General features: G+C 38.4%; 4 protein-coding genes across 4 annotated transcripts; 1 reads left to right on the forward strand and 3 right to left on the reverse strand.

Moving 5' to 3' along the window:
• Positions 1-5,750: 5,750 nt before the first annotated feature.
• chmp4ba (charged multivesicular body protein 4Ba) lies at positions 5,751-15,778 on the reverse strand. The gene is made up of 5 exons (XM_004548841.3): positions 15,429-15,778; positions 9,322-9,499; positions 8,808-8,922; positions 8,246-8,366; positions 5,751-8,123 (listed from the first exon to the last, which is right to left on the reverse strand). Exons 1-5 carry the CDS (start codon positions 15,610-15,612, stop codon positions 8,059-8,061), a joined length of 663 nt encoding a protein of 220 aa, XP_004548898.1. The 5' UTR covers positions 15,613-15,778; the 3' UTR covers positions 5,751-8,058.
• A 4,399-nt stretch (positions 15,779-20,177) lies between these two features.
• Positions 20,178-24,271, reverse strand: LOC101472532 (rano class II histocompatibility antigen, A beta chain). Its single transcript, XM_004548886.2, has 4 exons — positions 24,217-24,271; positions 22,645-22,935; positions 21,839-22,117; positions 20,178-21,711 (listed from the first exon to the last, which is right to left on the reverse strand). Exons 1-4 carry the CDS (start codon positions 24,269-24,271, stop codon positions 21,572-21,574), a joined length of 765 nt encoding a protein of 254 aa, XP_004548943.2. The 3' UTR covers positions 20,178-21,571.
• A 1,397-nt stretch (positions 24,272-25,668) lies between these two features.
• On the reverse strand, positions 25,669-32,765 carry LOC101482013 (rano class II histocompatibility antigen, A beta chain). The gene is made up of 4 exons (XM_004548842.5): positions 32,680-32,765; positions 29,518-29,808; positions 28,507-28,785; positions 25,669-26,585 (listed from the first exon to the last, which is right to left on the reverse strand). Exons 1-4 carry the CDS (start codon positions 32,729-32,731, stop codon positions 26,446-26,448), a joined length of 762 nt encoding a protein of 253 aa, XP_004548899.1. The 5' UTR covers positions 32,732-32,765; the 3' UTR covers positions 25,669-26,445.
• An 11,763-nt stretch (positions 32,766-44,528) lies between these two features.
• Positions 44,529-49,912, forward strand: pck1 (phosphoenolpyruvate carboxykinase 1 (soluble)). Its single transcript, XM_004548843.3, has 10 exons — positions 44,529-44,655; positions 45,126-45,408; positions 45,932-46,116; positions 46,487-46,690; positions 46,949-47,136; positions 47,291-47,453; positions 47,569-47,793; positions 48,115-48,246; positions 48,372-48,467; positions 48,716-49,912. The coding sequence occupies exons 2-10, from the start codon at positions 45,185-45,187 to the stop codon at positions 49,171-49,173; spliced, it is 1,875 nt and encodes a 624-aa protein (XP_004548900.2). The 5' UTR covers positions 44,529-44,655; positions 45,126-45,184; the 3' UTR covers positions 49,174-49,912.
• The last annotated feature ends 5,974 nt before the right edge of the window (positions 49,913-55,886 follow it).

Raw genomic sequence — 55,886 nt, forward strand, 5'->3', positions numbered from 1 at the left:
ATTCCTACACATACTGCGGTGTTCTTCCTATATAACACCTTCAATAGGGTCGTCTTGTAAGTTTTTCCTTTGTTAATAAATATGTTTTTTTTAATTATATAATTTTTGTATTGGGTCAATTTAAGGCTGCATTAACAGCTGAACTCAGTCTCCAAGAACTATGAATTTATGCTTAAATGGGAAAACAAAGTTGTAGGTTTTTTGGAGGCAAACATATACTATATCGTGGAAGGCCACATAAAATCACAGAGCAGGAAGCTGAGGCGCATAGTGCGCAGAGGTCACCAGCTATCTGCAAACTTAATCCCTACAGTCCTCCAAACTTCTTGTGGCCTTCAAATTGAAGAACCGTGCATGGAGAGCTTTGTGGAATGGGTCTCTATGAGTGAGTGGCTGCATCCAAGCCTTACATCACCAAGCACAATGCAAACCATTGGGTGCAGTGGTATAGAGCATGCCACCACTAAGACGTGTTCTCTGTAGTGACAAATCATGCTTCTCTGTTCAGAAATCCAATGGATGAGTCTGGGTTTGGTGGTTGCCAGGAGAACTTGTCTGCTTTGTGCCAAGTCTAAAATTTGGTGGAGGGGGGATTATGATGTGTGGTTGTTTTTCAGGAGTTGGTCTCTGCCTCTTAGGTGCAGTGAAAGGAACTCATAATGCTTCAGCATCCAAAGACATTTTCATGCTCCCAACTTTGTGGAAACATGTTGAAACAAGAAGGGGTCATCCCTGTTTCAACATGACTGCACACCAATGCATAAAGCAAGGTCCATAAAGACATAAAGAGCAACTTTGGTGTGGAAGAATTTGACTGGCCTTCACAGACTCCTGACCTGATAAAACCACCTTTGGAATGAATTAGAGCTGTGAACCACACCTTCTGATCCATCTAAATTCACAAATGCACTTTTGTAAGAATGGTCAAAAATCCCTGAAAATACACCCCTAAACCCTGTGGAAAGACTTTCCAGAAGAGTTGAAAGTCTTATGGGTGCAAAGAGTGAGGCGACATTGTATTAAACCGTATGGGTTAAGAATGGGATGTCAATCAAGTTCGTACGAGTGTTAAGGCAGGTAAGTGAATACTTTTGGCAGTGTAGTGTATTTATCCCACAGGTTTTTCAACTTTTTGGTTTATTCACACAATATTTTATAATATTTAATAATTTTAATTAATATTAAAAAATGTAATATGGTTAGGTAAAAGATGTGTTTTTTAAATGTTTTACTAATGAGATCAAGTGGTCAGTAGGATCATATGTATGCTTTGGTTCCTAAACTTTGACTAGCTTTCAAATCCACCATAGTCCTGACATCTTTGTTGACATTTAAACCCTGCATGCTATGAAAATGTGTGAGATGTTTCCTTTATTCAGTTAATTACACTTTAATTTGAAAATATGTTACTTTCATTGTATCTTGTTGTTCAGGTCTATCTTTTTTTTAAAAAACAATATTTTTATTAATTTTAATTTTCACAAACAACCCTTAATTAAATAATATAATATGGTGTACAGTTCACAGCAATAAAAACAAAACAAAAACAAGCAAACTGAACACAGAACACCAGTTCAGATCCATACTAACAATACCTGGGGTCCCAGTAATAATATACAGCATGAGAACTCAAGAAAAACCTTGTAGTTAGACATCAGGTCCCACATAGTTCAAGTACGGTTCTCAAACCATAAAGAATTGGTCTGTTTTTGAGTGTAATATACATGTAAGATGACAATCTGTCAGGTCAGTGGAGCCACCCAGTGTATTACAGCCTGTAGACTGGATTACCCATAAAGCAAGTTCATATAACCACTCCCAGACAAAACCAGGAGTCAAAAGTGTTTAACCACTTCAATTGCCAAATGCTGCGTGTCAGAAAAAACGGAAACTGCCCGTTAAAAGTAGGGACAATAGGCTTTCAGACAGTGTCATCAAGTAGGTACTGATAGTCATGCACTTGGTTATTAAGAGGAAAAAGGCCATAGCTGTTCAATCACAGATTGTGCATGGTTCACTAGAGGATATTTGCACAACCAGAGCTGGAGAAGCAGTAATGGAGGACAAACAACTGAGCCATCTTTGTATTGTGAGGAAAACAAATTCCAATAGTGCAGATTAGACCTGATTAAGCAGCTTTTTGCTTATGCGTGCAGAGAATTTGACTGCAGTTTAAAGGTATGTTAGGTCTAGAGTGTGCTGGATTCATACTATACAATATTTGTTTATGATAAGATTTGTCAGTTTAATGTTGTGAGAGCCATACATTTTTGTTCTGACTTGGCAGTGACGTGACAGTATGCACTGGTCACTAAGCAAGGACCTAAACACCTTCTGTAGCTGATACTATAGTTTTGTTTTGTTTTGTTCTGGTAACATTTAGTGCATGTCTACAGTCCTGTATAATTTGTTCATGTCATGATATAGGATGTCTGGGATCTCTTGGTATTTGCCTAATGTATAAAACCTTCTTTAAAGAACTATTTAGGTGAATAATTTTCTTCTGTTTTGCACTTTCTTCCTGTGATACATCCAGATATTATGGATGATTCATTTTGCATTTTGAGACCTGTATAGTAGACGCAGACTTGTATAATATAAGATGACTAGATAACTGGCATATAGAAATACCACTTGATTTCATTAGCTTGTGACTAGATGAGTGGCTTAAAAGCTCAAAGTGTCACGATCTGAGGAGGCAGACCGTGCGGTGGTGTGTGTGGTGGACCCAGGTGCGAACACACGAGAGTAGACTGGAGTAAACTTAACTGAAAGCGAGCCTTTATTGTGGCTGGTGACAAGGAGTGCAGATAAGGCAGAAACGCAGTGACAAACTAAACTATGACTAAACTGGGAAAGTAAAACTAGGAAAAACTATGAAGACACAGGAAACCATAACTATGAATACTAAGACTGGCTGTGCCAACATGGAGGGTGGAAACACAGACGACGCGACACAGACTACATGAAACACAGAGACTAAATACACATGAGGGATGATCAGGGGAAGTGGCCACACATGGGAGCACAGCTGACACACATGAACCTAACGACAGGACAGGAGAGGCGAAAATAAATACACTGACATCGAATACAGACTTTCAAAGTAAAACAGGAAACATGGAGATTAGACATGACATGAACTAAACATAACCACGCAGACATGACACATGAACCAGGGAGACTTAGTACAGGGGAGATGACATAAACAACTAAGGAACAAGACTAAACAGCAATCTAGAAATTAACTAGGTGAGCTAAACTAGGGCACAAATGAATACAAAAGATACATATAAGAACTCAAACACTGGGTCACAGACCCAGCCCATGACACAAAGAACATGGCTGAGGTTTAATCTTCTAACAGATAACCTTGTGAAAGGAGGCCAACAGCTGTCACCTGTATTGTGGGTTGTCCACAATACATAACCAGATCGGATCCAATCCGATCTGGTTATCAATGGATATCTCATATTTTCAGTAGCAGTACTGCACCATTAAATGTCTGACACAGAATAACAGGTGCAAGCATTATAACCCTGGATGTTTTATCTGTTTTTTGCTAATTCACTAGAGAAAACTGTAACATTTAACATAACAAACTTTTGTTTTTTTCAAGTTTCATATCACAAAGTGTGATAATTTATAACATATCAAAAATCTCAGTTTTACCAACATTTTGATACCACGCTCATTTTCTAACCCCAATTCCTTCTGTGTCATTTTGCATCATTTTCCAGTGTAAAGTTCAATTCAATTTACTTTTATTTATACAGTGCCAAATCACAATAACAGCTGCCTCAAGGTGCTTTATATTGTAAGATAGACCCTACAATAATACAACAGAGAAAATCCCAACAATCACAGGACCCCCTATGAGCAAGCGCTTTGGCGACAGTGTGAAGGAAAAACTCCCTTTTAACAGGAACAAACCTCATGCAGACCCAAGGTCAGTGAGCGGTGGCCATCTTCAAATCAAATCAAATCACTTTTATTGTCACATCACATGTTCTGGTACACTGGTACAGCGCATGTGAGTGAAATTCTTGTGTGCACACTACACAAGCAACAGAGGTGTGCAAAATACAAGAAACATAAGGAAAAAAACCAAATATAAGAGCAGGACTGCGACCAGGTGGGGAGAAGGGAGGAAGACATGACAAAAGACATCCTGTGGAAGAGAGCCAGAGATGCACAATAACTAATGATTAAATGCATAGAGGTGTATAAACACATAGTGAGTGGAAAAAGTGACTGTTGAAGAAATACTCAATGCATCATGGGAATCCCCCAGCAGCTTAGACCTACTGCAGCATAACTAAGGGAAGATTCAAGGTTACCTGATCCAGCTTTAGCAAAACGGAAAGTTTTAAGCCTAATCTTAAAAGTATAGACAGTGCCGAATCCAAACTGGAAGCCGGTTCCACAGAAGAGGGGCCTGAAAGCTGAAGGCTCTGCCTTCAGTTCTACTTTAAAAAACTCTAGGAAGCATGAGTAAGCCTGCAGTCTGAGAGCAAAGTGCTCTAATGGGTGATGCAGTACTATAAGGTATATAGATGGAGCCTGAATAATCACAACTTTGTATGTTATGAGCTGGATTTTGAATTCAATTCTGGATTTAACAGGGAGCCACTGAAGAAAGTGCAAATGAAAGACAGCAGTCATACATATTTGTTTAATGTGCGCATTGAAGGAAACATCCTGGTCAAAAACGACTCCAAGATTCCTCACAGGTAATGGTAATGCCATCCAGAGTAAGCATCTGGCTAGATTTTTAGGACTACATACAATAACCTTAGTTTTATCTGAATTTAGAAGCAGACGGGTTGTTGGTGCTTCTCACTGTCACCCAGCCGTCCTGTGTTCCCGGTGGAGAGCTAACGGTGCCTACGCTACCTTTGGCTGCAGCGTTTATAAGGGCCTGGCTAGCTACGGGTTTTTCGAGGGTGCAAAGCCAAGTCTCCAATTCAGTGACCCTGGCCTCCAAAGCTGCAAATAGACTATATTTATTACAAGTACATTTGTTGCTAAAGGGGGCTGAGCAGTAACTACACATCTGACACAAAGACCAGGAAAGTGCAGCAGCGACAGGTGAAGAGGCCATGCTGTTAGCGAGTCACAAAAGAAACAGTGAGTGAACACTGCGAATATAATTAGTGAGTGACTCAACAGAGAGTATGATTTGGATAAAGCAAATGAAGTATGAAAATTAAAAATTAAATTAAAAAACACTATGAAATAAGACATTATCTAGAAGTTTTTAATTGGCTACGCTGACAACCTACACAAAAACAGAACAGGAAGTGACACTCTATCACAGAGAGAGTCAACATAAGTGATATATTTTTATACTTAATAATTTGGAGCCCTCGGTGCAAATTGCTAACATGCAAGTTGCATTTAGGCTCAGGAGTTGATCCCAAATACATCTGTTGCATGCATCTGTGTAAAGGTTTACCTGCATGGTAACTAAAAGTTAAATATGATTAACACAACATAAATACACTGAAATGGAGTAGAAGGCAGGCAGTGTACTGTGATACATGTACCTCAAACCGTTAATGTACTCATTGTTACTGCAGTCAGGTAAAATAAACAACTTTTGAGGGAAGGCAGGGTCTCCACAGGTTTTAAACATTACAAAACGGGACAGGTTGAAAGGTGAAGGGGAAAAATAGAACGGTGACATAAACTCCAGATGTTTGCTGCCTGAGAAATATATAAAAGGTAAACTAATTCCAATACAGCAGTGCAGACACATTGAGTCTCAACTTTATTAAGATAAAATGTATGTAACCTCCCACATAAACAACAGTCATGTTTGTGACATGGAAATTTTTCAATGTCCAACCGTATTTTACAGCCAAGCTGAGCTAAGATGGCTACAGGTCACATTGTGGTTCTGATATTTGAGGTAAACAGAAAAAAATTATATATATATTATATAAAAATAAACAAAAACAAGCATTGGCATATGCAAGTTTTATTTCCCCAATTTTATTTTATTTTATTTACATGTAAGGATTGGGGTTGACCCATTCTTAAATGCATAACAACTGAGCACTAAAAGTTTCACCTCTTAATTAAAATGTGCAAGTTATGTTTGAATTACAGGAGAAAGCCAGTCATGATCAACCCCAATTTGTACACTGAGAATTCTGTTTCCCCAAGAGAAAGAAGGAGATGTAGCTGCAGCTATAAGTCAAGGGACAAGTGAGCAGAACTTCCTTATGTCACATTTGTAATCAAGATGACCAACATGGAACAGATGCACCCCATGCTTGTCACACAGTGCTGAAAAATCAATTCGTACTACAGGAGAGTTTAAATGGGGTGGGAATGTACCTCACCATCTTAATTTGACTAAAGAGGTCACTGTGTCAAGTCTCAAAAAACATCACACTCACACATCATCTTTAAATTCAACCAGCGTAGGACTTCAGATATAGTCACTGTGAAACCACAGACAGTACAAGGTATCAGGCACAAACGGATCCAAGTTGTTGTAGTGTGCCCTCTGGCAGCTTTACTGGAGTAACAAGTTGACTACATATTTCTGAATGACTGGTTATGAAGTTAGAGCAGCCTTATGTGTGCTTTTTCAGAATGAAGACCAGACTAAGCAGAAGCAGCAGAAGCTTTGGTGTCCTGAATATTGGTCATTATTACGGGCGTAGCTACTAATTTGTAAGACTGAGGAAATATAAAGAGTGCTTATGAGAACTGAATGGATTCAACTGCAGTTTGGCAAGTTGGAACTTGTTGTTGTAGGGCTAACTGATCTGATTTACTGGTTTTACTGTTACTGCTATCACTGGGTGATCTGTACCATTCGCCCTGCATGTTTGGCCCTCAGTACCCAGTTTGCTTGATTATCAAGCTCAGGCATGATTTATTTTAGTGTGTCCCAACCAGCTTAGAGGTGTAAACATCTGGTTTGATTCTTACTGTGCACGAGCACACAACTCAAATGCTTTCAACATCAGCCATGTCCCTGGAGCACATATGACACATTGTCCTTTCTCATGCCCCAGCTGAAAAAGCCACAAAGCAAACAGAACCAAAGATGCAATAGTGTTATGAAAGACTGCTTTCGTTGGATACAAGCAATGACATCAATCTAAGAGAGTATAGGATAAAACAAAAAACAGAGATGGAAAGTAGTGGAGTAAAATATGAGCAGCAGCAAAAAAAAAAAAAGAAGCAGCAGCATAAACTGTGTAGCACTAGCAGTAAATCATGCTTGGTAGCTTATGACCTCTAAAGAACTTTTTTTTTTCCTTCTTTTTTTTTTGGTGGTGGTGGTGGGGTGTTCACCACATGCCGTTATTAGTAGGATGCAACTGATTAGATGACCCAGATGTTTTTCTTATTACACTTCAGCAGACAGAGGGACAAAGACATCAAATCTTGGATCCTTCCATTAAAGGATTTAATGTAGTTTACGACAGTAGCAGGTCTGTAATTTCACAGTGACGTTTAATGAGAAAGGCCTACACGTTTTAACTTTTCTGCTGCTTTTGGTAGCAGCAGCAATGGCTTGCTGTCATCTTTGTAGAAGAGCTGAGAGATGACGATGCAGGAAGCAGAAAAATTATTTATTGTCTTTTTTTTTCACCCCCAAAATGTGTTGAATTTTCACATTCGAAACAAGCCTTTAAGCCTGTTACTCCACACACCCTCCCAAAAAGTATGCACCCAAATGCTCATACACAATCTTTGATACATAACCACAGGCTGCTGGACATGAAGTTATTTTTCCCTCTATGCCCTTTAGAAAAAGAGGAGTGCACAGCTGGAGCAAAGAGATTCATTCTGTAACATTAAACTGAGAAAAAAAAAAAGCCTGGGTTCATTTCTTTTGAAGTCATAAAAATATGTGCACAAGTGCATACTTCAAAGTTGGGGTATGGTTAGATATTGGGAAGTAGGCTTTAAGACAGAGCAGCATGCCAGCAGCCAGCTCAGCAGCCCAGAGTCCCCATCTCTCTTCCAGATGCCTGGGATCAGTCTGGTAGCAGGGAGAAGGCCACTAGCTAGCTAGCAGGGCGAGCCAGCTCAGTTAGCCGCCCAGGCCTCGAGGTCTGCCATCTCGTCCTCGTCTTCTTCCACCTTCTTTTTGGCTAAAAAGGAAAAAAGGAAAAAAAAATATTCAATTTTAATTTGAAAAAAGTATATTTTAGTCAAATGGATGGTGCACTAAACTGAACTAAAACTAGTTTTGCTTTTTTATGTGCCATTATACCTGGTTTGGATGGAAGTGATGTAGACGGTACACTGGGTAGATTTTCTGTGCCTCCAATCTCGAGAAGATTTTTGTCCAGCTCTTCCTGTTCCAGCTCCTCCAGCTCAGCCATGAGTTCATCCTAAACAGAGAAAAGAACAAAATGAATCAGATTTATGTAGATCAAAAATAACTAGACAGAAGCCATTTAGTAAGATAGCAGATGTAAGATATGTATATATTTGCTTTACAAATCATTTAAGATCTCAGTTTTATTTTCTAAAAACCAGTAACTATCAGCAGTGGCTCCAACTCACTGCTTAAATGAGGCAGCAACTACAGAGACATTATAGGAAAGAGGCAAGTCACTCACTGCGTAGTCACATTGTCACAGTAAAAATGTAAGTAAGTGTGTTTTGACTTTTTTTATTAATGTTTTCATGGGACACTGTATCTATAATTACTGTAACATTTTGCTGTGACATTCGTTTGAAAGAAAAATCTAAAACATCAGCCTAAATTTAGGCTTTTAGTTTCTGTAGGCCTCATGTTTTTTGTTGTTTGTTTTTTGTTTTGCTCTCACCTCATCATAGTCTTCCCCAAAGCCAACTGGTCTAGAGATCACATCTGAGATTTCTTGGGCAACCTCCTGTTGTTCTGTGATTTCTGCCATCAGATCGTCTACTTTGTCAATGTCCCTGTGAAACAGGCGAGTCAAAGGTGGCATGTAAATGTTAGTAAATATAATATAATTATACATTCTACCACCATGTAGCCGCTAATAATAGAAAAAGAACTAAATTTACACTGCCAAGTACAACTCAGACACACTTTTTACTATCAATGAATCTGAGGGCACAAATTTGAAGAAAAGGGAAAAAGGAGGAATTATTGAAGGGAACAAAGAGGGGGAAGCAAATTGGAGAAATAAAGTCTCATGACAGAACATACGGGGAAAAGTAAAAAAAAAATAAAAATAAAGAATTAACAGAAATCCTGTGGCAAATAAAAGCTAGAACAACAGTTAAAAAAATGGGGAAAAAAATGATGAAATAACAAAAGACTCTTTTGAGATACTGCCAGAACTTCTCTCATACATGTTTTCGTGTGCGGCCTTCATTGCTTTAGCTGCAAAGCCCATGTTCTTGAGCACTTCTGTGTTAGTGTTGGCGTTCTCCAGAGCTTCCCTCTGGAACTCAATTGTGGACAAGGTTCCGTCAATCTGAGCCAGCTGCTTCTCGTAACGCTTTTTCCTCTTCAAGGCCTGTAGAGCCGCTGGACATGCAAAAACAAGAAGGGGAAAATAAACTTCGTTTAGAAAGCAGCACAAATGCTCATCAGTAGTCTATTCTTTTTTTAAAATTAAAAAACAAACGAAAAACGAAAAGTACAAAACATATAAATGTTGCTTATTTGCCAAATACTACTGTGCAGGCCTTTTTTTCTTCCTATACACAACTGATCATGAATCACAAATGGGATCGATACAGAATTTGACCTATAAGCAGAGTCACTATTGGCTAATCGGTATCATTGAAACCTTATCACCATCCCATGACATTCAACATTACAATCAACCACGCAGCAGAAAAGCTTGCTTTGTGCTGAAGTGCAGTAAATGGTTTCATGCTGTCATCACGAAACAAGACTCAAACGGATAAAATCCTGTTTCAGCCAAATCTCTGCATGAAGTCACAACATGCTTCAGTCAGACTTTTTAGGTTTGTAACTCACTGAATTTCAACAAGTCCTGCAGCTCATCAAGCTCACATAGGCCCGGATCAAACTCAGTTGGAAAGTACAACATTTGGAAATCCGGTGATGGTTCTTTGATTAGCTGAGAGTAGAGCAGGGCGATATGACCAAAAATATTTATCACGATATACATTTGAAAATTTGCGATAACGATATAACTGACGATATAATTGACGATATAATTGACAAAATAGACAAAATACTTTACAACTCCACAACTTTATTAGTGCAAAAAACCCCATCAATGTATTTTCACTTAAACAAGCAGCTGTTTTTTATGTGCATTAAAGTTACATAAAAATGTAACAGTGCAAATGCAAATTCCTTGCTGACAGTTTAACCAAAAGGCATTTCCAGTGGAAACTGGCCGACATATCCTCAGCATAACCATGTATAATATCCACAAAACTTAAAAAGAGGTTATACACACACACAATACGGTAACATTATGTTGAAGCACAGTACGTATCACTCCGCGAGGCGCCTGCCTACGATAGCCATAATGCTCCGACAATCCATCAAACGGTGCGGCTTCGTGGCTTAGCAAAGTCGTACTGAAACATTTGACAGAACTTCGAGCGCCGTGTACATAAAATCATTTCGAGGTCAGTAAACACAACCAGAATTCATTCATAAGGCACACGGGATTATAAGGGCCACTGTTGATTTTCAGAAAAATCAAAGGCTTGATTTTAAGTGTGCCGTATTTTCCAAAAAACATGGTAATAACGACGGCCCGCTAGCATGCTCTACCAAAAATAGTGCTTTGTTGTGTATCTGATGGACGAAAGCTAAACCAGTTCCACACCACTCAAGTTGGAGCATTTTTACAAACCAGTTCTGGTTCATCCGTTTCATTTAACGATCCGCTTTCGCTCTTCTCATTCTGCGTCACCGTCATGTGCGTTTGTAAACATAGGCACTGCGCATGCGCGTTTTACCCATATTCTATCGCGATATTTCATTTTCCTATCGTTGCCCAAAATTACACCGGTATTACCATGAACGGTATGATATAGCCCAGCCCTAGCTGAGAGGATTAAAAAAAAAAAAATACATTTATGTGTGTGACTATAAATGTGTATTTTGGTTCCTGTGTTCTTCAAGGGAGTGGGGGTTAAATACAAACAAACAAACAAACACTACAGCCACACACCTATACTGGGAATTCCCCTTAGGTGCTTACATAGGAAATCACCTTAACAATGGATCAAGTGAAACTTACAACTGACTCAAATCTGCTGAGTCACAAGGAACTAAGAAAAGAGGTCAAAAAATTTCAGGACCTTTTTTCCAAGTGCATATCAAATTGAACTGCACTTGTAGTGGAAAAACAAAACAAAACATCCACATGAAAAGCACACTCAGCAGTAAACACATTCATATCAATTCAAAATGTTGAACAAAGTTGTCCAAATGTGTTTATTACTTACACAACAAAACTGAAATGTTGCTGTTGTACAATTACAGCAGGTTTAATACATATTACACCTCAGTTTGATCTCAAAAACTGGTGATCACAGATTTGTGAAATCTGAAAGAGGTCCTGCACTATTTTATAAATATAAATTGAATGAATGAGTGATTTAATTATTGAAATACTAAGGGCCTTTCCAAGACCCTCAAAATTATAATTAATGTCAAACAATCTTAAAATTATTGAGTATATTCAGACTTTTTGAACAAACTACAACTGATGCAAAGTAGAATAATCCCTATAATGGAAAGGATTTGAGATTTTCTTTGTAACACATTACAAAATTAATAATTTAAAAAACTATTCAAGATTTCTGCCCATGTTTTGCAAGGCAGGAAGCATGATGGTAATTCATCTTCTTCCCAACTTTAGCTAATATATCTAATTAGTCTAATTTTCATTGTTATTAGTCATTTCATATTTAGTCATAGTATATCCTAAGTAAATATAATCATATTGCTGCTATATTACATTATAAGGAACCATATAAACAGGAAAAAATGAAAATAAGCCCTTTCCTCTTAGCATTTTTTCATTTCTGAGCTAAATAATAATGACAACAATAACATCAATATTGGACAATTTCTAAGACATGCTAAATGTTCCTCTAAATAGCAGAAGATAACCACAGTAATAGGTCAAAATGTCCACATATGAGAATGTTTAGGTTAAAACCATTAGTCTTTCTATCACCTGTATAATTCTATTCTTGGTCACATTGCCCAGGAAAAAAAGGGCCTCCGATACCTTGGATATACATCTTAAATGTATTACCGTACATTACCAAATCTCCATTTGCACTATTTGCCCATTTGCACTACTCTGCCTGGTTTGCACTCAATGTCATTTACTCATTATATTGTATATTGTATAGCTTTCTTGTTATATGTAAAAATTGTATTGTATTTGTTTATTTAAATTTTACTTTTTAATTATTTTACTTGCATTTTTAATCACTCTTATATTTAAATGTTCATTTGCTATTTTATCTAGGGATTGAGAGTAACGTAGTTTCTATTCTCTGTATGTCCTGTACATGTGGCAGAATTGACAATAAAGCTGACTTTGACTTTGACTTTGACTAAATTAAAGTTATGCATACAAAATAAAACAGTAATTAGTACAATACTCAAGATTTAGCACAATACCAACATTTTCATATATTTCTCATAGAATCAATTCTAACAGTAATCTGGGATTCCAAAAAAATCAAATTTACCCCACAATAACTTTTCTTGATTTGTCATTATTAAACTGCTTGTTTCTTTTTGTGGTTTGAGAGTGAGGACGCAGTGGGTTGGTTGACGAATGAACCGTTAAAGGGTTAAGAACATTTGAATTTTTCTTCAACACAACAATGAGAGAAATGTAAGAGGCTTCGAAGAACACAACTTTGTTTTGTGGAAAATAAAAACAAATGACAAAACCATGTGATAAGAGAACTGGTCAAGACATATGAATTTGAGCAAACATTATTATTTAACTCCAGAAGTGCACCTATGACGCATTAAGGTGTGGTTTGTTTCTAAGGTTACGTGACCACTGTTTCTACGGTAGCACATTTACATACCACAGCCAAATATGATAGAGGTGGGGCTGGTGTCTAGATACTTTTAATCGTTGTTTCACAATAAAAGAAAAAGGGAAAAATACCTGTTACCTTTACAGCTTTACTACTTAACTTACAGATTAGAGTAGATGAAGGCTCTGCTTAAAGGGGGATATTTCTTGCATATTCATTAATAAATGCACTGGGAGTGTAAATCAGTCAACATACTTTAAAACCATATAACTGTTAATGTGACAATTTAGTTTTATGGGCTCTTTTGCATGAGATACACTTTGATGATGATGATAATGATGGGTAGTAATCTAGATTTAGAAGTTTATGCAAAATGTGAATGTAATATTTCCTCACTTTTGGGGGGAAAAAAGTGGGAGAGGACAGCTTCAGAGCAAGACAGGAACTATTCATAGTATGCAATCAAATTATGTAGGTTTGAATACAAAAATTGATTATATGACACACAGACAGCAAGGCTACATTTTACAGGAACATTTCACCACCTGTCCACCTCTTTTCTTTGAAAAGCCTGTCAATTATAATCCACTAAACCTTGCTTCGTGACCACAGCTGCCATATACCACCAACACACACACACCCACATCCACACACATGCACACCTTTAGCAATCTACTTTGTGCCTAGCCTTTTCCACTAGCAGCCAGACAGCAGCTGACAGTTTCCATTTGATCAGATTATATCAGCAGCCGGACCTATTCCTAGACTGATAACATCATTAGCCAACATCACACAAATCATTATCACATTATGTGGGTTGCAGAAATGCATTCAGACTCCATGTTTCAGTCTCAGAGGTCGCTCTAATTGGGTGACGTTTTGCTTTTCCTGCCACTCTGCTCCTTTTTAGCGACCATCAGCAGTTTTCATGCAACAAGTACAATGTCGAGTCCATTTTGGTCTATGGCTACTTCAATGAAAAAACATAAGTGTCCGTGTGAAAAGCGACATCCTGATTATTATAGACGAGACGTGGTGAATTAAATCACTAATTCTTCAGTAATGTTAATAGGTAGAAACATCCATTTAGTGGTAGGCTGCCAGTAAACCAAATAAAGAAGTAATAGAAAGTAGAAAATGTGGAAGAAAAAGTCAGAGGTCCTCCTTGAAGTACAGTAAAAAAAAAAAAAAAGTAAAACCAAGCAGTGAAAACAGAGACCATGAATCTTGCAGCTGCCAAGATTACAGCAGGGTTGGTATATTGTCATGAGGAATTTATGTATTGTGTATAATCAGTCACCCCAAAGATAGACGGAGGCTGACTTATGGGATGAACTATGTTGAAAATCAGGTTTTGGAGATGGAAAGATTTTTCCGATTTAGATCACACTAAGACTTTAAAAATTACTTTTAGGTGACAAGCTCACAGTGATAGTAACTAGTGTTAAGCCAGTAGTCTACTTTCTGTATTTGCAAGCATGTAAGGATCTGCTTGGGTCTTTGCGCCATGACAGTCAGATCAACCTGTCATTTGTCTAACTGTTCTACTGCTACTCAGTTTAGCAGGCACACATGTGGTTGACACAGTTTAAGTGTAATGGCTGCACAGACATTCACTCACTCACTAATAATTCTGTCCTTCAAATATCCATCCATTTGATATACTTATTTAAAACCACAGTATAAATTTACAAAACTGTGAAAAGTCCAAGTCTGTCACTGTAATAGGATGGTTACAGAGAAGATAAAGATACTAGTCTTAAAAAAAGTAATGTATTTAAAATGTGGATATAACTTAAACTGTAACAGCGCATACTGCAGTATGGGAATGAATCTATGACTGACAATGCGCTTTATATCGTTACATGCCCAAGACTGAAGGGTGATATACTGTAGATTAAAAAAGGACACAGGGCTAAGAAAAAAAATGGACAGAAATTAATTGTAAGGTATGACCTGTTCCAAAAACAGCTCCAGGCAAAGCTTCCATTTTATAAGATAAACCCAAAGTTTGGTGTTATTAAGCAGTTGTTTAAAAAAAAGACACTGTCTGTCAAGAGAGAACAATATGAATATGTTAGGTTTTGTAAATATTTAGAACAATACCTGGATATATATGCATGCAAACTTAGTTACGCTCATAAACATCAGTTTAATATTTGGCTGCCTGAGTCTTCGAACCTAAACGTTACAAACTTTTTGTCTCTTGTTTATTTCATTTCTTAAAGTTTGTTTCTTCCCTTCAGTTGTTTTATACGTGCCAGCCAAAAACTAGACATTTAAATATGGAGTCTTGTAGCCGGGTGGACAGACTTGTTTTCAGGTAAGCAGCGTGTCAACTAACAACTTCCCTCTTCCTTCTGTTGAGTTAGCCTCAGGCTAACTAAGAAACTAACTAGCCCTTCTGACAATTTCATTAAATCCGACGCAGTTTAAGAGCTTTTCCTCACCTCGTTTGTTTTTCGTGCCGTTTTTCTTCGCCGTCACGAGCTCCTGTTCAATTTTCTTCTCTAGGAAATCCTGTTTTTTGGCCAACATCTCCTCGGTCTCTCTGAGTCGCTGAATAGCCTCTTGGGGTGTCGGCGCTTTCCCACCCTTACCCCCGCTTCCGAATATCTTGCCAAATAGCGACATGTTTCTAGCTTAAATGTAAACTTTAGCTGGTGGGTTAACCGTAGATAAAGTCCGCTGACTTTCTGATACCACACAGGTAAAAAAATAAAATGTGCGTCCCTCCCTGTTGCCGAGGCTGTTGTTGTTTTTGTCTCTTCCGCTTTCAAAGCAGGCCTCGTGATGTCATTACGTCAGCGTGACTCATGCGTGGAACTATGGGGAATTTCGCAGTTGAGCAAACTAATAAATGCTCATTGTGGTTATTACCAGTCAGACGTTACATAACCTGTTTTAAAACACTGTAATTGGAAAAGAGTGGTTAACATATAGAGACAGGGAGTCATTCGGAATCAGATTCACATTTATGGGCAATTTAAAATCATCAGTTAACCTAACATGTAGGTCTTTGGACCGAGAGAGGAATCCAAAGTACTCAGAAAGAGCCGATGGAGTAGTAAGAAAATCAAAACACAAGAAAAATTTCGTTCCGTCTCATTACTTCTGGTAATATTGGCTAATTTTGTAGTTACAGTATTCTGCCTTTGCGGGGCAGTATTGTGACACAGGTGTAGATTTATCAGTGATTTTATGTTAGTCATTTTATGTTTTTGATGCTATTGCAACTTGTCAACACAAGAGGGAGTAGTAACGCCACTTGGCACTGTCTCAACAGCCACTTAATCAAGGTTCAGTGGTGCTCAGCTGTGATGAGATGGGACAGAGGCAAATGTTTCTTTTTTTTTCTTTTTTTTTCTTTTTCTTTTTCTTTTTTAATCTTGTATCATTGTGAATGAGTGGATATCATCATGTATACACTCCACACCAGTTGGTGGCGGTATTGCACCATTTTGCTGTTTGCCAACCGCCAATAAAAATATAAAGAAGAAGAATCATCATGCATGGTCTTCTTAGATCATTTTGGGATAGTTTAAAGAAAATGGACTATACAAAACTTGAGCTTGATGCAAGTGGTATATGGACATTATTGAAATTAGAAGAATAAATAATACATTGTTTTTTTTTTCAAGGACATTTTCAATGGACAATTAATGGACAGTTTTGTAAACCACTTGTCATCTCATCATCTGTGGTAGTTGATCTTCGACTGGCGAAATTTATGCCCTACGCTGAGTCTGAAGTCAGAGTTGTGAAAGATTTATTTGTTTTATTAATGTGGAATAGTGTCAAAGAGACCATGAAATATGCCAAATATGCTCCAGTCATTAGTCATTTATTAGGTGAGACAACAGTGGCCGAGGACTTAAGTACTCAAATACAAGCTATAAAAGGTCAGCCCAAATCCTTCAAAAAACTACGCCTCCTATGACGCACTGTGTTGTACTTTTCCAGCTGGAGATGTGAGTGACCTGAACGCCAACCAATCATGCCCTGAGTTGTCTGAGGAACAGGAGGTGAGGGGCTAACCTGAAGGGAAAAAAACCCAAAACCTGTCAGATACATGAGAAAGACAGATAAACAGATAGATAGCCAGGTCATACATGTATGTATTTTTCTGGAGGGGTCAGAGGTTGTGTAGTCAGGTGCTGGGGAAGCTCCACTTTGACTGCCTTCTTCAGCTTCACACTTTCCACCTCATACTAAAATACACATAAGAGAGAAGTTAGATCCACATATGTGGAATCCGGAGACCTTAAACAATATGAATGTTGTGTTTATTTAAACATTTGATTTGTAATTTGTGGGACTGTTTGTAATAATTAACTGTATATAAAAGATAGACATAGGCACTAAAAAGTCACCCCCCTTTCCGTGATATTTCAAGCTATGTGTTTGTGTGTGTGTGTGTGTGTGTGTGCATGTGTGTGTATGTGTTTGTTTTTAAAAGATGGATCTGACTGAGAAATCAAGCTTGAAAAAAAAGCCTAATGAGAGAATGCAATCTGACACCAAAGGAGAGGGGCCCCTTTACTTTAGTTTTATTTGATGTCCATTTAACTGATGTCTGACTTGAGGGAGTATTTCTTGGAATTTCTGTCAGTTCTTTTCCACATGTTGTGGACTAGAAGGGGATCTATGATTGTACCCTAACCAGTGGACAAGTGTTAAAGGTCCTGTGCTCCACTGGTCACCCTTCATTCAGTAAAACAAGTGGTGCTATCTGTGGCTGTCTTTACCTCCTTGTAGGCTTCAGACAGGAAGCCCCACTTGTTAGGCCAAACTTCAGCCGAGTGTTTCTCAGCCTTTACATGCGCTTTCCTAACACACAAATACAAATACGTTTGGGTTTTTTTTTAATCATATGTGGTACCCTGCATCATACACCAGTGGAAAGAAACAAGTCGTTCCTCCAGTTTCAGCACTGTCTGCAAATCCAGAAAGAGCTGAAGGTCTCACTCCAGTCAGAGTGATGACTGCTTTACATGCCATTGCTCAAAGAAGAGCTTCCTAGTAACTCAGCAGATATGCAAGAACATATTTTTATAAAATTTGAGTAAAATCAAACATAAATAACATACTGTGATGATTTACCAGATTTCATCCTGATGCACATAGTTGATGGGTTCAGATGTTCGCTGCGGCTCTGCCATCTCTCCTGACCAGCGAGTGTTCGTGTGTCAGACTGTGTGGCTTCTTTCGCTCTGTCCAGATAATGTTACATCTGTGTGTAAGCCTTGCTGATAGGCCTGTTTACTGTAGTCATGGAGACAGGTTTCCCTGACACATATACCTCTGCAGATTTCTCTGTGTGCGTGCGGCTGTGTGTGAGTGTGTGTGTAACCGTGGTGACAGTGGGATGGATGAAGCCTTGGAGGGTTGCTGCAAGCTCAGACAATTTCGTTTTTAGTATCATACTAGGTTAAGCTGCTAAGTACCTAACATGAGCATGCTAACATTCTCAAATAAAATGCTGTTCTTGCAAAGAGCTAAAGTGACCCCAGGGGTCTACCAAGAAGCCAGATTAATAAGCTAGTGAGTTACTGTTGGAGTTAAAGTAACCGTTTTTTGTGTCACGAAAGTTTTAACTGGCTTAATCACTAAAGTAACTTATGCTGAACACATAACTTGTTGGGAGCAGGTCACGTTTAGAGCAAAGGTGTCAAACATAAGGCCCCGAATTTACCCAGCAAAATATCCAATCTGGTCCACTGGGCAGTTTTGGACTATGTGGAGAAGGGGATTGGACATAACTGTATTTTTGTAAGTTTTACAACTTTTCCTGCTGATAAAGACCGCCCCCATGGCCATTTATACCACAACAAAGTAATTAAATAATAGTGTAATTGAAGTGTTTCTCTCTGTACTATATATATATATATACACACATACATATGAATTATTTAAAAATTATTATTTTTTTAAAAATCCTTCAGTTTGTATAATTACAGGACAGTCTGAGCATCCAGAAACCTTTTCTGTAATTTTTACCCATTTATCTCTTATAGTTTAAATACAAAGAGTCATGCTAACAGACTTCTTTATCATGTAGAAAAACTGGGATGCACTCTAAATGTGCTGTAGTGGTGTAATGGGGAAGGCCTTAGGACTCAGTATCCAAAAGTCTGTAAACCCCTTTCCAGATGCCCAACTCTTTGCACCAGAGGGACCGAGAGCCCCCCTTCCATGACCTGGCTATGTACATCTGTACATTACCACTATACCTTTTAGCCGGGGGTGTAAATATAGCTACTAGCTTGACATTGGCCTGAAAACAAAAGTGCCTCATTGAGGTAGGTGTGGGAGTTTCTCCAGTCTGACAAGGCTGTGAAAAATGGACAGAAATATGCTTCATAATGGGATCCATGGTATGCGTGCGTATTTATGTTAACTCCATGTACTACCTGACAGTTGTCATCACAAGATTAGGTTCGAGACCTAGTTTTCCTTCCCTGCGGGCTTGCCTCAGCTAACCTAAGGGCAATACCTTGAAGGGTAATAAAGGACATGTCTGGTGTTTGAAGAATCCGCTGTTTCAACTCTCTACAGAGCATATCATCATGAACATGTTCAACAAACTAATCCCTTAACATTATATCACTGTGGAGTTAGCCTCAACTAAAAAACTAACAAGCCTTCTGACAATTCAAATTCCCACACAGTTTACAAACTTATCCTTAACTGTTCCCTAACTGTACACAAAGCCTGTTGACTTTCTGATACCACACATAATATACAAATATTTTATCATGCTGGTTTTTATTAGGCTTTATAAGAAACTTGAGGAAAATGGTTAAAATGAGTGGTAAGACCTCAGACCTGGAAACAACTCTAATGGCCATCTTTTACAGTAGTGATAACAGAGCTTCGATAATATTTCTTTATAATATAATAATATAATATTTCTTACTCCAGCCAGTGACATTTAATTGTATCAATAATGAAGTCTCAATCTCAGGGGTGCACCAGCAAGGACATCTGGCATAAAGTTCTGCCAAATCAAATACCTGCTGTGGTGATTACTCGTGAAAAGGAACAGCTAAAACTAGCTGCTGCTTCTTCTTCGTTTTACATATTAGTGTTTGTAAAACTGCACTGACATCAATGCTGTTTTTACTTTCAGGGTTGAACTCTGTTTTTAACATCTGCCATGTTCATTTTTATAAGAGAGAAAACAAATATGCTCAGACTATAAATTTTCACAATTTATTATCAATCGGTTAGAATTTCAGATGAGTTTTACATGGTGCCATGGACCCCCGCCTCTCCACAATGCTCCGAGAGACAAAGGCTGCCACACCCAGGCAGTAAACACTTTTACTTTGTGTGACAGAAACAGAATGTTAACATGACAGATTTAAAGTTGGAGGAAAACTTTAGGTCACGTTTCATCTCCTGCACCCTCCTGTCTCCCTAAAAGGAGATGGCACTTCTCACATCACCATTCTAGGTTGGTGTCTGGCCTGTAGACTCAGAGAAGGGTGAAAGAGGGGGGAAAGAGAGAGAACTCCAAAACACTTGAATTTATAGACATGCTTTGGTCTGGCCTTAAAGTTTTGTACCGTCTGGTGCCACCACCAGTCCAGGCAGACACTCCCCCGCAAACTCCTCAGAGAAGAGGCTTCTCCCTGTCATATTTGTTAGTGTCTGAATGTAACAGTTGTCACAACCCGGCTCAAAGGAAGTGCCAAGCAAGTGGGAGACCACACACAGGCTTTTAAAGGCTGTAAGATATATTTAATGAAAATAAGGTGAAGAAACTTAAACACAATTGAAATGATATAACAGCCATAACTGAAGCCTCAAATAAACATGATGGGTGTCAGGCCAAGAGAGACAGCCACCCATGGTTCAGTCAAGATGTCTTTATATGCTGGGACTGGCCTTCTCAGGTGTGCTGCGTCTATAATTGGGTCAGCTCCACCTACCTGCAAGAAACAGGCAACAGAAAAACCAAAACACAAGGCCAGCCCACTGGCTGTCACACAGTTTAAATCCCAAACTATTCTGCAACACATATCTGTGTGCAATAAAGGATAAACATAACTGTGTTATACAACTTTTAAAGTAATTGTGTAATATAGGTTAATGGGGGTAAATTCTAACAAATCAAAGGTTTATATGAACCAATTAAATACACTGAAGCTTTTTAACAAGAAGCTCATACAGCAAAGAATAATAATTAAACTGTGTATTTAACTACACAAAGTCAGAAAGTCATTACTGAACAATTACCTAACAGCTTTAACTATTTGGACATAATTTTTCAAGGTGACTTTCACATTGCAAGCTCACAGTGACCGTAATGGTGTCACTTGTTTTATGTAGCTGCGTACATAAAACAAGTGACATGCAGCTGTATGGTGATTAAAACTGAATTTAACTATGTCACATTAACTGTCACTGAATGTAATGTTACATAAACAAGTAAAAATTTTAAAGATTCATCGATCAAGGCTACTTTTTAAATATACAATATACTTATCAAAGTTTTCTTCTATGTTGAGTTATTTAATTTTGTTTTGTAACAACTATTAGAGATGATTTATTAAAAGATGATAGTTTATAGTTTAAGATGATTAGTTTATAGAGAACCAGACAAGTTTGGATCAGAGGTTTTTCTCCTGTAATAGATCAGTCCCAAAGACAAAGTTAATGCTCCAAAGATCAAAGCACAAACTCCTCCAGCTAGATAACTCCTTTCAGATGGTCTCAAGCAAGAGTCTGCAACAAAACACCAACAGAGATATTCATAACTGTTAATAATGCAGTGCTTAAATAAAAAAGGACTCTGTGAATTTATAGAAAAATGCAAACAGCACATGACTAAAATGATCTTGTCTGTCCTCACCCCAGTAAGAACTCTTGGGCTCCTTTAGGCTAACATGCTCTACCGTACAGGTGACTCTGTCCTTGGGGATAGGTGTGCACTCCAGATAAGAGTGAACCTGATAGGTACAGTCTCCATTTGTCATCACTTCACTTATGGTCACACCCTCAGTCACTTCCTGACCATTCAGGTACCAAGTCACAAGGATGTGTTCGGGGTAGAAGTCATAAACGCTGCACACGAGTATTGTGTCATGGCTGGAAGTGTGGTCTCCCTCCTGGAGAGTCATGCTGGGTGCAGCTGAAATCAGAAGGTCAACAGCTTTAATGATGAAATTCATCATTCTGTAAACCAGCGATAAATAACTGGTTATTTATTTTAGTTAATCAACGTATTTGGTTGTAACCAGGTTAAAAATATCATCTATTAAAATGTTTTGAAATATTAAAAACATTGAAATCCATATCAAATAGTAATAATCCATATGAAATAATGATGGTTAATGTATTTAGAAAATGTTTTGAAATTCCTTAAAAGAGCATTTGCATTATATAGCATTCATTGTACAACTATCTTGTTTTATTGTGAAAAGCTTTGCAAGAGGAAGTGAATGGTGTTGTGCCTGCTCTGAGAGATCTTGTAACGGAAAGTACGGGAAGTTTCTGCAGGCTTGTATGAACTGGACTATCTGCTCGAAGGGTCTTTGTTGATGCGCACATTTTGCAAACTGTCTGTCAGAAGTCACATTTTTTCCATTAGATTTTGAAGAAAACTCTGCACTTCCAGTACTAACAGTACTATCTAATTTAATGTGTTTGAATATTTACCTATGTTTTCCTGAACTGCGTTGAATACTGCATCAACATTATTGACACAAGTCAGTTGTTTCTCTGCTTTTCTCTGCTCAACATCAAATTTGTCTTCATTAAACTGAGATGCTGTGATTAATCCAGCTGGAGTGAGGCCCGTCCACTTGCCGACTGTGCTGTTGTACTGCATCGTAAACTCTTTGTTAAAATACCAATCGATCAGATACTCCACTGTCTTCGGGTCTCTGGAGTGCATAACACAGCAAAAGTCAGCAAACATGAAGTAGCCGTCTTCATCAACAGAGCAATCTGAAAGGAAAAGAAAGAAGTGCTGTAGAAATTTACTACAATCAAGATTTTCAAGCTCAGCCAACCCTCAACAAAGTTTCCAGCCAAAACAGCTTCCTCGTATTTAAATCTGAACTGTTATCAACCTGGTGGTGTTCCCTGTAAGAAGAGACAAGTTCTCTTTCTTATCAGTGAGCTGGTGCATCTGTGCCCTTGAAAAGCTGAGATTCAAAACTGGTTTTTGCTGCTGTGCTCAGATATTCTCACATTTGATAGAACAGGTTAAATCCAAGTCACACTCTGTTCAGTTTATTATGTTCATTAATGAAAGTCTGATAAGAACAACAACAACAACAAGGCTCCCTCTGTGTTTTAATAGGAAATTAGAAAATCTTCACACTCAAAACCCCTTTATGTTGATGTAACGTACATCACGAGGCTGACCGTTTCCTCATTTTATAGATTCCTGTACACAGTGGCATTGTATTCAGCTTCTCTTTAAGGTAATTATGGAAAAGTCTGTCAGTGTGCATCTGAATAAGGCATAGAAAACATACGTAACTGCCTGAGCCGGACTTTTAAATAAAATATACTTTTCACTTTGTACTGAGAAGCTTTGTGTGAAACGGCAACATTTCACATCATGACAATGATTTTTTAACCCAGTCTGAGTGAGAGGCCTGAATCACTGTCAGTTGCATAGTCGTCTCACTAACAAAGAAATACTATTAAGCCAAGAAGCTGTGCAAAAAAGTTTCTTCGGATACTGAATAATGATGGGATGTGGAAAACGTGAGACACATTGTTGATATTTCTTAAGCGGACCTCTATGTGTTTTGAAACTCATAAAATTTTTTAAGATAAAAGGAAAAGCACAATATTTTAATGGGTTTTCATGCAATTGTTTTGTAGATTCAGCCCATTAGAGATCGCATTTGGTCCCTTGTGAATGACAGTGAGTTTGACACCAGTGGTTTAGACTGAAATACACCATAACTGAATGAACTACCATCAAAATTTGGGTTTTAAACACTGTACCTGCTAAACACGTAGTTTTTTTTACGTTGATGCTGCACTAATGTGTTCCTCAGAGCTGCATATGTGTAAAGTCTTATTGATTGCATGCCTTTAAATGTGATCCAAAAATGCTAAAGGACAGGTTTATACATTTTACAAATCTATCAAATGGCCGTGCAGATGTTGAAACTGTCACTACTACTGCATGAAATGAAAAACACTTAAAAATGACGTACAATGTATATGTGATTTGATATCTATAGATAAAAATAAAGAATTACTCACCCACCACAAGTGGAGAGAGGAAACATATCAGCAGCAGGTACCTGAAGCGGTTCATGTTGAAACCAAAATGAGGCGTGACTGAGGCACGAATTCAATTACAAACCAGCCTGTGTGCAGTTTTTGAGCGAGTCTGTTCTTTCAGCTACACTTAGAGTTTCAGTTCACTCCGATCCACATTTTGTTCTGTTCACTATTTCTTTCCAGACATTTCTCCTAAAATTGTTTTAATAAACATTACTGTGTAACAGTGCAAGCAGTTTAACAACCTTAAAAATGTATAACAATACACTGAAGTACTTTGAAGAATTGCACTGAAGAATTAAAAAAAAAAGTGAAATTCATATGCATTTAATTCATTTTTTTAGTTTTATCTGCTAAAAATTGTAATGAGGCATTGATGGTGATTGTTTTTTTTTTTTTTTTTACAGGCAGTCATTGACTACAAACTTATGATGAACCAGTTCATGAAAAACATTCAGACGTCTCACACCACATTGTAACCACCAGTAACAACAATTTGAAAGCAGCAGTTGTCGGGGTAAAAGAAGAAAGCACAAAAAACGAGCCAGTGTATTCCTATAAGTGGTCCTAAACTGGGATACAAGTGGAGGGTTGTGCCATGAAGGACATTTGGTGTAAAATCTTTGTTAAATCACATTTGGATCAGTGTGGCTGGATCAGACTGGTTTGGGTGATTAGGGATAGAGATGGGACTGCAAGTGAGAAACATGTTGAGTTGGTGAAAAGGGTATTTTGAGGAGCTGATGAATGAATAAAATGAGAGGAAGAGGAGATTTGATGGAGTAAAGACAGTGTAGGATGTACCTGTGGAGGTATGGATCTATGAAAGTGTGGTTAACTAGATTGTTCGACACAATTTCACCAAGTTTAGTGGTGGAGAAGAGGTTTAGTGGTACAGATGAAACAAACAAACAAAAAATGATATGCCTAAAGCTGTAGTATCTACTGATGCATTAAGTTCTTCACCCATCCAATGAAAATATGGGCAGGAATTGTTGAAACTAGCTTACCGGTAAGAGAGAAGTTGCCAATAAACAAACAGCAACATGGATTCATGGGAAAAAGAATGAACCTACTGCTGTTTGTTTGGAGATTGTTAATGGAAAACTGCATTGTGTCTTTGGGATCTCAAGAAAGCATGTGATAGGGTGACAAAAGAGGAACGTGTGGTAGTATGTGAGGAAGTCGACAAAAGAATATCAGTGCATATCATAGTCATGTACTGCATATCAGTACATATATAAAGACACTATGAAAGAGGTGTACGGTTGATTTGATTCATTCATATTGTGGAGGTAATTTTTCTGAATTAATCAGTCTTTAAACTCAGTATACGCTATGCAATTTTGGGGTGTCTCTGACAAAAGAAAAACTACGTGAAAGCATCACCGTGATGCCTTTGCTTGCAACTTTAAAACAGTCAGGCATCTAAATATGCAATCAGTTTTTTATTGCAATAATCATCTGTCTTATCTTTGAAGAAGACAAAATTACATTCTTTTTCCTGTGCTGATGGACTGCCCCCTACTGTCCATTAAAAAGAATGCAGTTTTCAGACACTTCAGGCTCAGAAGCTATGCCCATCTTGCAAATGCATTTATAATCAACTCTTAAATGTGATATAATGTCAGTGTTTGTGAAGCTACATGGAAAACACTAATGAAACAAACAACGAGATCTGTTCTTGTGCTTTGAAAGTTGTACATAACATTTTTTCACAGAAAGTTCAAATTGCAAAGAAAAAAATGTAAATGGACAGTGATTAAATTGGGGTGTATTTTATAACACAAAATCTGAACTGAAGAAGCTTCTTGGATGAGAGGTGAAACGTCTTCAAGCAACTTAAAGAAGTCCAGCCGCTTTTCTTTGCAAGCTCCTTTGACTACGATGACCTGTATGACTGAGAACCTTCACAGACATAACACAAAATCATTCAGTGTGTAATAAAATAAAATTCAATTCATAACATATAACTATTAAGGGTAGTAAGGGTACTTTTACATCACTTATAATATCTTTACTTTATTTTTTAATTTTTTTTTAACTTCCCTTAAAAATGCATCAGAGCGCTGCACACAAGAAATAAAAAAACAAAGCAAAACAAAAAAACCCACAAAAACTCTGTAACAACATATCTGTAATAAAGTTAAAAAAGGCGAGATTTTAATTTTCTCTTTGTTTTTTTAAATCATTATATGTAGATTTAGTTTATAGAGTATTTAAAAATGTTGGATCAGAGGATTTTCTTCTGTAATAGATCAGCCCCAAAGACAAAATTAATGCTCCCAAGAGCAAAGCACAAACTCCTCCAGTTAGAAAACTCCCGTCGGACTGTTTCAAGGAAGAATCTGCAACAAAACACCAGGACACATATTCATAATGATTGATAATACAGTGCTTATATATGTATGTATGTATGTATGTATGTATGTATGTATGTATGTATATATATATATATATATATATATATATATATATATTAGGGGTGCAACGATACACAAAATTCACGGTTCGGTTCGGTTCGATACTTTGGTGTCACGGTTCGATATTTTTTCGATACAAAAAAATGTTCATGCATTTTTAATTTGTCATTTATTAAAATTATAAATATATATTTTAACTCAAAAGTACAGTATTTAAATTTAACCCTAACCCTTGTGCGTGTTTTTTATTTTGACAGCGAATGCGCACCTGCGGACCACTTATGTGCAGCCCTGGTTATTTAGCTCATCATATCGCAGCCACAGAAATTCTTTTGTCCATGAAACCATAAAGCTGCACTTTCTTTTTGCCTTATAGTCTGATTTGTCATAACTTCTCCGTTTTGTGGTAAGCTTTTCTTTGGCTGTCACTTCTTCACCCTGACCTGTCTTATTTGGCTCAGCAGAACTGAAATGCTTTTACACGCTCACTCACATAAGCTCAGCGATTCTCTGCGCGATCAACCTCTCACATGTGTAAGCTTGCTGCGTCATGTTTGCGTAGTAAGCTAACGATTAATAAGACGATGTCAGAGGAATTGGTGCACAAATTACCATCACTCACAGATCAGTGCTGTCGCTCTCTATACACAGTTCGCACGATTGCAAAGTGAAAGCAAAAAAACAAGCGCAAATTCAAACGCAACTTCAATATGTCACATATTGACAGTGGCTCACCGATGCCAATGACATAATTACCCAGCTACATTTCTGAAAGAATGCAAAAGCATTGACATATATTTTTCCTACAATAGCCCGACGGGCAGGGAAGAGATAGATTTTGGTAGCCCGACTGAAAAAATCGCTAGCTCCGGGACGTCGGGCTAGCAATATTGCAAGCCCTGTATCTGATTGAGGAATCACTCATCTTTGGAAAAGAGAGTTTATTACAGAGAAATGGCTCTTTCCAAAATAAAAGCTATACTATCCGCTTCTTCTGGGCTATATTCTCAGCAGCATAAGGAGAATCATGTGCTAACAGCTGTCTAAATGACTCGGCTAAAGTTAGTAGCATGCTTGTTGTTTTTGTCTTTGCACTAGGATGATGTCGGCGTAAATGTGCAGTCATATTCGTTGTGTTCCCACTAGTGCTTTCAGGTTAATCTCGTTGAAATGACCTTAACGCCACAACACGGCAAATCTCCTTAACGAGCTACCGCCGATCGCTCCGTGCATGGGGCTAGACAGCAAACACGTTAACGAGCTAACTGCGCTAACACACTAGTTCACACCAATGTAATTGAGCATTGCATGGCACATCCAACATACTGTTTTACTTTAGTCCATGACTCGCTTACCTTCAGGGTCATACGTCACATGAAAACCAAAATAATTCCAAATGCCAGATCTGAATGAGGTTCAATTTGCCTGTTGCAAGTAGAGCTTAACTTCTGTCTCGCTAGCTTGCCCTGCGCTCTTCCTTCTGACTATGCTGTCTGTGTTGAGCGCTCAGTGGATCTGCGCTCGACAGTGCAGCCTAGGCGGAGTAGTCGAACACAGATTCACTGAGCGCTCAACACAGACAGCATCGTCAGAAGGAAAATTGATAAAATAAATTACAAATGTTGTATTGTTCGATATGCGTACCGAACCGAAAGCACTGTATCGAACGGTTCAATATGGATACGAATATCGTTGCACCCCTAATATATATATATATATGTATATATATATATATATATATATATATACATATATATATATATATATATAAAAGAACACTATTAATGTGCAGAATGATTGAATTTATCAACAGCATTTTGACTAAAATGATCTTGTCTGTCCTCACCCCAGTAAGAACTCTTGGGCTCCTTTAGGCTAACATGCTCTACCGTACAGGTGACTCTGTCCTTGGGGATAGGTGTGCACTCCAGATAAGAGTGAACCTGATAGGTACAGTCTCCATTTGTCATCACTTCACTTATGGTCACACCCTCAGTCACTTCCTGACCGTTCAGGTACCAAGTCACAAGGATGTGTTCGGGGTAGAAGTCATAAATGCTGCACACGAGTATTGTGTTATGGCTGGAAGTGTGGTCTCCCTCCTGGAGAGTCATGCTGGGTGCAGCTGAAATCAGAAGGTCAACAGCTTTAATGATGAAATTCATCATTCTGTAAACCAATGATTCTTACAATGTTGCAATGTGATGCCTGGTTTGATATAATTCAAAATTGTCATGAAACAATTAAATCTAAAACAATAGTCTTTGAAAATGCACTTAATTCTTTTTTTAAATGCAAAAAAAGAAAAATTGAACATTTTTATCAGGTACTTGAAATAAAGGTATTAAGGGAGAATCACGGCCAAGCAAATCATAAAGTACTAATGGAAGTGTTTAGTTTTAGGCTCGTGCTATCATTTATAGTCCTGTTCACGGTTTGGGGTTTTGCTCTTCAATTGAAATGTTAGAGTATAATTGCTGTATTACTGTTACAATAATGATTGTAAAATAGGAGGGTTATTACACCCATATTTGTTCTGCTGCTTTAAGATGATAAACTACATAAATGGATCCTTGCACTGTAATTTGGGATCATTTGTTTGGTAATTTAGCCCTTTTAAATACAGGAAGGAGTAATATGTTTACTTCCTATACTAAAGAAAAGGTCATTTCAAAAAAGGAAGGTTTAAGATTGTCCAAGTGTTTTGGTTTAGTTCTTTATCATTATAATTCCTGTCATTAAACACTGTAACACATTGCATGATTTTTTTTGTATTTGGAAGAAAATGTTTGTATTATATATATATAATATTCTCTCTACTGATAGCAACGCATACATCTAGTATTTGAATATTCACCCATGTTTTCCACAGTTGTGTTGAATACTACATCAACATTATCGACACATATCAGCTGTTTCTCCACTTTTCTCTGCAGAATGTCAGCGCTGTCTTCATTAAACCGAGATGCTGTGATTAATCCAGCTGGAGTGAGGCCCGTCCAGTTGCCAACTGTGCTGTTGTACTGCATCGTAAACTCTTTGTTAAAATACCAGTCGATCAGATACTCCACTGTCTTCGGGTCTCTGGAGTGCACAGCACACCAAAAATCAGCAAACATGAAGTAGCCATCTTCATTAATGGAGCAATCTAAAAAGGAAAAGAAAAGGTTAATCAAAAATTGACACCGATTTGTCTTTCTGTGCCTTAATTGCACTTTCAAGCTCAGAGTAGTTCAACCCTCAGCAAAGCTTCCAGCCAAAAGAGTGCTTCCTCACATGTAGAAAAGATAAGGCCTCCTTTCAGCAGGGAGCTTGTGCAGCTGTGCTCTTGAAAAGCAGATTCAAAAGTTGCTTTTCACTCATTTGCTCAGGTATTGTCCCACTGGGTTGGACAAGTAAATCCAGGTCACACTCTGTTCAATGTAGTATTTTCATCAATCAAATTTAGATTTTTTTTGCCAGTATAAAAGGAACTAAAGCGCGCTCTCTATGGCGTTATTTTTGTGCCACTATTCTGAGCGCACGTAAAAAAAAAAAAAATGCAGGTGCAAGTGTTGCATTTTGAGGAGAAATTTATTTTGAGTAAAGAAAAGCTGAGTGAACAAAATTCATTGCTGCGTGTGGAATGAATTCAGTTTATTTTGTGACCCAGAAAGAGAAATATTTCAAACTCCGCCACTGCCTCGTTTGAGTTTTGGACGAAATGGATTCTGGGATATTGCATTTCGTCATTTCGAGCTGATTGGAGACAAGAACAGCCAATCAGATTTTTTTTTTTGCATCCAAGTCTGTGATTGGCTGGTTTTGTGGCACAAATATAACGGTGTACAGAAAGAGCTGAACGCGCATGGGCAGAAATGTTGAGAGCGAGCAACACATTGCAAGCAAGCGCAAATGCAAAAACTGAGCGAGAGAGGCTGCTATTGTGTGTGTGTGGATAATAGCAAACACTGAAATACATTTTTTGCACCCAGCAATGATTTTTGTTCACTCAAATTTAGCTTTTCGTCGCTCAAATTAAAATTCTCCTCAAAATGCAACACTTGCACCTGCAATTTTTTTTTTACTTGCGCTCAGAATAGTGGCACAAAAATAACGCCATAGCTCTCTGGTAATGAATGAGTTTTGAATTTGCAGGCGGAGTCACTTGATCATTTTGAAAATGTTCACATTGAAACTTCTTTTGTGTAAACATAATGTCCAATGTGACGGTATCTGTTTCTTCATTTTATGAATTCCTGTAGATAAGAACAGGAAAGCCAGTCAATCAGCCCTGACTTTGCTACAGACAACACAAAGTGTCAGATTTGGCCTTCTGTGTGGCTTTGCAAAATGTGTGAACTGCGAAGCTTCTTTTTAATAGTAATAATAGTAATAATAATAATTAATTTTATTCAAAAGCACCTTTCAAGACACCTAAGGACACTTAACAATAGAATAAAACACATAGAACAATGACAAAATGAAGAACAATAAGAAAATAAATGAAATTAAACACAAGATCAAATAAACAATAAGTTCACGGTGAATGTGCAGATATGAACAGATTTTTGGGTTCTCTCCCACATTTTAAATCTTGATTCAGGTTTTGAGTTGAGATTTAAAATGGGGGAGAGAACCAATGTTTCTTTAATCTGGGGGTAGAAAGTTCCACAGGCAGAGCAGCTGAAAGCTCTGCTTCGCATAGCCCTGAAATACATAAAGAAGGCAAAGCCAGCTAGATAGAAGAAGAAGAAGATCGAAGTGAGTGGGCAGAAGAATAGAATAGAATAGAATTCAACTTTATTGTCACTGCACATGTCACAGGTACAAGGCAACGAAATGCAGTTTGCATCCATCCAGAAGTGCTTTAGCCATGATATAGATATATTACAAATATATATTAGCAATAATATAGATATGTGAGTATATTACAGAAATGGGTCTATTAAGGTATGTTATAATGCACACGGTATGAAGTATGTTATGAATATGCTATAACTATAAGTATGTACAGGCTGTAGTGAGTACAAGCTATGTACAGGCTATGAACAGGATATAAATATGAAAAACTATACAGAATATGAAATAAAAAAAAACTATACAGAAATATGAGATATGCAGCTATACAGAAATGTGAACTAGAAGAAGTAGTGCTTAAGAGGTCAGAAAGGTAAGAAGGAGCAAAGTTATGAAGGGCCTTGAAGGAGAGCAGAAGAAGCTTGTACACTATTGGGAATTTTACAGGGAGCCAATGAAGTTCCTGAAGGATTTGGGTGATGTGCTGGTAGAAAGGGATTCTGACAGCAGTTTTGAACCAGTTAAAGCTTATGGAGGGATTTTTGGGGGAGACCATGCAAGAGAGAATTACAATAGTCAAGGCGGGAGGTAACGAGACTATGGACAAGAATGGACGCAGACTGGGTGGAAAGAGAAGGACATAATTGGTTAATGTTGCGTAGAGGAAAATAGACAGAACATGTGAGGTTACTGATGTGAATGTAGCATTAGCTAAATCAATCTGAAACATTATACGTGGTAAACCTAAAACTAAAGTTTTTCAAACTGCGTTTTGACAACATTACTGAAGAAAACACTGCACACCAATGAGACTTCATGTAAAAATCTTGTGGCCAGTGTATAAAAGTTGATGTATTTACTTAGACTAGAGTCAATTTGATTTAGCTTTAGATTGTTTCATTTCCCCAAATTCAAACATCTAAATGGGGAACTTGACCTGAGCAGAAATGCTGTCTTGCGCTGGTGTTACGAATCGTGATAACAACGTTTGTGATCACAGAGCCACACAACTGAAATTTATAGTCTGCTTCCATTCAAATAAATCCACTATGTTAACGTAAAAGACGTATGGCACAAAGTACAGCATGTACACCAGCACTGTGTAAACACTGGACCTTGTGGTCATATTAAGGTTAGCATATAAAGTGCAGTACAGTCATAACCTTGTACTATATACTATACCCCGTAGTATATAGTAACCTTTGAAAATGTGCTTCATGTAAATAGCAAAAGTACTCACCAACCATAAATATAGAGAAGAAACACAGAAGCAAGTACTTGAAGCGGGTCATGCTGAAACCAGAATGAGGCACCCCTGTTGCTGGTTTTTAAACCAACCGCTGTGGCGTTTGAGAACGACTCTTTCCTTTCAGATACACTTACACTTTCAGTTCACTCTGAACCTGGTGCTGTTTCATTATCTAGTATTCCAGGCATTTCTCCTTAAAATCTGTTTATACACCGACGATTTGCAACGGTAAAAGCGTTTTAAAAAACTTTCACAAATGAAACAACCGGCTGAGGAAAATAAATGTAAAGAGCCCTTTTTAAAATGTCTGTGCATTTATTTTTGTTTTCTATTTATACCTGCTATAAACTGTAACGTTGCGTTTAGACACTCACAGGGATTCTTTGTTGACCTCAAACAGTCACTCACTCATGATCATAAACTCATAATGAACAAGTGAAAAAAAAATCCAGATCATGAAAAACAGTTTGACTTCTCACAGCAGCTGTAATTAACACTAACAAGAATGTGAAAGCAACAGCTGTCAAGCTGAAAGAAAGACTGTTCCTCTTTTTCTCTCTGAGAAGTGGGAAGTGGGCAGAAGTGTGTCTCGCCTCCTCTTGGCTCCTGCAACATCCTCGGGTTAGCTGCCACGCCTGTCGCTCATCTTCTCACTAGCACTGTGGATTTAAGGACTGGCTTTCCAGTAGATTGTTGTCATTCCTGTATTGATAATTACCCTAAATTCAACTCATGTTTAACTGCTGTTGGTGCTCCAGTTTCCCGTCTCTGGTAGTTTCTAGAATGTATTTCTGGTGATGTATGAGATATATGGATTTCTGGAAAAGGTAAAATCTAAAGAAAACTACATTCTGTAGAAAAATTAAGGATGCTTACCTGCAAAGATGGGCAGTAACGAGTTAAAAGTAACGTGTTACTGTGATCCGATTACCTTTTTCAAGTAACGTGTAAAGTAAGAGATTACTGTTGCAAAAAAAGTAATTAGATTAATGTTACTTTCCCATAAGCATGCTGCATTACTGCATTACAAAACCGTGATTTTGTTTGTGAGAGTGTCTTATGGCACTTGTGTGTGTCGTGACATTGGTGAGAGCAAGAGACGTGTAGATCAACAATGGATAATATGGAGTACGGGAGAAACCAAGCACACCATTGTTTTTCTTGTGACATTACCAATAAGTTTTATGTGTCACATGGCCCTCATCCTATTGAAAAAACAAAAGTTGTATCCAAGATGGCCGACTTCTAAATGGCCACCATGGTCACCAGACATCTTGAGGAGTTTGCCCCCTCACATATACTAATGTGCCATAAACAGGACTTTAATATCACCAACCATTCCCATTTTATTACGGTGTATCCATATAAATGGCTTCTGTTTTCATCCCCAATAGAAGATTCATCCCCATAAAAAGTCAAATAAAAGTTCCCTCAATATCTGCCTGCTCTGAGGTACATGTCTGGTTAGTCTCTGTATTAGATCTCTGCTTGAGCAGAGCAGAAACAAATGGTGCAAATGATTTTACTGCAGTTTTTGGATACAATAACAGGTCTATAGGTCTACAAATGAAATTCATACTCACTGAAAACAGAGATATTGATCTATTGGAAAACAATGAGTAAATCTGTGATATGAGGTAGTGACTTTATTTAGGCCTAGTGTTCTGAAGAAATGACTCTTTTTGTAAGTTATGCAAGCCTCCTTTTATCCATTGATTAAAACCAGTGATTCTCTTAAAATGCGCAACTCCTATTTAAGGCCACCAGATGTCACTGCTGACCTTTCAAAAAGTAAGACCAACTTTTTATTTATCTCATGGTTTTAGCTCTCTCTTTTGCGCTTTATGCACCAGGGCTCAGTTTTTGGATTCTGACTTTGACTAAGAAGCCCTTCATCTCAGTTTTCACATCTCACATGTTTTAGTGAATTCTAAAAATAACAAGGAGCATAATGCTTCCTCAGTGCAAACGTTTGGCTTACTTCAGCTGTTTAAAACTGCACTCTTTTTGTATATAAAGAATACTAAACTTGCAGTATACTAAAGTATATACTGCTTTAAGTTCAGTTCTATATATACTAGAGCTAAAATATATACTTCTTAAATGTGGGTATGCTGATTGCCTGTCTAGTGTAAAGCTCTGTTTTGATGATACAAAGTTCACCAAACTCTCGAGTACAAGAACAGTTATGGGAAACTGATCCACAAACCATCAAGAGATTAGACATGGAACAATTAAGAAAGCAGATCAGCATTTAATGCAGTTTCATATGAGTCCTTAAAATAGTTGCAACCTTATAATCTATTGATGCTTATTTTTCATCTGTCCTCTCTCATATGTGTTTGTGTTCATTAATATTTTCCACTTTTGAATTCTAGACCAATGAGTCATTGGTGGAGCGAATTATTTTGACTCATCCACATCAGGTTATCAAATTTACATTAAAAATAAATACATTTAGATTTCACATTACTGATGCAATGTCCTTATATGGTTCTAATATATGTCATTATATGGACCAAATATTCATTATGTGGACCAAATATTCACTGCAGACACCAAATCTACTTCCAATACTTCATTACAAAGACATGCTGTTAGTAAATCAATTGTTTTTACTAACCTTTGGGAGTTTCTCCCTGTGTCTGCGTGGGTTGTCTCCAGGTACTCCAGGCTTCCTCCCGTAGTACAAAGACACGCAGTTAGTGGGATTAGGTTAACTGGAAATTTCTAAGATGAAAATTAAACGATATTAAAAAATCATGGTGATTTTTCTGATTGTGACTTTGAATGAACTTATCATTCGTAGTCATGAACTTATAAGACAGCTAACATCACAAAGTGGGAGATTTCTAATGAAACAAATCACCTTTTTTTCATCACTGCAGCTAAATTTACAGTACTGCAACAATTATCTCTCTTACCTTTTGAGAATGCAATGTCTTTTTTTTCTCCTTTTTGCAATTACAGACTCTGCCAGCCTTATACCAGAACAAAAGAAATGCAGTGGGAAATCATATTTGCTAACAGAATTTGTAACAAGACAGCTAAAGGTTAAGCTAAGTGAGTGGCCGCTTGAATGCGCAGTATTGTGTGGTCTAAAAAAGTAAGAAGAAGTGGAGAAGTAATGGAGGGAGACAGAGAAAGAGCAGGGTGTTCAGTCCTAAATGTGTTCTGCCCGGACAGCCACATGCAACCATCTGCACTACCACAGTTAGTATTACACAGCCTGATTCTGAAAGGAGACACCAAAAATAAGCAGCAGCAGCAGCTTATGGCATCCACCACACCATCAAGGAGGAAAGATTCAAGGCCCAACAGCTGAAATAAAATGCAACAATTAAATGACCTTAATAGCAGTTTACTATAAAATCAAAATAAATATTAAAGTATGTAAAGACAACATTTAATTTTCGAAATGGTGATGTAATATCGAAATATCAAAACTGACTTAAGGCTTAATAGACAGCCATTCACACACCATCTGAGTGGAGACTACAAAGAACCGAAAGCAGATAATATATACACAGGAGGGAATTGTGGGCAGTGTGAACACACCTGTGAACTCAGCTGAACAAAATCTAACTGACGAAACAGGGGAAACAAAACTGAGCGTGATTCACACAAGACAAGGAACTGTCAAAATAAAATAGGAAGTGACTAAGACATACAAACTTAAGACAGAGACGGGAAAGAGGGGGAGACAGAAGGATAAAACACAGATAATTATGGGAACAGGAAGGGATACATTGTGCAAGACAAAGATGAGACTGGCACAGACTGGACAGGGAAAAGAGGAACTAACATAATCAAACAAGGACCAAGAAATAGAAATAACGAAGTTTAAAGGCACTCAAGAACTTGAACATAAGTATCTCATAATTCCAAAGAAGTAAATCAGAGGTCCAGGACAGGGTCCCACTTTGCTAAGCCATCCAATGGGCTGAAATCAACCCTGTAGCTGCTTGACTCTGGTCTGAGGCCAGTATGCTTGACACCCTCACTACAAATTCATACAAAAATAATACAAAGTCATACAGGAGGCATTACAGAAGGCCTTTTCTCTATACCTGGAAATGACCATTTAATTTGAATATATTTTCCAAAATCTTCTCTGTTGTCACTCATTACTGCACCTTTGACAAATAGTGTTTTCTCAACAAAGACCCCCAGTGCTATCGGGTGTGTGCCTTTACGTCAGTGCACTTGGTACTTTAACCCCCTCTGATGCAGCTGCTGTTTGCTGTAGAGTTCGACTCACGCACTGAACAGTTCAGACCGAGCCTGAATGACACATTTCAGTCTGTTTTCTATCGGCTGCTGTCACTCTGGTGACGCTCTGACACACCTTTGACACACCTTTGACACACCTTTGACACATGCCACCCAACAGATCCTTTTAGAAATTTTAACTTGCAAAGGTCTTTCTTGCGTTTTACAAATGATTTATTATGTATCTTTTTTGTAGTCTCTTTGGTGAAAAGACAGAAAAGACATTTTGTTGATCACCAGAAATATACAAACATCATTCCCAGCAATCAAAATGCTTGATTTAGGTCATTCTACTTGGTACCTGATTTCAGCTAAATACTTCTGATATCTGCACTGCAGGACGAGTAGTAATACTATGTAAATGTGTCCTTTTGTAAGCTATGTTTATTAGGAAAACTCACCTTTTTCACTTTGGTCTTTGCAGTTTTTGTTCATTTTCTCTTTTTAGCTCATTTGCTATTCCTGCAGCAATGCTGCAGTGCTCAGCCATCAGAAGGTATTTGATTTGATCTTTAAGTCACTGGTCTTTTAAACTGATTAGCTGTCTGTAGCTCATAAATCCATCCTGCCTTATCTGGACCTTCTTTCTTTACAGATAAAACTATTCAATCACTTTCATTCTCTCACCACTCAGTGACATATATTAACTATATATATATATACACACACATATATTAGTTAAACCAGCCAGCTGTTTTTCTAACCCCTTGTGTTATTCAGGGTTGGAGGCCTCTCAGTTTCCATAGATCGAAAGGCAGGGAACACCCAGTCTACTGCAGGGCTAGAGTTAAAAACTGGGACATTTATTAATTTATTTTTGCTTTGTTAGTGTAGATCTTTGCTAATAGTAGAAAAGCACCTAAACAACCTGCAGTCTCTCATTTTGGTGGAACACATGGCAAATGTGAGCAGGATATCTGATATGAGGTGTTGACTGTCTTCACCAGTTAGCACGCTGCCAACCACACCACAGGCAAAACTGGAGATAGCATATCTGTTTGTGCCAATTTTCCCTGTTAGTGAATGTTTCCATGATATATACACTGTATACTCTTGTTGCATAGATGATGACATAATAGCTCAAAGACATTGTGTTCAGTGATGTTTGCACTCGTAAGCAACCCAGCCACCTGGCACAAAACATCTGAGTTTTTGATTGTAAAGAAAGAAATTTTCCACAATCACAGCCTTTTCATCCTTTCCACCCAAGTTTTGTTGCTGGCTTCTAACTTGAGCAAAAACAGAAACCAGGTACTGTAAAGTGAAACGGTGATCTGCTGAACATGCATTTGTTTTGCAAGGTGAGGAAATGAGTTAGAAAATAAAGGTCTCTCATTTATTTAAAACATTGTACAGGCACTGGTCAGAGACACACAGAGACCTCTGAAAAATAACAGTGTCAGCTGTTCACCAAGTCGCTGTTATTGATGAATACAGTCGGTGCAGCACTATCAGTGTTCTTGTCCCAGAAAGCTCATAAACAGACTGCTTCTCTCTCTCTTTATCTCTCTCTCTCTCTCTCTCTCTCTCTCTCTGTCTCTATGTCACTCCAAAGGTATTGTAAGTTCTGACATTACTCACATTACTCACTTAAACCTACCATGTTTTTCACTGTATAAACCAGTGGTGAATTGTGACAGTCTATAAATGTCAGTGCAGCAGCACTCGTAACTATTAAATGCTGGAAACCTAGACCAGCCATATACAGTTTTTTTTTTCCTTCATAAGGAAGGGATTAATCATCTTGAGCCAAGCTGTTAATGGTAAAGTTTACCTCGATGTGATGGAACCAGCTAGTCATGAATCATAAATGGCCATTGCCTGAAGCTTTTCTCATCTCACTGTGGCAGTTTCCATTTATGATATTCCACTCTGCAGTATTTAAAATTCATCTGTCTAAAATTCGAGTATTTATATACATTTATTGGTTAATTAGACTTGTTTGACTAATGTGTTCAATGAAGTGCTTCATAATCAGTGAGAAACAAATTGCAGTTTTTATGACTGCAATTTGTTCCTCAGTGCAGGCAAAGCAGGCCTACTTGTTGTTCCCAGAGTATTTAAAAGTAGAATGGGAGGCAGAGCCTTCAGTTTTCAGGCCCCTCTTCTGTGGAACCAGCTCCCAGTTTGGATTCGGGAGACAGACACTATCTCTACTTTTAAGATTAGGCTTAAAACTTTCCTTTTTGCTAAAGCATATAGTTAGGGCTGAACCAGGTGACCCTGAATCCTCCCTTAGTTATGCTGCAATAGACGTAGGCTGCCGGGGGGATTCCCATGATGCATTGAGTTTTTCCTTTCCAGTCACCTTTCTCGCTCACTATGTGTTAACAGACCTCTCTGCATTGAATCATATCTGTTATTAACATCTGTCTCTCTTCCACAGCATGTCTTTATCCTGTTTTCCTTCTCTCACCCCAACCGGTCGCAGCAGATGGCCGCCCCTCCCTGAGCCTGGTTCTGCCGGAGGTTTCTTCCTGTTAAAAGGGAGTTTTTCCTTCCCACTGTCGCCAAAGTGCTTGTTCATAGGGGGTCATATAATTGTTGGGTTTTTCTCTGTATCTATTATTATAGGATATACTGTACAATATAAAGCGCCTTGAGGCGACTTTTGTTGTGATTTGGCGCTATATAAATAAAATGGAATTGAATTGAATTGAATTGAATGACTATTTTGACAGTGAAGGTATCCCTGTATCTATAATAATACATCAGGAGATAAAAGCTTTAGAAAGCTTTGCCCTCTTAGGTAGGTTGGGATCTGTAGTGTATTAAAGGACATCTTCAGTTTACACTAAACTATTGTTTATTGTATTGAGAATTTTTCCTCAAAGATAAATTCTGAGGTCACATTTGCCCTAAGAGCTGGGACCTTCCCCTCAAGACAAAAATAATTCTGGATACTGTTTGAAATAGAATGAAGATTTAAATCTTATATTTAAAAATTATTTGACAGAATAAATAGTAAAGGAAAGCACTGCAATGGGTTCAGGAAGACATGTGAAGACCACTGTCAGCGGGTAGCTTGTCACTATTGCCCAAAGTGCAAATTAAAGTCTACCATGCAAAGAAAAATACATACATAGACACGATCCAGCAAAGCTGCCATCTACTCTGGGTCTGAGCTCAGTCCGAATGGACTTGGAAAAGGGTAAAATTATTCTGAGCAATTAAAATCTGAAGTTATTTTTGACACCATGTCCTCTGAGCTAATGAGGAGAGGGCTCATCAAGCTTGTTACCAGCACACAGTTGAAAAGCCAGCATCTGTGATGATATGGAAGTGTATTATTACAGGTGGTATGGGTAACTTCCACATCTGTGAAGGTCCCATTAATACAAAATTATATAGAAAGATATTTTGAAAGCAATAACTGCTTCAAAAATCCAGATGACATATTTTTCTGTAAAGGTGAGCTTTTAGCAAGACAAAGCCAAACTCCACACTGACAACACCATAGCTTTGAAATAAAAGATGCCAAACTTGCAGGCCTGCAGCAGCACCTATCACCCACTGCAAACATCTGGCAACATGGAGGAGGAGCCAAATATATACAAGGGACCTGGAAAACATTTAGCCCCAAACCTAAATCACTTCAAATGAATAAACAGGTTCCTCATTGATTTCTTGATGTGTAAATGAACTAGTTTTCGCTCCCGTTGCAAGGTGACAACTTATCATCCTAAAGAAGTATCTGTCATCTGTTCACATACAAAAGATAAGATGCATGAATGTTTGTTTGCATTATGTTAAAGCAGCATTAAATGATTTTCTTGACCTATTGGAGCATATAGCACAAGCTGGAAGCAGTTCTGACACATTATCATTTTTTTAAGTTCGCAGCATGAACATGTTAACAAATACTCAGGAGAAACATATTATGCAGTAGAGTTGTGTTTAATTAGTTCAAAATGTAGTTTTGTTAAGATCTGACAATATTAGCTTCCATTCACTTACATCCCGTTGCTGCAGTTTTGTTCAGATTCCATTCGGTTTGAGCTGTGCTGATAATATGAGCGTCATTAAAGTTGAAGATCCTCTGGGTATTTTTGTTTTATGACAGCTGACAGTTCTTGAATAACTGAACATATTGTTCATGAAACACTTGAGCTGCAGGTGTTACACAACTTTAAGGGCCATTGTCGAGGAGTTTCCTTTTTATTACATCTTGTTGTCTTCAACCTTCAGTCGGACCCTGTGTGAGGTTACTCCTGTTCACTGCTGTTTCTATATAACTGCTCAGATGTACTGACATTTGTCCACTTGGCTCCACAAACCATGTTCAGGAAAATATCCCCCCTTAATTGCAACACTATCATGCATTCAGTTATATTTAGAGACAATATCTACACTAAAAGTAGCATTCCACTCCTATCAGTACTACAACAAGTACTAAGTTTAGCTACAATTGCTATAACCACTACTACTTGCCTTTTCCTATCAATGATGATGGTACTCCTTCTGTAGGAGGAAAGTGGGTTAATACTAGAGCTACTACCAGTACAAGTACAATTATACTTTATTAGTTTAACAAATTGTTGCAATAATTTTTCACAGGACTCTATAGGGTCTGTAGAGCTAATCAAATGTGCTTGATTAACTGATCAAGGTCAGATGGTGCAATGCTTAATGGTCAAACTGCAAAAAACCCAAGAGCTACACCTCAAACCTTACAGGTCATGTTAACGTTCATAATATTACAAATTAACAAATATTAAACAAATACATCTTGTTTAAATGTATTACCAATCTGCAGTTTGCAAAGGTTCTGGAACAATATCTTTTGGATCAAAGTGGACAGGTTTGGACATAATGCACAGCCACAAAAATAATAGCATATTAGCGTATCACCACCAGCATCTGTCAGTAGGGTGGCGAAAAGGTGAAGATTGGGGCAAGATCTGTAGCCATACTACATAGAAATCATAGCCCCTTGTGGTCATTGAGTCAACCATGAAGTATTGCAGAAAATCAAATCTGAGACCATCTGTCCAACAGCTAATGTTTAGTTAGGACAACAATCTGAAGAAGACCAGCAAATCTACAACAGAATGCTGTGTCTGGACCTTAAAAGAGCCGTGCAGAAATGAATGCCCACTAACTTCAGAATTCAGTGGTGTGAGAGACTGCTAAAGTCATGAAGAAAATTATTACTTCTAATCATTGGTGCTAAAGGTGGTTTTACAAGCTTTAGACTCATAAGCTGTTACTAATTATTCACAGGATTAGACTCCTATGAGACTGCACACTTATACAAGCTGAACCTGTGTACACTGCAAACAATCCAAGCCAGTCTTATTGTCACTGTTATTAAGCTTGTCCCTGTACTGTGACCAAGCTATATCATTGCCTACCAACTGTTACCTTTTTGAACTGTAGCACAGTTACTGTAGAGCCTTCTGGTGCTTTTTGTTAGTCAGTCTAATACAGATGCAGACATTTCAGAGATGTTGTTTTTCTACTTCAAGCTAAAATTTTGTTATAATTCATAGATTATATTAAATTAAAGTAAAAATGCAATATTTTTCTCCAAATCTCACTCCTGGCTGGCAATGAGGATAATGAGACCTGTTGTACAAAGTTGTCCTATGTGCCATTGGGTCGTTTTAACATCATTCATTTTGGATTCAGAATAATCAAGCTGAGTGAAACTCTACTTTCTGTCAGTGTGTAACTACATGAGATGTCTTTAAATAATATAAAGAAGTGCAATTTTAACAGTAGATCTCAGTTTATGTTTGACACCCCTGCCTTACAGGAAAGGAACTGTGCAAATCAATGCAAAGTGGTTCTGAGTAATAACATTTGCAAACACATCTATACTGATGGGAGTGGTCTTTTCCAGGACAATAATGCCCTCATCCATAGGGAATGAGGGCTCACTGAAATTTGATTTGGAGAAATCAATTCCAGAAACTGTACTTGTAGTGGACCTTTGCTGATACTTTCCCACATCCCTTAATTTGAATGCGCCCTATCGTTTCCAAATTTATATGTTTATGCTGTTTTGTATGATTTACTGTAGCCCCTCAGTTCATCCTCTGTTTGAAACAAGCTGTTATAGCTCCTCATCATTTGAAACGTCTGCCACATGTATAAGTAATAAGTAATAAGTAAAAGTATATCAGTGATTTTTCTTTGATTTGTGATCTGTCCATTTTGCGTTGTTTACCACACTTTAATGAAATATTAGAAAACCTTAGCTGAAAAATTACTAATGGACTAGAATATTCAATACTTTAAAAGAATATATTATTATTATTAACAAAACAAAGCTTCTCCCATTTCCCACATGTTACACAGTCACAGTTGCTTCTCAGATATTTCACAATTTTTCAGATTTGTTCCCTTCCTTTACAAATAACGACTTTTGACCTTTGAATAATTTAGTTTAATTTGCATTCATTTGTGCAACTCTGGTTTTGATCATATGTTTTTAAACCTCTTTTTGTTACTAAAGCTCAAAAGTAAACTTAACTTGAAAAAGAAGGTGCATTAAAACGCAGTTTATTCCTAAAGACATGTAGCATACCAGTGTCTTAAGCAGCAGAATGAAGAAAACCCTCCAGCTCATGGAGAGCTGCCGTTCTGTCATGTGGCAATTGGACAGTCATTAAAATTATGCTGAAACATATGCCTTTATTACTTCTTTAACTGTTGCTACAACTTTTACAAATGCCTTGAGCTTATCTCCAACATGTGCTTTTACCTCTTATCATTAAGTGTCGATGACTTTATTCAGCAGTTCCTCTGAACTGCGCACACGGGCGCATGTTCCAGTGACCCACCATTGATCCCACAAAGGCAAGCCTTCGCCTGACAGCCAATAAAAGGAGGCCAGCCAAGGAGCCCCCGTCACACATAGTTCTGGCAACACTGAACCCTGAACTTACATCATCGAGTAAAGTAGGCCAAAGTTCAACTGCTGCAATCGTCACAGGAGGTTACCACACTGGCAGCGGCAGCCTGAATCAGAGACTATATCAATTGGATTTGCTTTGCTGCTTCAGGGCAAAAGTTTATTTTACACTACAAAATGCTGAAAACTATGTGAGCATATATTACTGTTTATTTCAGAATTTTAAGATTGAAATCTTGTGCTATTGTCTCAGCCTTCTTTTTGATTGGATGGTAAGAGACGAACTGTTATCATTCTAAAAAAAAAAAAGCATTTGTCCAGGCAGTCTCCCCTTGAGTTTTCCCTCCAAAAACATGTGTTACTCAGAAAGAGAGACAGAGGGAGAGACAGCCACAGCAGTGAAAGCATAGCTACCTGCCTCTCTTTCATATCTGAGCCAGCTATCAGCGATCAGCGGCAGAGGGAACCGGTTATTCAAAGACGACATTACGTGCTGCTGCTGAGTAATGATTCACCAGCAGCCTGTTGCACACTGTGTTTTTCACATCTGCAGGGAACAACAGGTTCACCCAGCTAACGCAAGGGCCAACCCCCCCACCACCCCTCCTCCCTGACACACCTCCTCACCCTCTCCCTCCCCCATTCTAAACCCCCTCCCCACTCCCTCCCTTGTCTTGCGAGACATCCCAGGGTATAAAAAGGACAAAGCTCTCCATAGGAGATACAACTGACCAAGAAGGAGAAACAGTCCTCAACTCTCCTGCAAACAGGCAACAGGGACACCTCAGCAGATGAGACCAAGCTAAAGGCTCTGCACTCCAGGCAAACTACTGAAGGTAACCTACTGCTCTTTCTTTTCAGTGGGGCTCATGTTTAAAGTGAGGAGGGTAAAATAATATGAGGCAAAGTAATGTGAGGATCACTGCAGAATGAGAGGTATCTGCACAAGGATGCTGTTGCATCACCCAGAGTTTGATTTCTTGATGTTGCAGCAGTGGAGCACTTTTTTTTTGAGAATATGTATGCACAAAACTGACTTTTTTAAAATTCTTTTTCCCCCCATGTCTCTCTTTTATCCCAAATTTTACTCCACCTTGACCATTTTTCTGCTTCATTCTTTTTTTTTTTCATTCTTCTTGGTCTGTCCTCATTTATGTCTTTATTTCCGAAACTTTATCCTCCTTTTATATTTTTCCTCTTCCTTGTCACCATATTATTCACCCATATTATTCAATTCCAACATTCTTCTACCATCTTCCTTTTTCCCCTTTCCTTTTCAAACCCCCACTTAAATCTTTCTTTCCAGACTTCCTGTCACCTTTTCCCCTCAGTCTATCAGCTCACGCTCTCTCCAGAACCTTCACCATGCCTCCTCAGATCCCGTCCCAGAACCAGAGTGGTCCCAGGATCCTGCAGGGTGATCTCAGTGCCCTCAGTCCAGCTGTAAGGGAGTTTTTGGAGACCAATATGACCCTGTGCCAGCCAGAGTCCATTCACATCTGTGATGGCTCAGACGAGGAGAACCTTGCCATCCTGACCCAGCTGGAGGAACAGGGGATGATCAAGAAGCTCACCAAATATGAGAACTGGTATGTTTGTTACACTCAGTGGTTTATGGAAGGCTTTCTTTTTTTAAGAGACTTATTTAGTTATTTAGTTAGTTATTTTTTTATGTGAGTGAGGGTTTCAAATTGAAAAACAGAAGAAATTATTGCTAACGATAGCTTTAAATTTCTTGAATATAGCTTGGATTGTTTTTGTAGCTGGGACAGTGGTGCTTTGGTGCAGCTGGGAGATGCCCAGGGTTGTTGCTGTTGATAATTACAACACACATCATTCTGTCATCAGCAGCTGTTTAAATATAAAACATGCCTGGAAAATTTCTACTTCTTGACAAACCAGTAGGTCTAGGTAGCTCAATCACACCATTCAATTTTACCAGCTGATATCAAGAAGACATATTGATTATTATTATATTGATTTGTGGCTGCTTTAGGAGATTTTAAAATCGTTGCCTACTTTAAAATAAAGTACAACAAATTAAAATTTAAAACAAAAGTCCTAAAGTTTTCAATATTTGTGCACTTCCTTTTCTTCTCCCTCTTCCTGCAGCTGGTTGGCCAGAACGGACCCGAGGGATGTGGCTCGTGTGGAGAGTAAGACAGTTATTGTTACCCAGGAACAGAAGGACACAGTGCCCACTCCACTAGGAGGTGGAATCAGCCAGCTGGGCCGCTGGATGCCCCCAGAAGAGTTCGACAAAGCCATGGCTCAGCGGTTCCCCGGCTGCATGAGAGGTACCAGAGACGAACGTGTTTCATAAATGCTATCAGTTCTTAACTCAAATATAGGACTAGAAAAACTTGAGAAATCAAAAGTTTTCACTCATCAATAGTACACTGACTAAATGAATACATTTTTTCCCCTTTCCGGGACCGCATTGAGAATCTAGACAAGTATATCCACAGTGCAGCAGGTACTTTTTAGAAAGAAGAAACACTATCGGTGATTATTTTTACAAGTTACACTGCCTTTAAAGTGTTTAAATGAGCTGGAGGCAAATTTTCTTCTTTTCCTGACTGTCTGAATGTCTCAAATACCAAAAACCTTAAAATAATATTGAAATAACATAATAATAAGAACATCCCTGTCTGTATCTATCCTCAGGTAGGACCATGTACGTGATTCCCTTCAGCATGGGTCCAGTAGGTTCCCCTCTCTCTAAGATTGGAGTACAGCTGACAGACTCTCCCTACGTGGTGGCCAGTATGAGGGTGATGACTCGTATGGGGAAAGCTGTTCTGACCGCCCTGGGGACTGGAGAATTTGTCCGCTGTCTGCACTCTGTCGGCTGTCCTCTGCCACTCAAAAGTATGTCAAAAACTGATCGACTCATTCTCTTGCAGCTATACGGGGGGGGGGGGGGGGGGGGGGGGGGGGGGGGCACAGTAGCAATATGGAGGACTACTGCATATTGCTACTGTTTTACTATGAGTATGAATCAGTTACTCCTCTGATTACTGTTGCTCAATAATATTTTCACTTATATTTTAGTTACACAATAGCGCTTTTGCCACAAAACTGCTAATAGACCACTGAAATGAACAAATGTACTAATTTGTCTTTCAGAGCCTCTGGTGAATAACTGGCCCTGCAACCCTGAGCTGACACTAGTCGCTCACATCCCAGACCGCCGACAAATTATCTCATTTGGAAGTGGTTACGGAGGAAACTCTTTGCTGGGAAAGAAGTGTTTTGCCCTTCGCATTGCCTCACGCATTGCTAAAGAGGAAGGCTGGCTGGCCGAACATATGCTGGTAAGAAATGAAAATGAGACTGTCACTTAAATTTTGGATTCATCCACATTCTGTTCATTTTCATCAAACTAAATTTCCGAATTTCCCAGAGGAACCCACCCGAGGGATTAATAAAGTTTTATCTTATCTTATCTCAAATATTTCCTGTGTTCAGATCCTGGGCGTCACCAACCCTGCTGGAGAGAAGAAGTACATGGCAGCAGCCTTCCCCAGCGCCTGTGGAAAAACAAACCTGGCCATGCTCTGCCCCACGCTGCCTGGTTGGAAGGTTGAATGTGTGGGAGATGACATTGCATGGATGAAGTTTGATGACCAAGGTAAAGGAAGGATGTCTTTTTAAAGGTCTTCAAGGATGTACAAATGTCAAAAATGTCATAAATCCAGTACAGCGGACTTTAACATTTCTAATTTGTGTGTTCACCCTGGTTGTAGGAAACCTCAGAGCCATTAACCCAGAGAATGGCTTTTTTGGCGTTGCACCCGGCACCTCAGCCAAGACCAACCCCAATGCAATGGCAACAATCATCAAGAACACCATATTCACAAATGTTGCAGAGACAAGTGACGGTGGTGTGTACTGGGAGGGAATGGACCAGTCACTGCCCGAGGGAGTTACCATCACATCCTGGAAGAACAAACCTTGGCGCTCAGAAGATGGTAAGCAGCTCTTTGATTTTAAGCAACAGCTCACAAAAGAAGAAAAAGAAGCAAGACTACAAGATGTCTAAGATTTAAAACCAGTATTTAAGGTGGAAACAGAAGTGTAACGAAAGCAATTTTCAAATGTCTTGTAACAAGAAAAAAAGCTTTTAATCTTTAATTGTTAGACCCAAATAATTTCAGAGTACAAGATTATATTATAAAAAATAGGGATAAATAACAGAAAGATCATATACTTTAAAACTGAGAAGAAGTGTGTGAGTGTCATAAAAGTAAAAAGTTCTTAGTTTCTTTCTTTTTTCTTCTTCTTCTTCGTAGGCGAGCCCTGTGCTCATCCCAATTCTCGTTTTTGCACTCCGGCAAGACAGTGTCCCATTATTGACCCACAGTGGGAGTCTCCAGAGGGAGTGCCAATAGAGGCCATCATTTTTGGTGGGCGTAGACCAGAAGGTGAGAAGAGACTACAAAAGATGGAAATGAATACACCAGTTGCCCTTTGATTAAATACATGAAATAAAAATAATACATAAATACTTCTCAGAAAATAACTGGATAATGAATCTGCTTATTTTCAGGTGTTCCCCTTGTGTATGAAGCTTTTGACTGGCAGCATGGTGTGTTTGTTGGCGCTGCCATGAGGTCAGAGGCCACTGCTGCAGCCGAACACAAAGGTCAGCATACGATAGTGTCCTTTTTTGGTATGAAAGACAATCAGTGGATGTTTAAGGAGTTTCTTAGATGATCATTTTGACTTTTGCCTAATATTCTACAAATTGTTTTAGACTAGCGACAATTTAATCTGAAATTCTGCAAAGAAAAAACCACTTTCAGAATTCTTGAATGACAACAAATAACACATGAATGTCATTCACGTTAACATACAGTGTACTGACAAATCTCTAATTACTTTTTCTTCCAGGCAAAGTAATAATGCATGACCCCTTCGCTATGCGCCCCTTCTTTGGCTACAACTTTGGCCAGTATCTCTCTCACTGGCTGAGCATGGCTGATCGCCCCGGTGCCAAGCTTCCTAAGATCTTCCATGTCAACTGGTTCCGCAAGAGCCCCACTGCCGGCTTTCTTTGGCCCGGGTTTGGTGAAAATATCCGCGTTCTGGACTGGATGTTCAGACGGGTGAATGGCGAGGAGGGCGCCATGCCATCAGCAGTGGGCTACCTGCCTTGTAGAGACTCCCTAAATCTCCAGGGCCTTCAGGGACATGTGGACCTGGATGAGCTGTTCTCCCTGGATCAGGAATTCTGGCAGAGGGAGGTGGATGAGATCAGGAAATACTTCACCACACAGGTGAACGCTGACCTGCCCAATGAGGTAGCCCAGCAACTGGCTCTCCTGCAGCAGAGGGTGAAGCAAATGTGAAGAGGAAAAAGCCACATGTTAGCAGCTGTAAACAATTGTAGGGTTAATTCTCCAGACTATTTGTCTGTAATTCTAGACTACAGTGTTGGCAATAATAGAATAACATGTAAGACATTCTGGAAATTAAATTAAGTAACTGGGAAACAACATCTTAAAATCATAGAACATAGTATGAATAGCTAGATTATCTCTTTGACGTAGTCTTAATTTATAGTAAGGCCTTTATATCCTTAAGAAAATGAGCAGTTTTCCTTACAGCATTTGGTTATTACCACTGTGACATTCTATAATCTGCTTGGGCTGTTCATTACAAAAAATCCATGCAAATCATGGAGAATGTAAATCATGAAACTGTAGGAATAGTAAAGATAAACCTTCCTGACCATGCTCATTAGAACTATCTCAGCGAGATAATATCAGTAACGACTGCTACATTTCCATGCATCTTCATCTTCATTTGTAGTAGCAATATTTTTTCTTCTGTTGTTCCAATGTATTGTCCTATTGTCAGAAGTCTTCTATTTAATAATAACTTATTGTGAATGCACATCTTACTGTCATTGTCGTATCGAATTATATGACAGAGACAGAGTCTACGTTAGCTCAGGTCTCACAAAAGGGAATTTTGTATTATTTTTGCCTTAATTTATTTTTATACTGACTTAGTATCACCTGGTTCTCTTGTGTTGTAATCTAAGCCCCCAATGAGGTGAAACAACAATAAAAGTATTTAAACTTACTCGTCGTTCTGTTTCATTTTTCACGGATCTGGTTTTGTTATTATTGTTTTATTTTGTAAGTGTTGAAAAGAATAAAATCAAGCATTATTATATCAAGCTGATACAACACCTCCATCACGTCATATACACCTGCTAGGAATAAATAATGAGCATTTAATTGAGTTAAAAGTCAAAACTAAACTTCAACTAAACTACATGTATCTATATATCTGTAAACAGCAATAATCTAAAAATAGTCTTAGTTTGTGCTAAAATATCTGAAATCAGTCTTTCAAATACTAAGAATGCCAAAACAAAGAAAACATGATTATATAATGCATCTTTGACACTGCTATTTAAAATAAGACTTTACACTTGGTGGAATACTCTTTCTTGGCAAGCAAAGCTGTCAAATATTTCATGCAGTTTGTCCTGCGGTTTGCATACATCTACCTCTCCTCTTTTCAGATCTTCTCATAATCTTTTAGTTCAAAGGTTGTTGCTTGGAAACCACAGAGCTTCATTTCTCTCTATAGGTTTTCTGTTGGACTAAGACCCAGACAGTGGTTAAGGTGCTCCATGACTTTACTGTACTTCTTCCTGTATGATTTGGGTTATTGTCTTGCTGGAAGACCTATTCATGAGTCACTTTCAGTCCTTGGCTGAGTGATTAATGTCATGCAGTCACCCTGTACTTCTGGCACAAACACATTCCCAAAGCCTAAAGTTTCCATCTCCATGTTTTGGGATAGTATTCTCTGTGTCATCTTCAGCAAATGCAACCAGTAAATTGATGCAAAAATTGCTCAATTTTGGCCTCGTCTACCACATCACACTCTCTCAAGGCCTGAACATGGGTCCTCCGGGATTTCAAACCATCACAGCACAATGTATTACAAATATTTTTCTTGGTAACTGTCCTCAGAGCTGCTCTGATATCTATAACAACAGAGGAAATCTTGCAAGTTGCCCCACACTAATTATTATTAATAGTAATTTCATCTTTGTTCCATTTGTGATTAATCAGACCAACAGATATGATTGTTTTTTTGTTTTTTTTTACTATGCTTCTTGTGGATATGTCTATTAGACTATAAGAGTGTGTGAAGTTTAGCAGTCTTCTTGCCGATATTCTTAGGTGGCTTTTTGTTTTTGCAGCATTCAAGATGTAAACAGGTCAGAGGTTCTGGGTGCTATTCATAGAACTGGTGCAATTAACTGTCAGTGTTGGCTGTTAATGCTGAAGTTGCTGCCAATTAAACTTTTATTGAACAGTTTAGTTTTGTTTCAGTTCATGCTGGTCAGTACAAGATCAAAGAATTATTTATCTTACATAAATTAGCATTCATTTGTAACTCTTACATCTCTAATCCTGAATATTTTGTTGACATTCTATCATTTACTATTAAAATAAACCTACCACAGAATTCTAAGTGGCTAAAACAATGAGTTCAATTTGGAATCAATATGTATTTCCCTCCACTGTAGATCAGCTGGTCGAGGATACTTACAAGAAGGTCCTTGTTTTATTGTTCAACTAAATCCAATGATATTTAATCCTGATTTTTTTTTTTGTCTCTTTTCAGTTAAGGTTAGGATTAAAATATGTAAACATGACAGGTGACCCTGTAGTAGCATTTAGTTTTAGCTGCCAAAGCTCAGGCTGTTGGTGACTTCCAATGATGTGTTGAGCAAATTTTTTCCCCCCCACTCTTTTCAATGCATATGCCACTGTGTCATGTCATTAATTTTTGTCTGTTCTGTATGCAGTTGTGTATTGTTTGTGGTCTCTCTGTGCTGCTCTTTTCTTGAGCCTGATGAATGAGTGTCAGCAGGACTGACAAACTGGTGTGGAGGTCTAGCTCCGTGCTGGGATGTCCTCTGGAGTCTGTGAAGGCTGTGGGTGAGAGGAGGATGACACCCATCATGAACAACCCACATCAGCCTCTGCATGAGCCTGTTAGTATGCTGAGCAGCTCCTTTAGTCACAAACAGAAACACCCTCGCTGCAGGAAGGAGTGCTTTCACAGATCATTCATCCCAACAGCAGTTAGACTCTATAACTCCTCAGTCATGACATCATGAGTCACTGGACATTGTGGACATCACACACTTCATGCATAATGCACCTTTTTATATGTATGGACGTGTGCAGGTACATACATATGTATATTTAGTTAGTACGTGTGTGTGTGCGTGTACATTTCTATACTCATAGATATCTATTACTTACATAGTAATAGTAGTGGTTGAATTGTTACATTTATGTCTTGCATGTCTTGTCTTGGTGTCTTATCTTATCTTAAACATAAATCATGATACAAAATGACAAAAACACAAGAAAACCCAAAATGCGGGGTCAAATGACTCGGAACCATGACAATGGGATTCTTCTTCCCCACCATCACCAAGTGCTACTCACAGGGGGGTATCTGAACATCTGCTTTTTTTTCTTTCTTTTTTTTCTTTTTAGAATTTCTGTAGTCAAATAAAAAAAAGCTTAAATTCAGTTGCTGATTTTATATCGGTATCGTGTGTTTTATACAGTGCTTTATCACAGTTACAGACACAGTTACATAATATAGCCCACTGTATACACTATAGTCAGGGGTGCACATAAGTGGTCCGCAGGTGCGCATTCGCTGTCAAAATAAAAGACGCGCACCAGATAAGAAGTTGCAACGCGCGTTTGCGTACATATAAAAGGCACTGTTTTTGTCCGCTAGAGTGGGATTTTCACGGCATATTCTGCACCACATCTCTCTGCGTTCATCATTTGTTTGAAGCCAGCTCACCTCCTGCAACCACTTTTCCGAGAATATGCGCTTCTTTTGCGGTTCGGACTCCTTCTGACATTTATTTGGAGGCTGTGTAAAGGAGCTTGCTTCTTCGACATCTTTAAGAGTTCTAAACAAATGTCTGTCCTCCTCCAGAAAATCTTATGTACGCAAACGCGCGTTGCAACTTGTTGCGCGTCTTTTATTTTGACAGTGAATGCGCACCTGCGGACCACTTATGTGCACCCCCGACTATAGTCAGTCTCTTGCTATGACCTCACAAAAAGCAAGCTAATCCTGTTTTTAACACGAATGTTGCTACATGCAAAACATCATGTAGACAACAAGACAATCTGTACCGCAATCAGGTCGCCTGGACTGTGGCTGTGTGGGCAAAAGACCTGCAACTGACAAATAAAGGCTATCTCATCATCATCATCATCATCTCACATGTTTTTGTCCCATGGTACACTGGAGCTGTTGTGTAAGATATGAAGATAATGACATGAACTGTAGTTAATCATCACTAACTTGTTTTTGACACTATCTTTGACTGAAATAATGTTTCTAAGAACATAAAGAGACAAGTAACAGAAATACGTTTTCCACCAGAGGCTGGTTAACCAATAAAGACTCATAATCAGTGACAGATCATCCAGAAGAATCATTGCAAAATGTCCCACTTATCTCCACGTATGAGCACTTAGACATTAAATAAACACAAAATAGGTTACTGGGGAAAGTTTTTGTTGTAGCATTTCCAGCAACCAAAGTGGATTTGCAGGTAAACAGGTAAACATTTTTATTCAGGCTGCAGTTCAATTAAATCATACAGATTGTTAAAGTTTACTGCTAAAAAGATTAGCACCACTTCAATTCACTTTTTAAGTTAAATCAAGGTGTTATTATCTAAAGAAGAAACAACAAGTTTCCATAAAGAATTCCCATCAGAATCCAGCTAACTAACTGCAGGATGATTGGATGTGAAGTCCATACAACTCCTGTAAATGTACAACAAATGTACACAGGACACACAGGTTAACAGACACATGACTATTTACTCTTTTGGCCTACAATGTTCCTGCACCAGGACCTGGTAATAACACAACCAGCAACCTCAACGGGCAGAAATCACGACAATGCAGAAATGCTAATTACTGCAGTTTTTATAATGATCACTCGAGGCTGGAACCAAAAGGGATAGTTAGTAGCTGATGTATCTAATAGGCTTAGCCACCACAAAATCAAATCACTGATTGATCGCCTGAATGTGTCGGTTATCTGACAGTTCATATAGTGAACTGCCACAGGTCAAAGGCTCAGTTTTGGTGAACTAAATTCTAGTGTCTGTGTGTTGAACCCCTTCAGTTTATGACTCCACATTGTCAACCAGGCATGCAAGTGTTAGATGATAATTTAGCATTTTACTCTTTCAGTGTCCAAAGCAGAATCCAAAATGTTTATGCGAGCTGTGAGGGATTCACAAAAGATACCAAATGGATGTTGCATTGCAGTTATTTTTTTATTAATATTGAAGTGCAGCTTTTTTTTTCCCATTAAAATCACTTTCACACTCATTCTTATAAACCTGCCTTTTTTTCTTTAAATTGTTTTATATTTTGTATTATATGAGGTTTAAGGAAAGTGTCAGTTTCGTTACCTTACAGTGAACTCAGCCATGTTTTTCAATTGGAAAAAAAGTTCTGCACCATGCACAAAAACATCTTATGTAACATAATTTTGGCATAAACAGGATTGTTTGTCTGATTGTGTTGTTAGCGATTCATCTTCTTTGAGACAATGATTTATTCCTTAAGTTCTGCCAGGACCGGACAAGTTGTATATTCTGTTTTTTCAGCAGTCTAATCTGAGGAAATAATTACCTCGAAACCACACAGAGGCATACTTCCGAATCAGAATCAGAATCAGAATCAGAATCAGAATCAGAAAGGGGTTTATTGCCAAATGTTGAGCAGGTTTACAACATTAGGAAATTGCTGCGGTGCTTCAGTGCAAACATAGTGTCACAAATAGCACTTAAATAGACATGAAAAAATAAAAGTAGGGATAAGAATTAAAAGTGCTACGTAGAAAGATATGTGCATGAGCTATACATGAGATATATACATGAGAATAAGAATTAAGAGTGCTACGTTGAAAGATATATACATGAGTGCAGGTGGTGATCAGTGCCAATCATGGAATGATGCAGTGAACACAGCGTAGGGTCATGTGTTAGTGGTGGGAACAGTCATATGGTTATTGTTCATGTGTCCAACAGCAGAGGGGAAGAAACTGTTCTTATGGCGAGAGGTTCTGGTGCGAATGGACCGGAGCCTCCTGCCTGAGGGGAGCAGGTCAAACAGACTGTGTCCAGGGTGAGAAGGGTCAGCTGAGATCCGAGCTGCACGCCGCAATGTCCTGGAGGTGTACAGGTCCTGCAGAGATGGGAGTCTGCAGCCAATCACCTTCTCAGCAGAGCGCACAACACGCTGCAGTCTCTGTTTGTCCCTGATAGTGGCTCCAGCGTACCACACGGTGATGGAGGAGGTGAGGATGGACTCGATGATTGCAGTGTAGAACTGCATCATCGTCCGTGTTGGCAGGTTGAATTTCTTCAGCTGCCTCAGGAAGTACATCCTCTGCTGGGCTTTCTTAATGACGGAGGTGATGGTGGGCTTCCACTTCAGGTCCTGGGTGATGGTGGTACCCAGGAAGCGGAATGAGTCCACAGAGGTGATGGGGGTGTCAGTCAGGATGATGGGGGGGAGTGGGGCTGTGTGCTTCCTGAAGTCCACAATAATCTCCACTGTCTTCTGGGCATTCAGCACCAGGTTGTTGTGGCTGCACCAGGACACCAGACTTCGACTGTATGTCTCAATCTGTTTTTGAGCAAAGCTCTTATCTAATGTTCTAGACTATGGAAGCTATTTTTACATCTATAAAGTGCATTATTGTGGCCTATCCATGTCCATGCTTTTAACTCATTCACTGCCATTGACGTCTATAGCCGTCAATTGCAGTGTATGAGTCAATGGGTTTAACTCATTCACTGCCAATGGCTGGCAGTGAATGAGTTAAATTAATATTATTTTAATATTATTTTATACATGTAAGGCAATGATTGATTTTGGGTCAACCATACAATAAGGCTGCACAAAAATAATGAATGACATTTAAATGTGCTTTTTTAGTACACAGCAGAAACAGACACATA

The sequence above is a fragment of the Maylandia zebra genome, linkage group LG5 (assembly GCF_041146795.1).
Source record: "Maylandia zebra isolate NMK-2024a linkage group LG5, Mzebra_GT3a, whole genome shotgun sequence".
Classification (NCBI taxonomy): Eukaryota; Metazoa; Chordata; class Actinopteri; order Cichliformes; family Cichlidae; genus Maylandia; species Maylandia zebra.

Coding starts and splice junctions, on each gene's coding strand:
- chmp4ba (XM_004548841.3), bottom strand. CDS start 15,612: ATGTCGCTATTTGGCAAGATATTCGGAAGCGGGGGTAAGGGTGGGAAA. Junction 9,500..15,428: donor CGGCACGAAAAACAAACGAG/GTGAGGAAAAGC, acceptor TTGCATGTCCAG/CGGCTCTACAGGCCTTGAAG. Junction 8,923..9,321: donor AAGGCCGCACACGAAAACAT/GTATGAGAGAAG, acceptor CCTGTTTCACAG/GGACATTGACAAAGTAGACG.
- LOC101482013 (XM_004548842.5), bottom strand. CDS start 32,731: ATGACCCGCTTCAAGTACTTGCTTCTGTGTTTCTTCTCTATATTTATG. Junction 29,809..32,679: donor CTTCTCTATATTTATGGTTG/GTGAGTACTTTT, acceptor TTTCCTTTTTAG/ATTGCTCCATTAATGAAGAT. Junction 28,786..29,517: donor CACAACTGTGGAAAACATGG/GTGAATATTCAA, acceptor TTCTGATTTCAG/CTGCACCCAGCATGACTCTC.
- LOC101472532 (XM_004548886.2), bottom strand. CDS start 24,271: ATGAACCGCTTCAGGTACCTGCTGCTGATATGTTTCCTCTCTCCACTT. Junction 22,118..22,644: donor CGCAGTTCAGGAAAACATAG/GTAAATATTCAA, acceptor TTCTGATTTCAG/CTGCACCCAGCATGACTCTC. Junction 21,712..21,838: donor GCCCAAGAGTTCTTACTGGG/GTGAGGACAGAC, acceptor GTTTTGTTGCAG/ACTCTTGCTTGAGACCATCT.
- pck1 (XM_004548843.3), top strand. CDS start 45,185: ATGCCTCCTCAGATCCCGTCCCAGAACCAGAGTGGTCCCAGGATCCTG. Junction 46,691..46,948: donor CTGTCCTCTGCCACTCAAAA/GTATGTCAAAAA, acceptor TTTGTCTTTCAG/AGCCTCTGGTGAATAACTGG. Junction 48,468..48,715: donor TGCTGCAGCCGAACACAAAG/GTCAGCATACGA, acceptor TTTTTCTTCCAG/GCAAAGTAATAATGCATGAC.